This window comes from Somniosus microcephalus, chromosome 18 (assembly GCF_052327205.1).
Source record: "Somniosus microcephalus isolate GS21.2 chromosome 18, FLI_Smic_1.0, whole genome shotgun sequence".
Lineage (NCBI taxonomy): Eukaryota > Metazoa > Chordata > Chondrichthyes > Squaliformes > Somniosidae > Somniosus > Somniosus microcephalus.
The window spans coordinates 27418911-27490999 of record NC_141004.1 but is presented as its reverse complement, the minus strand read 5'-3'; the positions used below and the strand labels follow the sequence as shown (position 1 = coordinate 27490999).

Genomic DNA, 72089 nt, shown 5'->3' with positions numbered 1-72089 from the left:
TTCTCAGAGCGTGATCTGAGTGTGCTGGTTGGTGGTGTGGAGAAGAGGCGCCATATTTTGTACCCGGACAATGGCAGGAAGTTGCCGGTCCACGTCTACCGGAGAGCCTGGAGGCATGTCGCCAGCAAGCTGTCAGCCAACAGCGAGGTCCCCAGGACCGGTGTCCAATGCTGCAAAAAGTTTAATGACCTCACGCGGGTTATCAGGGTGAGTACCCTTTCCAGTGACCTCCTCATCCTTGCATGTGCACCTCACATTATGGGCAAAGGGACCTGAAAGCCCTAATGGCCAGCCCTCATCCAGCAGCTATGGGACAGGCATGAACATCAATTGCACATTCTGCACTTAACACACTGGCCAAGCTATTCCACCATGGGAGGCAGTGCACACAAGATCAGGGCGACACACTGGCCAGGCTATTCCACCATGGGAGGCAGTGCACACAAGATCAGGGCGACACACTGGCCAGGCTATTCCACCATGGGAGGCAGTGCACACAAGATCAGGGCTACACACTGTACTTAGAGGCCGTCCTTTCTCTTGCAGGCCAAGCTGGCCAATAATAGGAAGAGCCGGACTGCGGCCGGGGGAGGCCGACCCCAGATCCAGCCGCTCACCGAGCTGCAACATCGCGTGGAGCGCATCATGGGTGGCCGGGTGATTGGCCCCGTTGCATGTGGAGATGCCGACCCTGTTCTGGGCACCAATGGTAAGGACATCAACGTTTGGACCTCTCTCATCCCACTTGCGCATCAGATCTACATCCTTTGCCACTGTCCGACCAATGCGCTGAATGCCACCACTCATGCATCCCTCGCTGACGCCCTCTCCTCACTCTAAAGCTACTCTTGTGCCTTCCTGCTTTCAGATGGTGAGGAGGAGGTCCCTGAAGTTGTCAGTGACAGCCCCTCAGAAGAGGAGGAGGAGGAGGAGCAAGAGGAAGGCGGCCCATCAGGGGAACCCTCAGCCGTGGCAACCCATGCGAATGTAGGGGACACGTCTTCCCTGGAGGGGAGCGTGGCGGAAGTGTCGGAGGGGAGGGGAGCTCATGGGACCTGCGGCCTGCAGAAACGCGGGAGGGGGGTGCCAGCTCGGCGGCCTTCTCCCCAGAGGGGGGGAAGGGTCGGAGGGGAGTCCAATTGCTGGGCCCAGCGGTGTCCAGCAACGCAGGAAGGGTCGGCCAGCTCGGCGGCCTTCTCCCCAGAGGGAGAGTCCGGCCTCCAGTCCGGAGATGGTCTTCGCCGAGGAGATGGAACGCCTCGAGGACTTGTCCGCGGACTCGGAGCGCCGGCACACGGAGCTCATGGGGGTAGTGGCACGGTTGCCTGAGGCCATCGAGTCCCTCTCTCGGAGTGTCACCTACGTCGGGGCCTCACAGGCCATCAGTTTGGCGGAATTCGGGGCAGAGCAGGCAGCGAGTCGGGCGGCATTCGGGGCAGCTCAGGCAGCGAGTGGGCAGCTGATCAGTGGTGCCGTGCAGTCACTGGGTGCTCTGATGAGGTCAGTGAACAGGTCAACACGGGCACTCACTGCTGCCACACTCGCTGTGTTAGCCAGGCATCGCCAGGGCACCCGGCGCGCTGCAGCAGCACAGCGGTCTGTCCCTCGGCAGATTGGTGCGCATGCTGCAGTGCTGGCCCAGGCGAGTGCCAGTGTCTCAGGCGACCAGCGAGCGCCTGCCATCCGCCAGCTTGCCCCCATTCCTCCAGCCGCCACTGCCACTCCCCCAGTGGAGCTGCCAGGAGCTGCTGCAGCGACTGATGCTGGCCAGCCACAGCTGCAGCATTCAACAGCCGCCCGCTCGACGGCCAGACCTCGACTAGGCCGACTCCCAAGGGCATCTGCCGTCACGACATGTGCCCCTCTGGAGCCTGCCCCCAGCCTTGCAGCAGCCAATGGCCTTACTTTGAGGCGGAGCAGCAGGGCGGGCAGGGGCCACACAAAGATGGCCAAGGCATCGCCCTAGCGGGCCAAAAAGTCGAATGTGTGGCCAGTTGTGTTTGTTTTTTGAGGCCGAGAATTGGATGTTTGTTTTTTGAGGCCGAGAATTGGATGTTTGTTTTTTGAGGCCGAGAATTGGATGTTTGTTTTTTGAAGGCCGAGGATGTGATGTTTGTTTTTTACGAAGGCCGAGGATGATGGCCATTTTAGTTGCACTGTTTTGTTAATCCTCTCCAGGTTGTGGGAGCGAGTAATGTGTTTGAGTGTTTTTTGGGGGTTTCGTCTGTTTTTGGTTTTCATGTGGGAAGGGCCCTGAGTTTGTACAATAAAGCATTTTATTTATTACCATTGTCCATGTTTGATCTTTGAAGTGTTTGTTGCCTTAACCGGCTGAGGGCTTGCGGAGCGGCTGCAATCATGTTCTTTCATTGGCACAAGCCATTCCCTGACAGGGGGCCTAGAAGTGACGTTCAATAAGCCACTGACGGGCGGCCCTTGGACCTTCTGCCTCCCTCCTGGGCTGGTACTCCTCGTCCTCCTCCTCCTCATGCTCCTCCTGCTCCTCCTCCTGAGGTGGGGGTCCAACGTGAGGTGGCAGTGCCTGAGTCCTGCGGATAGCCAGGTTGTGCAGCATGCAGCAAACGACGACGAATTGGGAGACTCGCTCCTGCGAATACTGGAGGGCTCCCCCAGAGTGATCGAGACAGCGGAACCGTTGCTTGAGGATGCCGATTGTTTGTTCTATGATGTTCCTAGTCGCTTGATGGCTCTCGTTGTATGCCTCTTCAGCAGGGGTCGTGGGCGCGCGGAGCGGGGTCATGAGCCAGGTACACAAAGGATAGCCTTTGTCTCCGATAAGCCATCCTCTTGGGTGAGGCTGTGCCTGGAACATGTCAGCCACAGTTGTCTGTCGCAGGATAAAGGCATCGTGGCTGCTGCCTGGAAAGCGGGCATTGACAGCTAGGATGCGTTGCCTGTGGTCACACACCAGCTGTACGTTGAGGGAATGGTAGCCCTTCCGGTTGCGGTAATCCTCGGCATGCTCCAGAGGTGCCCGCAAAGCCACATGCGTGCAGTCAATGGCGCCCTGCACCATGGGGAAGCCCGCTATTCTTGCAAATCCCACTGCACGCTGCTGCTGCTTGTCCAGGGTCATGGGGAAGGAGATGAATTGATGTCTCCTTCTGAAAAGGGCTTCGGTCACCTGGCGGATGCAGCAATGCACGGCGAACTGGGAGATGTTAGCGATGTCCCCAGCAGCGGATTGGAAGGAGCCGGTGGCATAGAAGTTGAGAGCCACCGTCACCTTCACTGCCACCGACAGAGACGTCCTGCGCATCAGCTGTGGCTGCAGATCTCTCTGAAGCAGCTGGCAGATGTCTGCAACCACCTCCCTTCTGAATCGCAGCCTCCTTACACACATCGCGGCAGACATGGTCAGATAGGAGGACTGCTGGCGGTATACCCTGGGTGGGTAAGGCCTCAGTTGGCGACGCCTGTTGCCCCCTCTGCGTCTAGCCAGGGCTGCCACTCTCTCAAGGCGTCTGTAAGCCCTTCTGGCATAAGGCTGAAAGTCAGCGTTGGCACCCAATGCAGCCCCCATTTTATGCTGGCAAACACTGAGCTCTCAATGAAGGCAAAGATAATTGCTAAGCTCTGGCCTGAGCCAAAAATACCTGTCCTAGTGTTGGTCCAAAGCAGTAAGCTCTCCTCCTTGGTCTCTCTCCAAAAAACCGTTGCACAAGAGTGAATGCTGCAAAATGGCTGGCCTTTATAGTGCAGGGTAAGTGCCCTTTAATTAGCGCTCCCCGCAGCCCGCCTCGGCTGTGTACCGTTCCACTTCACAGTCGTTAGGGCCGCCCGGCACACAATGGCCCGGCGCGAGTGAAGTTCCGGTTCGGGGCGCACAAAGGGCGTTGCACTAGTAAATGACGTCATGATCTGCGCGCGCAGCAGGGCGCGCGCTAAGACTTTGCGCCGGCGCTAAATGTGTACTGAAGTTGGGGCGACGCGCAGATCATGCTGCGCCCTGGCGCTAAGCGCCTAGCGCTCGAGATCTACTCCTCCTAAGGCGCTAACGGCTGGCGCGCCCAACTGAATTTCTAGGCCAAACAGAGTTAACGTTTCAGGTCGATAATCTTTCGTCAGAACTGGAAAATGTTAGCGATGTTCCCAATTGCTAAGGAGCTGGACAGGTTGATAGATTGGGCTGAAAAGTGGCAGATATTGTTTAATGTGGAGCAATGCAAAGTTGTGGAAGAGAAACAATCAATGGGAATATCAAATAATAGGAGTAAAGCACAGGAAATCAAATACAAGAGGAATCCGTGGGGGTAATTTTACACTTTGTGTGATAGTGTAAAACGGGTGACAGTGAATCGCCAGTCCCTTTTACGTCTCTCCTGATTTTTATTTTCATTGACTGACATCGGGAGAGAGGTAAAACGGGCTGCCGATTCGCTATCACTCGTTTTACACAATCGCACAAAGTCAAAATGACCCTGTGTAGTTTGAATCACTCTTAAACCATCAGCACAGTGTATAGTGATGGTGAGAAAGGTTAAAACAGGATCTTGGGATGTGTTGCTCAATAGATAGAGAGTACAAGTCCCAGGAAATGATAACTAGATGGCAGGAAGCACTGGTCCATCGTCTCCTTGAGTATCGTCGACTGTTCTCTTATCACACTGCACCTGCTCAGTGCCCCAGTAGTGACGGCTCTGCTTTTTTGTCAGAGTTTTTATGGCCTGCACATTGTTACACCTCAAGGAAGCATTGGTATTGAAATTCTATGTTGATAAGTACCCAGCGAATTAAACTGACCAGCGACCATATCTCTGTTTACCTCCAGATAAATTGAATGCTAGGAGACAGGATTGGTTTGTCCTTGGTGATTTTAGATCAGCATTTGAGCGATAGCTTTCTTCCAGAGGTTTTGACTGATCACGGGAGTGGTCATTAATTGACTGTCTGTGATTTGCCAGGCCCAAAACCCATCATGAGGATGTCATTCCACGTGTTCCCTTTATCTCTGCCACCGAGAGGAGGAGAAGGAGGAGGATGACAAGTGGGAAGGCATGCTGGATGCCAGGGAGGTTCAACAACATCAAAGGGAGAAGGGCTTGTGTAGTCCATTACCCACCCGCATGGGTGTACCGGGCACTGTAGACACTTCTGAAAGCTGGAGTAAAGGTGGGTTCCTTCAAAAGGTTCTTTCCACATTCTAGGTTTTTGTGCATTCAGTGCTTCACTTGGCAGAGGAGGATCGGCAAGAGTACGAAAGGGCTGTCCATGATGCCAGGTGGCACACAAGGCTCACCATCAAGTCTTACTGCTCTACTATACATTGGCCCTGAAATTGCGGGTCGGCAGGTAACTAAGAAGTACACCGCTGACTTCCGAAAGAAATCTGCACTTACCTGGTGCGAGGTCCCCTTTGAAAACTTGCGTTGTTTCGCTGCGGAGTTGTGCGCCCACGGATTCTGGGGTGCACCGTCTGCGTAATCGTACCTGGGATCAGGTGGGGCGGTGAGCCAATCAGGAAACAGAAATCGCCAATGCCCGACATCAATCAAATTTTAAATTAAAGGGCGTGAATATTTTTTTTTTGAATTGATGACTATCACTCTCACTGAAAATAATAATGATAATCATTATAACACTCATCTAAACTGGCAAGGAATATTTTTTGTAAAATAAACACGGATCCCTTTTCAAGGATCTGCCCAGCTTTACTTACATAGAGTGAAATGAATAAAAACAACAATTATTCAAAGCGCGGTACAGCAAAGAAATACTGGGCAGCACATCTTGTTTCAACAATATCCAATTACTTTATTATGCAAAAAGTCTGGTGGCTGGGAATAATTTGTAATCAGAGTGATGGATACCAGAGTGAGAACAATACAAAGTAATGGCAGTGTTTGTATGGCAATACAAAGCTATGTTGAATATTACAACAGTATGGACAACTACCCCACCCCCCCTCCCCTTACGCTGTTCAAACAGGCTCCTCTGCCTGTTTGCACCAGCCGTAAAGTTTTCCTGCATAATTGCTGGGCAGTTGGTGGGCAATTAGCCCAACTCTGCGCCAGCAATGAGGATTTGACAGCCGCAGCGGATGATCTGTCAAGCCGGAAGTTGACAGATCGCAAGTTCGGGATTTAGCGCATGCGTTTGGAAATCCCAAACTTGCAGTCAATTTCATAGGCAGTATGACGGCGTATTCGGAGAGTACGCCATCATACCGGTCGCAAATTCTGCCCCAATGTTTTTGCTGTACCAGCCACAGCTACCTGGAAAACAACAATAGCCTGAGGCTGCGGAATAGCAGAAAGATAATTGACAGAGTTGTGCATCTCTTTCAGGTAAACCTTTGTACAATCTGTAAAATCCGTACACCACTGCCAGCAGCTGTCAAAGTTTCTTGTTTCTTTACTTGACTCATTACCACCCCCTTTCACCTTGTACCATCATCCCTTTTGTCATTTAATCTCTCCTGCCTTCCACCCTATCACAGACCTTCCCTTTGTTCTTTCCTCCCCTCCCCCTGCCTCTGTACTTGCTTAAAAACTCTAATTTTTTCCAGTTCTGACAAAAGGTCATCTATAAGATGCACTGCTGCAACTCGCCAAGGCTCCTTCGACAGCACCTCCCAAACCCGCGACCTCTTCCACCTGGAAGGACGAGGGCAGCAGGCACATGGGAACACCATCACCTGCAAGTTCCCCTCCAAGTCACACACCATCCTGACTTGGAAGTATATCATCGTTTCTTCATCGTCGCTGGGTCAAAATCCTGGAACTCCCTCCCTAACAGCACTGTGGGAGTACCTTCACCAGACGGACTGCAGCGGTTCAAGAAGGTGGCTCACCACCAGCTTCTCAAGGGCAACTAGGGATGGGCAATAAATGCTGACCTTGCCAGTGACGCCCACGTCCCAGGAACGAATAAAAAAACCTGAAACGTTGGCCCCGGAAGTAACTTGGAAGCTGGGAGGGAGCAGGGGTGGGGAAGGCGCTGTTTTGTGGTCGGGAAACCTGGAAGAATGGGTTTCACTCAGGCCCTGCTGCATTTAATGGCAGGGGCTGATTAACATTTTTTGTCTCCGTTTCCCGGCCGCAGCCAGACAGATTGAGAGGCTGTCTGACAGACGGGCGGGCAGGCCTGTGGCACCAGGCCACAGCCGGTGAGCGGAGAGGATGGAGGTAGAGATCGTGGGTCGGGGGCCGTGGATTGATCGGAGGGGTGGAGACATCGGGGGGCCGGAGGCACATCGGGTGGGAGGCCGGAGGGAGCGAGTGATTGGAATGTTGGGGGTGGGGGGTATGCGAGATTGGAGGCCGGAGGGGAGATCGGATGCGTCGGGGGTGGGAGATCGGAAGGGGGTGTCAATCAGAAGGGCTGGGGGTGGGGGGTTGGAGATCGTGGCTGGGGCGGGTGTTGGATCGCTGTAGGTGGGGGGAGGGGGTGGTGGAGGAAGCAGTTAAGCTGGATCCAGCAGGTAAGTGGAAAGGCACTTGAAAGGCATTTACCTGCCGGATCCAGCAGTCCTCTCCTCCCTTTAGCTGCCTGGTTTCCTGAGGCCCGGGAAACATGGCTGGCCAGGCTGAAATTTAAAATGGAGATTAAATGTGAGGCTCACTGCCTCATTATTTAAATGACCAACCTGCCTCCTGGGAGTGGATTGGTCACCCACCTCCATTAAAACTGGAAGTGAGCGGGCTGAGGTCGGGTTTGAGATTTTTAACATTTTAAAATCCCAACCGACTCAAACCCACCCGTTTTTGGGGGTTAATATTCTCACCATTAACTCTGTATCTCTCTCCACCGATGCTGCCTGACCTGCTGAGTATTTCCAGCAGTTTCTGTTTTTAACTGCTCCTGTTAACTGATTCTCTTGTGCGTTGGCTGGCTGTAGGATTTCACTGCCAGGCTGCTGGGATTCTGATGGCCCTCGGCCTCCTTGTGCTGTGCTTCACAAGGACCCTGCATGCGACGTTAAACTGCTGCCTCTCATATCTGGTGCACCAGCTGCTTCTTGGGGGGAAGTTCATTAATCCCTCAAATTGTCTGCTTTCTCTTCCTGACTCTTTGCAGAGTGAACGAGCGTGCTTTATTACTCCCTAAAACTCTTGAAATTCCAATCAGCAAAGTTCATGTAGGAGCGTTAATGCATTTGTACAATAAACGGGTAAATGCCTGCTTAAAAATATTGTACAGTGTAATGTAGTACAAGCCCATTAAGAGTTCGTATGTAAACTTTGCCTATTAAATGTTCTATCCTTCAGTAATCCAGTCAGTCACAGAATAACGCACACATAGCAATTAGTAGGCTTAAAGGTTTGTTTATTATTATAGTTATTAGTTCAGTTGAGAAAACATATGGAGGGTACATTTCTGAGTACGAGGCGGTGAAGAGTAAGGTTCCTGTCGCCAGTGTGTACTCAGAAAATCAGCTCCATATCTGCAAATCCTGAGCTCATATGTAGCAATTGTTCTAATTTAATTGTTGTTAGTGGTCGGTCCAACATGTTAAAAACAGTTCAAATCTAAAACTCAAAAGGGGGCAGGAGCAGAGAAACCAAATAATTTCCTGTGATACAACATAGAATTGTGTCCTGTCCAGTTTTTCTTTCTCCTTATATCCAAATTTAGATTTACTTTTACATGTGTTCTCTCTCATTGCATAGACCATTTCCTGTCCAAGAGGATAAGCGGGCGACTTACTTTCAGTCTCTGCCAACTCTGCTGTGTAACCAGCTGCTAGGAAGCACACAGGGGCGCCCAAGGGTTACTTGCCCTTCCATTTTCTTTCCCCTTTTCACCGCCACCCTGTCGGACAAGCTGTGATCGAGAACTCAGCAATTCAGGAGCCGTGGACGGAAATCCACCTCCTCACACTCTGGGTGTTGATACACCAAGCATTGCACCACTTTGCTGATGTGCTGAACGATTTACTATAAGCACCCAGCACCATGCTGACCAGTGAATGTGACCCTGGTGTCCCACTACTCGAAAAGAATTGAAACTTGCTTTCTGCGTTCTTCAAACTCCCTGAAGATTAGAAGCGGAAATTCCAAAATGCATGTCGCTGGTTGAACCCAAAGTAGATATTTTAAAAGTAGTTGTCAGCTGCCCAAAGACATCACCTGCTGCTGAACTGGCATTTCAGATTTCCAGCATCCGCAGTATTTTGCTATCCTATTAACCTCTGTCTGTGTAGGTGTTTGCTGCCCCCTCTTGGTGGAAGACAGCCATACACGAAAATGTCCAAACTTTCACCTTCATCGAAAAGTTTACACAGACTGCTCTGTTGTACCTCAGTTCAACCTCTCATGCGGCAAAACATCACTACACATTAAATAAAGCCCATTCCTCTTTATGCATCACAATGAAGATATAGAACACCTGACATTGGAAGGTGATGCTCTCAAATATTCTAAACAATTAATTGCCAGGAATTTCCTCAAAGCTCTTCCCGCTCCGCCATCGTAAATTTGGCAGAAACACCATGTACACGCTTCCACCGAAATTAAGGTGGCTGGGCAGGAAATTCATGGCAACAAGGTATTCTGTATCCAGAAAGGTTAGGAATGTATTTTCATGTAGAGTTCAAGTTAGAAAACCCTATGTTCAGAACACTTCAAGGCCAACTCTATGAATGCACTCCTCCAAAGCGCAAAGCAGGCATTGTGGGCACACTCCCCATGATGTCCACATGTAAAGTATCTGATACGCTTATCAATTACTTCATAAAAGGTGATGAGTCGAAGAAGAGATGACGAGTCGAAAGAAGAGATGAATAAGGCTTTTATTAGCTAAGAAGAGACCATGCTTCTTCGTGAGTGACTGAACAAGTCTGAACGAAACCCACACAGTGGTGGGTGGAGTCAGCTGAGGCATGCCTCCATACACAGCGCCACCCAGAGGTGGCAATATACAATACAGTGGTTTACCACATTCACCCCTTGTTTAATGTGAAGTCCGGCGGGGTGAAGGGTACTACAAGTTAAGTCTATCAGGAGGCCTTGTCTGACGTCCTGATCGTCGTGGTGGCGGCGGTGGTGTTGCAGCATCCGACGTCGGGTCTGGTGTCTGGGTGGTTGGCGAAGATTCCTGGGGCTTTGGCATGCCGTCTGCAGGGGTTGGGTTGGGAGGGGTGGTGGGGGATAACAGTGGTAAGGGGGATAACGGTGGTAAGGGGGATAACGGTGGTAATTCAGGGGTACCCGAGGGTGCGAGATCTCGTATGGAGACCGTGTCCTCCCGCCCGTCTGGGTATGTCACCCAGGCATACTGGGGGTTGGCGTGTAGGAGGTGCACCCGCTCGACCAGGGGGTCCGTTTTATGCGTCCTCACGTGCCTCCGCAGTAGGACGGGCCCAGGAGAAGTCAACCATGCCGGTAGCGAGGTTCCCGATGTAGACTTCCGGGGGAAAACGAACATTTTCTCATGAGGGGTCGCATTAGTGGCAGTACAAAGCAGTGACCGAATGGAGTGGAGCGCTGCAGGGAGGACCTCCTGCCAGCGGGAGGTCGGAAGGCCCTTAGATTTTAGTGCTAAGAGGACTGCCTTCCAAACCGTCGCGTTCTCCCTTTCCACCTGGCCGTTCCCCCGGGGGTTGTAACTGGTGGTCCTGCTCGTGGCGATACCTCTTGTTAGCAGGTACTGCCGAAGTTCGTCGCTCATGAACGATGAGCCCCTGTCGCTATGTATATAGCTGGGGAACCCGAACAGAGCGAAGATGTCATTCAGACACTTGATGACCGTGGTACTGGTCATGTCTGGGCAAGGGATGGCAAAGGGGAAACGGGAGTACTCATCAACTATGTTGAGGAAGTACACATTGCGGTCAGCGGAGGGGAGGGGCCCTTTAAAATCGACGCTCAGGCGTTCGAAGGGGCGGGTGGCCTTGATCAGGCTTGCTCTGTCCGGCCTATAGAAGTGCGGTTTGCACTCGGCGCAGATTTGGCAGCTCTTGGTCATGGTCCTGACCTCCTCGATGGAGTAGGGCAGGTTACGGGATTTGATAAAATGGAAAAACCTGGTGACCCCCGGGTGGCAGAGGTCATTGTGGAGGGACTGCAGCCTATCACTCTGCGCGTTGGCGCATGTACCACGTGATAGGGCATCTGGGGGCTCATTGAGTTTCCCTGGCCGATACAAGATATCATAATTGTAGGTGGAGAGTTCGATTCTCCACCTCAAGATCTTGTCATTCTTGATTTTACCCCTCTGCTTATTATTAAACATAAAAGCTACTGAACGCTGGTCAGTGAGCAGGGTAAATCGTTTCCCGGCCAGGTAATGCCTCCAGTGACGCACCGCTTCTACAATAGCCTGGGCCTCCTTTTCGACGGAGGAGTGTCTCGTCTCGGGGCCCTGGAGGGTCCTTGAGAAAAAGGCCACGGGTCTGCCCGCCTGGTTAAGGGTCGCGGCTAGGGCGAAGTCGGAGGCATCGCTCTCCACTTGGAAGGGGATGGACTCATCCACCGCGTGCATTGCGGCCTTCGCGATATCGTTCTTGATAAGAGTGAAGGCTGCACACGCCTCTGGTGTCAGGGGGAAGGAGGTGGCTTTGATGAGGGGCCTGGCTTTGTCTGCATAGAGGGGCACCCACTGGGCGTAGTAGGAGAAAAACCCCAGGCATCTCTTCAGTGCTTTTTGGCAGTGGGGAAGGGGTAGCTCCATTAGGGGGCGCATTCTGTCGGGGTCGGGCCCGATGACTCCGTTCTCCACCACGCAGCCGAGGATGGCCAGGCGCTTGGTGTGAAACATACATTTTTCCTTATTGTACGTTAGGTTCAGCCGTTGGGCCGTACGGAGGAAATTTGCTAGATTAACGTCGTGGTCCTGCTGGTCGTGGCCGCAGATGGTGACGTTATCCAAATAGGGGAAGGTTGCCCGCAGCGCGTTCTGGTCAACCATTCGGTCCATCTCCCTTTGGAAGACCGAAACCCCGTTGGTGACGCCGAAGGGGACCCTAAGGAAGTGGTAGAGGCGGCCGTTTGCCTCGAAGGCAGTATACTGGCGGTCCTCATGGCGGATGGGCAGCTGGTGGTACGCTGACTTAAGGTCGATGGTGGAGAATACTTTGTATTGCGCAATCTGATTGACCATATCAGATATGCGAGGGAGGGGGTACGCGTCCAGCTGGGTGTACCGGTTTATGGTTTGGCTGTAGTCGATTACCATGCGGCGTTTTGCAGTGGTTTTAACGACTACAACCTGGGCTCGCCAGGGGCTAGTGCTACCTTCGATAATGCCCTCCTTCAATAGCCGCTCCACCTCAGAGCTGATAAAAGCTCTGTCCCCGGCACTGTACCGCCTGCTTTTGGTAGCGATGGGTTTACAGTCGCGGGTGAGGTTAGCGAACAGGGGAGGGGGGGGGACTTTTAATGTGGAAAGGCTGCAGGTGGTTTGCAGCGGGCGATTTAAAAGTTGTTGGTTGCAGACTGTGAGTGGGGGGAGGGGTCCACCGTATGCTAGTGTGACACTCTTAAGGTGGCACTGAAAATCCAACCCTAGCAGGACGGCAGCGCAAAGACGGGGCAGGACTAGCAGTTTAAATTTTTTATATTCAGTGCCCCCTACTGACAGGGTCACCACACAGTAGCCGCTGATGTCCATTGACTGGGACTTGGACGCCATAGAAATGCGATGGTGCGTTGGCAGAATCGTGAGGGAGTGGCTACGTACCGTGTCGGGGTGGACGAAACTCTCTGTGCTCCCGCTGTCGATCAGGCAACTGGTGGCGCGGCCGTTTACCGCGATATCCATCATGGAGCTGGATAGATGGTGAGGGAGGGCTTGATCCAGCGTCACGGAGGCCAGTATGTGGCTTAGTGAGTCACTATAGTCATCCGCCGAGACGGTGGTCGGTTCCGGTGACGAAATGGCGGTTGAGTGCGTTGGATACGATGGCGGCGGATGCCATGCGGCCGGGGGTACACAAAATGGCGGATAAGATGGCTGCTCCCACGGCCCGCACGCTGCGCTGCTGGCTGGCTTCCCCTTGCAGGCGTTAGCGTAATGGCCTTTCTTCCCGCAGCCCGAGCAGGTAGCTGTCTTAGCTGGGCAGTGCGCTCTGGGATGTTTTAACTGGCCACAGAAATAGCATTTTTGGGCCTGGTTACTGGGCATCGAAGCAGTTCTTACCGGAGGCTGCTGTCTCGGTTGGGTCGCTGCAGCGGTTGGTGCCGGGGGCGGCGGTCCCGTGTCCCACGGTTTCGATTGCCATGTCTCGGCGCCGTTACGGGGGTATGCCTCGAGGTTTCGGTGGGCCTCCTCTAACGAGAGCGCAAGGGCAATGGCCGTCTTCAGGTCGGGTTCCTTGCTTTCTAGCAGTCTCTGCCGGGTGTGGTCTGACTGGAGGCCCCTGACGAAGGCATCACAGGCGAGTCCCTGCGCGTGCTCCACAGCCGTTACCGCTTTACAATCGCAGTCTCTGCAGAGTGCCAGTAGCGCCCGTGCAAATGCCCCTACCGATTCTCCCGGTTGCTGCCTGCGGGATCCCAAGAGGTGTCGGGCGTAAATTGTGTTCACTGGGCGCGTATATTGCCCTTTTAGTAGCTCGAGGGCCGCCACGTACGTATTAGAGTCCCGGATTAGCATATATACTTGATGGCTCACCTGGGCGGTCAAAATTTTCAGTGTTCAAACTTGTTCAAACTTGGCTGATGCACCCACCTCTTGAGGGTCGAGGTCCAGGCGTGGTGGTCTGAGGGCTCTCAGCAATGTCTGCTGTATCCGTTGCTGTTGTTGCTCCTCAGGTGTCGCCATTTAACTTTTAGCTAATAAAATTGATACGCTTATCAATTACTTCATAAAAGGTGATGAGTCGAAGAAGAGATGACGAGTCGAAAGAAGAGATGAATAAGGCTTTTATTAGCTAAGAAGAGACCATGCTTCTTCGTGAGTGACTGAACAAGTCTGAACGAAACCCACACAGTGGTGGGTGGAGTCAGCTGAGGCATGCCTCCATACACAGCGCCACCCAGAGGTGGCAATATACAATACAGTGGTTTACCACAGTATCTAAGTCTCAATTCCTGTTTTAACCACAATAATCAGCTAATTTTAGGCACGAGCTGTGCAGGATGTCTGTGTCGTATACAACGATTGCTGGTTCACAACGTATTTTCCGATCTCATAGTATTACAAAAATCCACTTGTGTAATAACAACAGAAAATGCTGGAAATACTCAGCAGGCCAGGCAGCGTCCATGGAGAGAGAAACAGAGTTAACGTTTCAGGTCTGGGACCCTTCATTAGAACTGGAAAAGTCTAGAGATGTAACAGATATTAAACAGGTGCAGAGACAGGGAAAGGAGGGGTGGGGAGGGGAGGAAGGGACATTCTGTGCTAGTGTAGGAGGTAGGAGAGATCAAATGTTGTAAATGGGGATGGCAGAATCCTAAACAGCCTGAAAACTGTTAGGGGGAGAAATTCGGTTGTTAGTGCCACCGATTAACGCCTAAAAAGGCCGAGAAGTGGGGCGCTAGCCAATTTCCGGGCGGGCGCAAGGCGCCTAGCGCCTCGCCCCATATTGAGCATGCATTTAGCACTGGCGCTAAATCTTAGCGCCTGCTCATGGGCGCAGGCTGATTATGATGTCATTTGAGTGTGCAACGCCTTTTAGGCGCCCCGGACCGGAAATTCAGTGGCGCCCCCCTCCGTAGCGCCTGGCGCTAATAGTGACAGCTTACCTGGACCTTACCAAGTCGCTCTCGGGCTGGAGGAGCGTTATTTAAAGGGACTGGTGTGGTTTAAAAGCGGCAGACATTTTTGGAGCACAACTTCCTCGAGAGCTACAAAGAGTTGCTGAGCTGCACACTGAGAGCCATTTGACCACTGAGCCAGTGCAGACAGACGATCTTCAGCCTTCTGACCATCACCTTGCTGTTGGTGAGCCTTGACAACGGGGAACCTTCCTGTGGGCACTTATTATGGGGGCTGCATTGGAGGGGAACGTCCTGCTGCTGAATCATCTGGAAAGGGCACTGAGACGCTGGGAGAGGGGGGCGGGCATGGCCAGATGGAGGAGGGCCAACAGACGTCGCCACAGCAGACCTTACGCTGGCAGGGTTTTCCGACAGCAGTTTTCCTACATGAACATGCTGGACGAGCAGTGTGTCAGAAGGCTGCGATTTAGAAAGGAGGTGGTGACTGAGCTGTGCCAGCTGCTTCAGCCAGATCTGCAGCCTCAGATAAGTTGCAGGACATCTCTGTCGGTGGCTGAGAAGATGCCTGCTGGCCTGAACTTCTACGCGAGTGGCTCTTCTCAGGCTGCGCGTCAGAGGCTGATCAGAAGTAGCTTCTAGGCCCCTCTCACGGAATGCTTGCTGCCATTCCAAGAACAGGAATGGAACCGGTCTGATACCCCCAAGCCTGTGAAGGGCAAGATGCATGTAAATAGCAGGCATGGCCATTGTAAATGAAGAAAGTGTTTCATTACACAAAATGTGGTTCCTTCAAACATGAGAAAGCTATGGCAACGGAAAGCAAAACTAATACACTGACACATAACTGCTTCTCACACCCGGGAGACTGTCCAAAACATAAATCACATTCCGACCATCTTCCTTGGCCTTGATTCCACTGCGCCAACCAAAGCATCCAATGCCCCATCAGTGAGGCGTTCCGCCCTCTGCCTCACCCTTTCCATGTCTTGTTAGGCTGGTGAGCCACAGGTAGGCTCCCACTGCTTTGAAGGCCTACAAGGCAGTGAGTGTGTCTGGTGATGCCAATTGACCTGCCCCTTTAAGAGCTGGCCAGCGACAGTGTGTCTCAGGGAAAGTGATTATTGACCGCACCCTCGCTGCGCCCCACCGCCGCGAAATTGGGTTGTGCCGCCGGGTTAGCGCCTTAGGAGTAGCGTGCAGCGCCTGATTTAGCGCCGCAATCACCTTTAGGGGCGCTGCAACCCAATATCGCGCTAGGTGGCGCTAGATTGCGCCTGGCGCTAAACTTTGTGCATCGCCAGGACTAGCGCCCCAAACGCGGCTATACCGAATTTCTAGGCCTTAGTTTTATTCTATCTTACCTCATATGAATATCAATATCGGTCTGATTTTTCAGACATGTGCAGCTCTGTAGTTTTATTTATGGATGGTATTTTTCCAGTGAATGCAGAGTTCCTAAAGTTGCAAAGTATTTCCAGCTCTATTCTGCTTGCTATGATTTTTACAAAGCCAGGGCAAGAGCAGGAAATGGACATTTTGGTTTAAAAGCATTTTTGACTCTGTCTGCCTTGCAGGTTTTTCGTTCTAGCAGCCTCGTGCTCCTCTAACCAACATCACAAGCCCTTTGACCCTTTCCATTTGCCAGGATCAGGAGTCAGGGCCATAAAAGGCCCAGTAAGGTAAGTTTAAAAAAAATACTTTCTTTGTAGGCCAGGAGGAGTCAGAGTGCTCTTCCAGGCACCACAAGGAAACCTTGGGCCTCCCCCTGTCCCGGGCTTCCCCCCTCCTCCCCCGACTGTGATCACCTCCGAATCCCCCTCCGACTACTTACCTTACGCTCCTTCGCCTCCCCTCGGTGGCGGCCCTCTTCCCCCTGACCTCCCGCTCCAACCCACCGCCCTCCTCGTCATTCTCACCGGGTTCGAGCGGAAGTCCATCCTGTATTGCCTTCTGTTGCCTGGGCCCTAAGCTCTGGAATTCCCTGCCTAAACCTCTCTGCCTCGCTACCTCTCTTTCCTCTTTTAAGATGCTCCTTAAAACCTACCTCTTTGACCAAGCTTTTGATCACCTGCCTTAATTTATCCTTATGTGGCTCGGTGTCAATTTTTTTGTCTTATAATACTCCTGTGCAGCGCCTTGGGACGTTTTACTACATTAAAGGCACTATATAAATACAAGTTGTTGTTGTTGTAGAATGTAACTGAGGCTCAAGCGTTAAAATCAGCTGGACCTTCCGGCTGCCGCTTCCGGACAGGCCAGCCGCTCGCTCGGCCGCATTCCTGCCCGGGTAGTTAAAATCAACCCCCCCAAATCGCAGAGCTTTATTTTGAAGTTTACCCCTTAAGGCAGTAATTGGGGAACATTTTAGTCCAAAATCCGGCTTCTTTGTGCAGCCCAGTCCCTGCTGTGCACTTACCTGATTTCATTCTTTAGCTCTGAGCATTGCTGCTGTGTAGAAACAGCAGAACTCAGGCCCGAAGCAGCGTGAAAAGACGTCGTGCCCTGCGGTGTTGAGTGACGTTACTGTCGGGCAGCTCCTATGATTATTGCTGCCCTGCGTAGATAAAGCTCTTTGTAGGTCAATTAAGATTGAATGGGATTTAGTAGCTTATGGTCGGCCAATACACTGCTGAAATCTTGACACGTTAGACTTAATTCTGAATCTGGTTCATACTTTATTTGAACCAAAATATTGCAAATGAACCTGGGGTCTATTTTCTAGTCCATTTCCTTGCTGTTAGCTACAAATATCAACAGAAAATCTTAGTGAGCACTCGTATCTATGTAGTAATTATAAATAGTATGAGCATTATGAGTAACTGTAGAACTATTTCTCTCCTGTTCATCTAATTAACTAGCTGAATATTAAGGGGCGACTCTTTTCACTTTTTTTGGCACATTGGCACCGTGATAATGGTGTAGGAACTTTTTTTTAGTAAGTTTGGGTGCAAGTTGTTTCTACCGCTTGCACGCCCTTAGAGTCACAGGGCTTGATTTTCCCAGCCCCGAGGAGGCGGGTTTGGACGCGTGCGAGTTGTTAAAATCAGCAAAACTGGCGGGCGGGCCCATTCCCGCCTCCATCCCGCCTCCGAGCAATTTTCCCAAGTGCGTGTTTTCTGACCCGCTTTCCATCCCACCTCCAAGAGGCGGGAGAGGCCCTTAAGGCCTTTAACAACCGCTTAATTGCCTCTATAATCCCATTTTGAGAGGCCTTTCCGATTTTAACACATTCCCCCCGTCCTACACGCCTCCTCTGGAATACGCCAGGTAATCCTGGCGGCCTCACTGGTGGATTGCTTACGGACAGCTGCAGCTCCACCATTACAAAGGAGTTTTCACCAATGATCATTTGCAGGTGGCAGAACTTTGTTGTTTCAGGTCTGGGGGAACTTTTAGCAGACATACTCAGTGTTGTGGAAGTTTGGAGCCTGACACCCATCTCCAGTGTGACCTCCTTGGAAACCCCTCTCCCCACCTTGACTAAGCGCTTCCTCAACTGAGGCATATACCAGAAGCACGGCGACCATTTAATTCCTTTCCTCCTGGACATCAGATTCGGATGAAGACCAGCCGCGGCAGCAGCAGAACCATGAGCAACAGCAGCACCAACAGCAGCAACATCAACAGGAGCGCCAAGCTGCTAGTCACCCACCTGAAGATGCACAGGCCAGAAGGAGCCAGAGCGCCACCATATTGCTGCCCGGGATGCAAGTGACGCACTCATGTTGGTCACATTTGCTTAGCCTGCACAATCAAATAGTTTAGCCTCGCACCTTCTTACCAGAGCATCGACAATGGACAAGAACCTGCGGATTCCTCTCACTCTGACCACCATACTAACAATTGCAAGTCGCCCTAAGCCCTCAATGTGGAAGTCCCATTAGCGAAATGACACACGCCACAACTGCAACAGTTTGCCATCAGAATTTTTTATGACAATAAGCAACTGATGGCTTCTCAAAATTAAACACATTACACCCAAATGACTACCCTTGTGACTACTTGTGCATTATCTTCCTCTTACGCGTGCTCCTACATGGTGCTTCCCCTGTGGCTTCAGCAGATGTGGAGGCCCCTTGCTGCTCCTGTCTCGACAACTTTGGCGGGCGTCCTCTGGGGTTGCGAACCTGTGAGGGCTCGGCAACAGTATGCTGCTCCTGCGGCTGTGCAGGGGTTGAGACGCCGATCTCAGTTGGGTGGGGACTCTGGTGGGGCTCTGACCGAGGGCTCTGCAGTGGCATGGTCATGTGAGCGCTTGGAGAGGAGCCCCCACTTCCTTGTTGTATGCCACCAACATCTCTCTCATGGGTCAGCCCCACTTCAGATCTAGCAAGTGGCTGGACAGCACCTTGCTGCACTGCAGGGGGACCATGAGGACCTGTTTCTGCACTGGAAGTACTACTCCAGAGGACTTGCATGAAGGTCTGGTTTGTTTGCTCAATAGCTGACCATCGCTCCTCAAGAGATGTCAGTCTGTTCTGAACAATTACCATGTTTTCCATACCCTGGCGACTAAGCTCCTCCATGGACGTAGCCATCCTCTCCTCTACGGTAGCCAGCCTTACCACGGAGTTAGCTATCCTTTCCACAGAGGTTGCCATCCTTTCCGCGGTGATGCGTTCATGCGCCAATGCCTCCACAAAGGCTCTGCTCATGTTCACGATGGACTCCTCCATTTGCTCCACATTCGCAGCGACCCTGGAGACAAAACCTGCCAGAGACTCCTGCACCTGTTCTTGGAGTTCCAGCACCGCTTTCCTTCTGGATGGACCCAGAGGCACAGGGTCGACATGCAGCTGAGCCGAGCTGGCAGAGTCCTGCGCCCTCCGACGAGGACTCTCCACTGCTGTCCCTGTCTCCGCCATCTGCTGATGCTCACTTGTGAGCTGTGATACACCAGGTGACAATACTGCACTATCTCGCGAAGGTCCCACCAAGGTGTGAGTGTCTGCGCTGGTGCTGGGTGCTCTGAATTCTGCTGACGTTGCGCCCTCAGAGGTTGCAGCTTCCTCTGAGGAGTCTGGAAGCTCAGGCTCTTCCTCCTGGACAGTGGGGAAGGGGGCTCTCAATGGTCCTGTGGGGGAGTAAAGGAAAGAGTTAGAGATGTGAGGTCAAGGTTACATGAACATTGAAAAGTGTAGATGATCATAAGTCAATCTGTTAGAGCATCAGATTCATTATCAGTGACTCATGCAATGTCACTGAGAGAGATGCTAAACTATTCTGTCACCAGCTTGCTGCGATGCGCCCATCTGTCCGTCCCCCACTTGGGAATTCTCCTCAATTCCGGCGATCTCCAGGGCTGCCTCCTCCCAGGGGGTGAGCTGGGCTACTGAGGGTGGCCCTCCTCCGGTCATGACTCTTTCCCTCTTATTGTGGGCTCTCTTTTCCTGCAATGAGGGACACAAGTGGAGTTTGAGTGAGAATGAAGGAGTGAGTGTAGCGAATCCATAGCATAGATGCTTAGAAGGATACAAAGGACCTTCCCTGTGTGCTGAAAGTTGTTGTTGTCATGGCATCACAGTGATAGGGAGTGTGAGGGCTGCATGGTTGAATAGTTAAGTGAATGTGACCTTAGAGAGAGAGGGAATGGGTAAGGGTGCAGGCATATAAGTGTCAAGTGGAATGTGGAGGAAGAGGTTGGCAAAGCGGTGTGCTGGTGAGGAGAGGTGATGGGGATCAGATTGAGGGTGATGGGAAAGTCATACTCACTTTTCCTGTTTGGAGAAGATCATGCAACCTCTTCCTGCATTGCAGCCAGGTTCTGCGGCTCAGCGAGATGGAGTTGACCTCCTGGGCCACTTGCAGCCAAACCGCTTTTGTCCTGCTGGGGTGGCTTTTTTCTCCCTGAGGAAGGGAACAGCACCTCATTCCTGGATCTCGCTCCCTCCACCAGAGCTTGGAGGGAGGGCTCATCGAAGCATGGAGCACACTTTGGCCTACTGCTGGACATAGTTGGTGAAGAAGGCGAAGACAGCAATGGCCATAAAGGTTGCAGTCTCCAGACGAAGCAAGGCTGCTTGCAGGCCTTAAATCCAGCAGCATTGATGACGTCATTAGAGGCAACTTTCTGTCTGAAAAGACTCATTGGGCCAGGGGTTCCCACACGCAGGAAATCAATTGGCCAATTAGGGGAAAATCCCACTTTTTCAACACTTCAATTAGGAGTCGGGGTCCTGGCACGATTTCCACCTGACACGCTCCAGCCCGCCCACACTGACAAAATCCAGCCCGTAGAGTCATCGAGTTATACAGCACAGAAAGAGGCCCTTTGGCCCATCGTGTCCACGCCGGCCATAAAGCCCTGTCTCTTCTGCGTCCCCAGAGTTTCTGCGCGCTTTTTGACCATTCCCATGATCTGCCACCCAATCCCCCAGCCTCATTTGCATATGGCAGAGTGAGAGCCAGTTCGTTGTGGAAGTTGTACTTTAAGAGGATGAAGGCTGTGCTAGTGCCCAGGCTGTGCTAGTGCCCAGGGTGGGCAGGGAAGAACAGGAGAGTGTGCCCAGTGTGTTACCTTGTCAGCCCTGCTGAGGTCGTTGAACTTTTTCCAGCACTGTTCTGCTGTCCGGTGGTCGAGGGAGTTGCCAGTGCCACCTCCCTGCATGTGGTACAAGTGACATTCCTGGGTGGCTTAGTGGCACCCACACCCAGGGATCTGTGCCTCCTGCGTTCATTCTCCTTAAGGAGGGCTTGGAGTTCTGCATCTGTAAAATTTGATGTTCTTCTCTGGGATGGGGCCCTGTCCTGCTGCCCCCTGGGTACAAATGGTGCTTGGCGGTCATAATTCTGTACAAGATTAATAAAAATGGATGGATAATCCAGTGAGGTTATTTGAGAGTGAAAGGGCCAAGCACGATTCCTCTCTTACCCGTTTGTTCCCCAGTCAGCTGCTGAAGAGTGCGGGCTGAACCGTCTTTTTAAAAGCTGCGTTAGAAGCTGCTTACACTCATTTCCCAGCAGTTTTACAACAATGCCCGCACAAATGGGAGTGCAAATGAGCAGAATCACGGAACCATACAGCACAGAAGGAGGCCATTCGGCCCACGATGCCTGAACCGACTCTTTGAAAGAGCGATCCAATTAGTCCCACTCCCCCTGCTCTTACCCCAGCAGACGCAGGAGACTGACGTTTATTTTCTCTGCAGGAAACTGGTGGGCACAAAGTTTGTTTCAACAGAACAGCAGTGGTGTAAATCGCAGTGAGGAAATTCCGGGCCGAAGTGGTGAATTGGTATTCACTCGAGGTTTCTGCCTGCTGCTGGACAATTGTTTGGAAAGTGCCTTCCATCTGTTTAAATACACAATGTAATGATCTCATTTGTGTTGTGAAAACATCAGCACCATCCTGTCACAAGAGATCTATTGACAAAAATGGCATTGAGCACTAGTAGGGTCTTGTCGTCCTCAAGACGGCTACAATTCCCCTCCTAGCAGGTCATACACACAACTATAATATACACACATTTCCTTTCATTGTAGACAGAGAGAAAATTACAAGTTAACACATGGCCACTAATCTGGCAATTTGAACGGGATTTGTTCTTGCGCATGTTGAGAGCCCAATATCATCTTGAATATACAATTGCTGAAATTCTATTTTGCTTCATGTTGGATGATACCTGATCCAAGGATAAATATTTAATCCCACTAGCTTTCATAATATTGAATTCCTGACCCAGATAGACAGGTTTATTCATCTAATTCTAATCCTAAGTATAAGTCTTTCGCAACTTATTTCTGGGCATGCTGATCATAGCACCTTCATGAGTATAAACTATAAACACACCATGCTGTAGGTTTATTTTGAATTATTTCGGATGGGATGTAATGAAGAAGGGCCCATGCCTTTTTAAAAATTCATTCACGAGATGTGGGCGTCGCCGGCAAGGCCAGCATTTATCGCCCATCCCTACTTGCCCTCGAGAAGTTGGTGAGCCGATGGCTTGTATGCCAGTCACCTAACCAACATGTCAGCAATTGACACCAGCAAGGTCCTTGGTTTTTCCACAGGCCCAGAGGCACACTCCTGGTGTAAGTCACCCAGAGCAGTGTAGTCTCAGGGTACTAGACCAGGCTACAAATTTCCAACAGAAACTCCATCCAAAAAAAAAGACTTGCATTTATATCACACCTTTCATGATCGGACATCTCAAAGTGCTTTACAGCCAATGAAGTACTTATTTTATTCAAATGTAGTCACTGTTGTAATGTAGGAAACGCAGCAGCCAATTTGCGCTGTGGGATAATGACCAGATAATCTGTTTTAGTGATGTTGATTTTTTTTTATTCGTTCTTGGTATCTGGGCATTGCTGGCAAGGCCAGCATTTATTGCCCATCCCTAATTGCCCTTAAGAAGGTGATGGTGAGCCGCCTTCTTGAACCGCTGCAGTCCGTGTGGTGAGGGTACTCCCACAGTGCTGTTAGGTAGGGAGTTCCAGGATTTTGACCCAGCGACAATGAAGGATCGGCGATATACTTCTAAGGCAGGTTGGTGTGTGACTTGGAGGGGAACTTGGAGGTGGTGGTGTTCCCATGCGCCTGCTGCCCTTGTCCTTCTAGGTGGAAGAGGTCACTGGTTTGGAAGGTTCTGCCGAAGAAGCCTTGGTGAGTTGCTGCAGTGCATCTTGTAGATGGTACACACTGCAGCCACGGTATGCCAGTGGTAGAGGGAGTGAATATTTAAGGTGGTGGATGGGGTGCCAATCAAGCAGGCTGCTTTGTCCTGGATGGTGTCGAGCTTCTTGAGTGTCGTTGCAGCTGCACTTATCCAGGCAAGTGGATTGAGGGATAGATATTGGCCAGACCAGCAGGAATAACATCTTCGAAATAGTGCCATGGGATTTTTTATGTCTACCTGAGAGAACAGACGGGGCCTCGGTTTAACGTCTCATCCGAAAGACGGCACCTGCGACAGTGCAGCACTCCCTCAGCACTGCACTGGAGTGTCAGCCTAGATTTTTGTGCTCAAGTCCCTGGAGTGGGTCATCCAAAACCTTCTGACTCAGAGGCGAGGGTGCTACCAACTGAGCCACAGCTGACAAGGTCCCTGATTTTCCACCGCAAACGTGGCCCATGACATCAGGAGGGAAGTCATATGCCGGGAGATTTCTGGTTAGAGTCCATGCTTAGACAGAAAGCGAGTGGTGTCTTTAGTGTTTTTATATATCAAGGAGCAGAGAGAAATGTATATTTCACTGTGCCATACTGGTTAGTGTTCTTTCATCTATCTTATATAAATAAAACCACTTATAAGTTCAAAGACTAAGTCCCAACTTGGAAATAGTGTACATCCATTTAAGCTACTAAAGATAGAAGGATTATGTGGCGGCATGTGATGCATCCCAGTCGCAGTTATACACAGCAAGATTTCTCTGTTACAATCCCTGGGCCTTACCTAGATATCGGTCAGAAAAGGAGTTCTCTGGATCATTAGGGGATGTGAGATCCAGGTATGGGAGTTGCCGGTGAAACTATACCTGAGGAAATATCTAGTGCAACCTAAAAGATGACAAATAAGTAAACTGATTCAGCTTACATTATTAATGAACTATATTTGTTATATTTTTAATATATTTTTTCATTTCCGTGTGTATATAGGGGCATTACTTTGTGATTTAATGTTCATAGCACAGATCTTCATGTGAAGGAAACACTAAATAATAAAATTGATCCACATTTTTTACTTATATGTGTTCATATATTTTTTTCCATCAAATTGAGGAAATGACAGTGCCAGGGACTGGTATGTTCTCTGATTTTGTATCCTGTGACAGCATTACACAGGTATTGCATTGGTCAATTGCAACCAAGAGCTTCTTTCCATTTCCTTGAGAATATTCCTAAACCGCAAAGTCAGGAGAAACACCCCGATGGCAACTGTTCTGAGGAGAGGTGTCCAAAAGAAATGAACATATCTCACCTATTTCTAGATACTATGCTGCGTCTTTCCTGATCTTTTTCATACTTCCAGCATTTGCACTTTTCTTGTCTTTGCCTCCGTGGTACCTGTTTGATATTTTCTGTTGAATTTGTGTGAAATCCTAAAAACAGATTTGTTTGGTGGACTTGTGCCTCTTGAACACGGGACTGAGCACATTCCAAATTACTGTGAGTAATAACGCTTAACAATCTTCAGGGAAAATTCTTCCTATGTTTTGGGGGGTGAATTGATATCATTCCTGGATGCTAGCGTCCATAAGAACATAGGAATATTTAGGAACGGTTCATCTGCAAGTTAGAAACTGCGTTATTGCAATGTGCAAACTGTGCCACCACTTGTTTGTTAAAGCAGGTTTTCAGATAAATGATGAATGTGGATGATTGTGTAATCATGCATTATTACGTGTTACACAGACATCTAGTTAGGTGACTTTTTTAAAATTCGTTTATGGACACTGCCCTGAGGAACTCCTGCAGCAATGTCCTAGGGTTGTGATGATTGACCGCCAACCACCACAACCATCTTCCTTTGTGCTAGGTATGACTCCAGCCAGTGGAGAGTTTGCCACCCCCCCCGCCCCCGCCCCCGATTCCCATTGACTTTAGTTTTACTCGAGCTCCTTGATGCCACACTCGGTGAACTAGTATTTGTTTAATGGACATTGCTGGATAGTCTATCAAACATTCAATATTCTGTTTACTTGTGAATTTCAGGCCAGTTAATACATCACACAAACATTTAGCCTTTATTTCACCCAATGCAGGTTTGATCAATGTAGGCAGCACTGAGTATAGGTCCTCATTCGCCCTATAATATGTCTTGCCATATTAAGATGTCAGGATGCGAGCAAAGTAACAAATTACACCCTTTCAGTGTCTCTGTTTCCGGGTAACCACAGCATCAGAATCATAGAAATTTAGGGCACAGAAGGAGGCCATTCGGCCCATCGTGCCTGAGCCAGCCGAAAAACAGCTTTCCAGCCTAATCTCATTTTCCAGCTCTTGGTCCGTAGCCCTGTAGGTTACAGCACTTCACGTGCATATCCAAGTACTTTTCAACTGAGATGAGGGTTTCTGCCTCTACCACCCTTTCAGGCAGAAAGTTCCAGACCCCACCACCCTCTGAGTGAAAAAAGTTCTCCTCAACTGTCCTGTAATCCTTCTACCAATTACTTTAAATCTATGGCCCCTGGTTATTGACTTCGCTGCTAAGGAAAATAGGTCCTTCCTACCCACTCTATCTTGGCCCCTCATAATTTTATACGCCTCAATCAAGTCTCCCTCAGTCTCCTCTGTTCCAAAGAGCAGTTAGTAACAGAGATTGGAGAAGTTTGGGCTTTTTTTTGCATTGAAGCAGCGAAGGATGAGGGCCAGCCTGATGGAAGTCCTCAAGACCATGAGCGTTATTGATCAAAGGCAAATGACAGATTCCTCCCCGGGCACCTCAAAGTCCGCATGCGCCGCTCTTGTTGGGGTTTAGAATAATTTCCATCAGTCATTTACACTGTCCCCAAATCATCACGACAACATGAAATTAATGGTTGAAGATACCTGTTTACATTAGTGGTATTATCCCTTCTGAGTGTATGATTGAGCAGGGTTTACACTTAGTGATGGTTAACTCCCAGTAAAGTGTGTCTGTACTGAAGCATTTAACAGGTTGAAATGGGTATTGCAGAGGACATTACAAAAAAAATGGGGGAATTTTTTTTTATTCGTTCATGGGATGTGGGTGTCGCTGGCAAAGCATTTATTGCCCATCCCTAATTGCCCTTGAGAAGGTGCTGGTGAGCCGCCTTCTTTAACCACAGCGGGGCAGTAAAGCATCAATCACATTGTTGTGGGTCTGGAGTCACATATAGGCCAGACCAGGTAAGGACGGCAGATTTCCTTCCCTAAAGGACATTAGTGAACCTGATGGGTTTTTACAACAATCCAGTAGTTTCATGGTCACCATTACTGATACTAGCTTTTTATTCCAGATTTATTTAATTAACTGAATTGTAAATTCCCCAGCTGCCGTGGTGGGATTTGAACTCATGTCTCTGGATCATTAGTCCAGGCCTCTGGATTACTAGTCCGGTAACATAACCACTATAATACCATACCCCTTTTGCTATTCTACTATATTTCAATTAAACTTGAGAAGAGATATTTAATTTATTTTTGTAAAACCATGATTTTTGTGTTCTACTGTGAAACCTATCTGATACAATATTACAAATAACATGCGGAAAATTGGAAATAAATAAGTTCCAGAAAATTTTTCATGGGTTATAATTTGAGGCAGGTTAAAAGAGAGGAACAAGTACCTTAATTCTAATTTTGTGATTTGTGAGCAGGCTTATTGTCGCTTGACAGCAGTTTTGACCAATTATCGGGTGAAAATGAAAGACTTGCATTTATATAGCACCTTTCACGGCCACCGGACGTCTCAAAGCGCTTTACAGCCAATTAAGTATTTTTTTTGAAGTGGAGTCATTGTTCTAATGTGGGAAACGCGGCAGCCAATTTGCGCACAGCAAGCTCCCACAAACAGCAGTTTAATAATGACCGGATAATCTGTTTTGTTATGTTGATTGAGGGATAAATATTGGCCAGAAGAACAGTGATTGACAATGGAACTGGGGAGTTCAACAGCAAGTTTGATTTATATTGCACACATCATGCAGAGAGATGTCCCACAGTTCTTTTCAGGGCAGTGGACAAAAAGTTGATACCAAGCAGGAGGGAAAAAAGGGGAAAGAAAGGGTGAAAGCACAGTTGAATAGAGAGTCTTCAGCAAGCTATTGAATTCAAAGAGGAAAGTGAAAAGGTGCAAGTGCTCGGAGAGAGAGTTCTGAAGGGTGGAGGCGCAATGACTGAACGAGCCGCGGCATATGGTGGTGATGTCACGAGGAATGCAGGGTGTATGCAGGGAGGTACGGCTGGAGGGAATTATTTGAGGTAAGGTGGGGCAAACCCATGGCAAAATTTGAACTGGTGAATGAGGATTTAAAAAATCAACTAATTGATTCATGAGGTATGGAGAGTGAATGGAGCTTGGCGAGTGAAGGGGTGAAGATGATGACTTTGGTTGAAGCAGCCAGTGAGGAGATGATTAGAGAAATCAAGCCTCGAAGTAATAAGGGCATGGGTAAAGGTTCTGGCAACAAAAGGGAGCAAAATAGAGGCAGAGGCAGCCAGTGTTTCAGCGGTGAAAAAGAGTGGTCTTATCAATGGATTGACTGTAGAGAATTGAAGATAAGCTTGGGCTCCAGCAGTGCACCAACATACTGCATCTTTGGATTTAGCCAGGGAGGTTACAGTAGTGTGTAAGTGTTGGAAGGAGCCAAACAGAATTCAGTTTTGCAGACATTTAGCTGGAAGATGTTTCAGCTGATCCAGATCTTAAAGTCAGATAGGTAATTGGAAAGAATGGTGAGAACCATGGGGTTGATGAGGGAGGGAGAGAGTGGAGCCATCTGCAGACATGTGAAAGCTGGTCCCATGCTTCACACATGTAACTGGCGACGAAGGGGGAGCAAGGGAAGAGAAGACATTGGAGGCAATAAAATGTTTATGATGGAACAAGTAAGAGTAGAACCATGAGAGAGCAATACCATGGAGGCGAACTGTGGGGGAGAACTGCTTGAGGAGGTTGGTGTGAATTGTGTTGAAGGTAATAGAGAGGAAAAGAAGGGACAGTGATCCAGTCTATTGTTTGTGACTTTGACCAGCATAGCCTCAGGGCTGGGTGCCTGATTGGAGGGTCTTGGGCAGAGAACTGTGGAAGAGGAACAAGTGTAATTTCAAGGCAATCATACATGATTGATCCTTGAAAAGGGGTGGGAGATCGGAGATTAGGTGGTAGATAGAATGAATGGAAGGGTTTAAAGTAACTTTATGAGGGGAAGGGTGATGACGATGGCTTTGAATGATGCAGGGTTTATACTGAAGGATCGGGACAGGTTCTTGAAGTTGACAAGCATGAGGCTAAGGAGGGGAAGCTGGGTGGTGGGGGTGGAAGTCAAGCTAACAGGCGATGCATGGCATGAACAAGCTACATTTATGAGGGAGATATTATGGAGTAAAGAGTGGCTGGAGGTTGGTCGGGGGAATAGCAGGGAAAATAGTTGGGAGTAGGGTTGAGGGAGGGGAGGAGTCAAAGGAGACATAGGCAGTAGAGCAGATGATCTTGAATTTGGACGTGGAGAATTGTATTTGGTGTTCAGCGTGAGGATGGATGGTGTAGATGGGAAATGAGAAGAGACAGTTTGTTGCGGAGGAGTCATTTAAAAATGTATGGTTGCAGTAATTTCAACTAACAACTTGAATTATTTTGAGAATAGTTTTTAAAAAATTAATCTGCTTTATATTTCACAGAGCAGTTCTTTCAAAAATTGTGTTTGATGAGTCCTTTTGTGATGCAGGAACCTGTCATGTGAAAATCCTCTTAATTGTGATTGAATAAAGGTTATGTAGAATACACTGGGACACAGCACCAAGTAATCTGGGCAATGAAAATCGGGTGTTAAGGTCGGAATGGCTACAACCAGAAGTGGAGTAAGATCCACCTCCTCCAGGGAATTTCACTGTTGTTGGCTCCAGTGTTAAGTTGGACCCTGACTCCGGATTCGGACAGCATTTACAGACTGCGACCTTGGTGTGACGTCAAACCCATTTTACCTTAAATTGTAATGTAAATGCAAGTAAACGCCAAAGGGCATGGTCACTTCAGACTGGGCTAACCTGAACAGAAGACACACTCCAAGTATTGCTCACCTTTTACCTGAACAATTCCATTAGTTTTGAATTAACACCGAACCTGTAATGTAACCTCAGTCTCTGTTCTCGCTCTCTCAATCTCCCGGAGTTTTCCTTCTCAGAAAGAGCTAAGAGATCTGTAATGTATTATGATGTATTCATACATTATCATAATGTATGCAGTTACTGTGCACATGGATTTGTATGAACATGCGCAGTGCGTACTTTGGTAATAAACGCACACATGAACTGGCAACTCACCGTGTCCTTGTCCCTCATTTCTTCTTCCCAAATATACTACAAGATCTACGTAATATTTATAACTATTCTCACATAGATTTCATGACCAACGGGCAACAAATTCGGTGTTCAGAACTGGGACTTCCCATGCAGAAATAAAAGTGGAACAATAATTGTGCATAGTTTACACTTTATTTTGTAATTTTTAGTGAAACTGGGATTCAGACTGACCTCTCCTGTATGTCCCGTTTGTAAGGGAGCAGAGTGGAGAATATTGGGAATAAACGAACTCGTTGGAATAAAGAGCACTCTATCTGATATTGGCGCCCTAGAAGGATCCTCGTTATAAAGTGACGGGTCTCGATTCATCTCTGGATATTCTTGAACTGTTCCATTCATTGCAGATTCACAGCAAAATGACTGAATCTGTGCTGATTACTTTCATGTGTACATAGTTCAGAATTAAAACAGAGATAGCTATCCCTCAAATCAACATAACCAAAACAGATTGAGTTCTGATGAAGGGTCATCGACCTGAAACGTTAACTGTTTCTCTCTCCACAGATGCTGCCCTGGCCTGCTGAGTATTTCCAGCATTTTCTGTTTTTTATTTCAGATTTCCAGCATCCGCAGTATTTTGCTTTTGTAACCAAAATAGATGATCTGGTCATGAGCACATTGCTGTTTGTGGGAGCTTGCTGTGTGCAAATTCACTGCTGCATTTCCTACATTACAACAGTGACTACACTTCAAAAAGTACTTCATTGGCTGTAAAGGGCTTTGGGACGTCCGGTGGTCGTGAAAGGCGCTATAGAAATGCACATCTTTCTTTATAAAAGATAGGGAATCTCCGACCCAGTGCCTTGGGGATCTAACCCATGTGAGTTGGAGTGAGCATGTGATGTAGATGAATCTGTGGGACTCTCCCCTCTCTCCATTCGAGGTCAAAATTGGTCCTCCCCTCCTCGTGTTGTCTGGTTTCCTTGTCCTTAACCTTCCTCTTTAAGGTGCCCATCTGTGATTTAGTGGCTCGGATTTCTCTGTAATCTGAAGCTAATACGCGGACCGAGCCAGAAGAAGCGGCTTTGGGGAGAGGAATCACACCAGGAAGTTCTCTGTAAGGAGCCTCGCTGTTCTATTCCTCTACAGCTCTGCATGAACTGACACAGTTTAGTTGGTGTAAGTATTTATTTAACCTCACGCCTGATATTCCAGTTCGTTTTATTATGGAGTTTCCTGGAGTTGAGACAGGAGCTAAAACTGAAATCTGCTTTCTCAGGAAGTTGGTATCAATTGTTATTTAGAAATGAGAAAAAACGTTTTTAACATTTGGATTTTTAATATTAAAGCTTTAGAATCAGCTGTCCAACCAGACAAGTGTTTTGTATCATTTTCATGTTTCATATCGTGGAGTTTTGGCCTCTTGGTGATTCGTTAGTTTATTTCTTTCCCATTTTATTTTCCTAGAAGTGTCTGGTTTGAGGATCTTCAGAAACTATGGGCCGGAAGGAGGAGTGTGTTTGCTGGAAGAAACAAACAATGGACATCAGGGACACCTTCCAGTTAATGGAAGTACTGGGGTCGTAAGTAGATTCATTTAAAATTAAAGACGCATCGAAATATGCATTTGATGGATTAAAGGGCGAGAAGAGAGGAGATCGAGTTATAAAGTCAGCAAAAGGCAACTAGCAGATGGGATGGGACAGCAAAAATATGAGAGATGGTCACTCACTTATCATAGAATCAGAGAATGGGTACAGCACAGAAGGAGGCCATTCGGCCTGTCGAGCCCGTGCCGGTTCTCTGCAAGAGCACTTCAGCTAGTCCCACTCCCCCGCCCTTTCCTTCAGGTACTTATCCAATTCCCTTTTGAAAGCCACGATTGAATCTGCCTCCACCACCCTTTCAGGCAGTGCATTCCAGATCCTAACCACTCGCTGCGTAAAAAAATGTTTTTCCTCATGTCGCCTTTGGTTCTTTTGCCAATCACCTTAAATCTCTTAAACTGAAAGGCTAAACCTACTGGTGTGTACTGGTCCTAACTGGGACTCCCAGCACGGTGATTCTACCCGTGGGACTCAGAGCAACGAGGACAATGCAGGATTTGGCTGGAGCAATTTGATGAAGAGGTCCTGCTTTTATGTGGGTTGGAAATTCTTCAGGTGACATGGTATTGGACTACACCATACACACAATGTCTGAACACTGCATCGTTGCTAGGTGTAGGTTCAGCTCTCCAGTTAAAACAGTTCCAAGGACAACAGAGGACCATTCGAAGAAATGCAAAGTCTTACAGACATGCTTTTAATCGCTTGTAATTTTACCATTAGGTTTTGAAAGTTTTCAGATGTATCTTAAAATGTGAAATTTCTTCAAAAATGTTGTTACTTCTCAATGTAATGGTAGGTTCAGTGACTGGAGCCATTTTGACTGCACTCTATTTGGCCCAATAGGAATATCATCTTGCCTTATCAAAACCTATATAGCCCCATTAAATTCAAATATGCTCTCCTTTATTGATTTTTTTCTTTAAAAAGATCAATTCTGATGACAGTAATTCCTGATGTGCTTTAGTTTTAAAAAATATATTAAGAATCACCTTCATTGCTTCGAAGGGTATAAATAAAGTGACTAATTTAAGTATTTTGAAATACACTAAAATAAAAGCAAAATACTGCGGATGCTGGAAATCTGAAACAAAGACGGAAAATGCTGGAAACACTCAGCAGGTCAGGCAGCCTCTGTGGAAAGAGAAACAGGGCTAATGTTTCAGGTCGATGACCTTTCATTAGAACTCTGATGAAAAGTCATCGTTAACTCTGTTTCTCTCTCTGCAGAAGCTGCCTGACCTGCTGAGTGTTTCCAGCATTTTCTGTTTTCATTTAGGATAGCACACCCTCAATCCAGCTGCTCCAGTACTTCCGTGCTGGGTACAGCTCAGGTACAGTGACAGTCACCATGGGCTGCTTCAGCTTATCACCTGTGTCCTTGTATCTGCAAGTGCTTAAAAAAGTGCAGTCAGACCGCAGGAGGCCAGAGTTCTCAACTACAGCTCCCTAATCTTGAAAAATAGATTAGAAGTTGGAGTGCAGGGCTGCTGAGAATGGTATTCTACTCTTAACCCATCCTGTGAAAGATATACTGCTCCTTCAAATAGCAAATTCATTTTTATTGCCTTTAAAGATTTAAATGGCGTTTTTCAACACTTTGCACCTTTAAATGATGGATCAATCAGTTTACAATTATTTAGATTTTGTGGATTTGATTTGTACACAGGCTTGTTCTGTGTATGTGTACTGGTCTCGCTAGATGTACTCCTATCTAGTTATCCAGCCAGCTAAACACTCATTCAAATAATTCCTCGAGAAGCAGGTTGCTGTTTTGAAGCTTTACTTGAATAAATTTGTGAAACTGTAAACAAAGACAAAATATGTTTTTTACATAGAGCTGAGTACTATACATTAGATGTTACATAAGATATAAACATGTTTATGACAACAGAATAGACTAATTGTATAACTAAATAGCACTGAAGCTAAACCTCGGTAGCTAACAGCTAATAACTTCTTATAGACAAAGTATTGTCAAAATACTACACTGACAAGGTTGTTATCATGTTACTAAACAAGGATACTCACAGACATTGCGTCTTGCCTAGCGTATAAGAAGGGATGCAACAGGATTGAGAATCCCTCATGTGGCTTTCTTCATAACTCAGCAGGTTCTTCCTGGAATACTACTTCTGGGTCAAACAGGAAGAAGGTCAAATAACACCCTGCTATACAATAACACTGCTATACACTAACTACCACTAGAGGGTGCTATCTGCATGTAATAAGTCCAGAACAGCATGTTTAACAAGCCCTGTTCACACTACAGTTGCACATTTCTGTTTGTTGCTGTCTGGTGTGAACTGGTCACATGTCAGGCACATGTCTTGCTCTGTGGTCCAGCCCTGCTCACAGCCTTGTCACCTGCTGGCTGTAATCAATCCCCTAGGATCTGGTATATCTGTGTAGCACCACCCCTAGTGTTGTGAAAGTGAGATAAGGTTAATCCAAAATTCCAGCTCCCAGTCTTCTCTTTCTAGTACATCAAATTTAAAGATACAATTGAGTCTTAATCCCATTCTCTGGGTGCTATTACAATAATAGAACTTCTTAAAATGTAACTGTTATCAGTGTAGAGAGAGCAGGGGATTTACGGCAATTGCTTGTAGATTATTTCCTAATAAACCTGTATTAAAGACGTCAGTAGCCATTTATTCTCCTGTGCAAGTGTCACTGTTGATCCAAGAACTGGAATTAACTGGTAGCTGACCTCATCCCTGCCTGTTGCAAAATGACAAAAAGAACTAATCAGAATTTTAAAAGAATTCTGGCATATGTTTTTTTTTAAGTATATCTGTCAGAAGTAATCAGCAGGCTGCAGTCTAATCTCAAACTTCGACTGACTGCTGAAACCTATTCAAGTAATGTTTTGAATTAATCTGAAACTCTTTAATTAGATTGCAGGCTTATGATCGCTCCCATTGTCCTGGAAGCTGCTGTTTATTGGGCTGTCAGATATTTTTATTTAATCCTGTCACAGAAGGACTTTTTCAGTCTTTTGACTTGTTATTTATCTATCTATCTATCAGTTTTGCATACAAACAGTAATTCATAAGCTAAAAATAGAAGTGATCCGCCAAATATTTTACAGCAAACACATTGGCCCAGAAATTCCGTTCGCAGGCCTCCCGCGGGCGGAGGGCTGCGATCTGGAAAAATCTGCTTCTGGACCGGAGTGCTCCCGGGAGGCGCAGAGTTCCGTTGCTGGGCCTCTCCAAACTGCCGGTGCGCAGGGCCCACGTATCCCAGAGGCGCAGGCAGTTTGCAGCGTCCCTGGGATCACATGGGCCATGGGGAGCCAATCAGAGAAGGGATTCTCCCTTCATACATTTGACAGGAAGACCTGTCAAATATATGAATGGGAATCACCCCCAAAACATAGTAAAATTTTAAATAAATTTTTTAAAAATCACATTTTTAAAATGACTTTAAATTACATAAATTAAGTATTTTAAACAAAAATTTTATTTTCTGAAAAAAATAATTAAAGTTTTTAATGGGGCTAAAAATAAACTTACCTTTCTTTAAAGTATTTTTAAATGATAAATCAGTGGAAATTTTTTTTTTTCCTCTTATCCTGGTAAAAGCAGGCCTTATACCTGCTTTTACCAGCGCAAGAATTGGAAGTGTTTTCTGTGGGCGGAGGGTCTCCAAAAAAAGGAACTATCCGCCCGCAGAGACCCTGCTCCCGGGCAGCCGAAGGATCTGTCAAGAGCTTTCTTGACAGATCGGAAATGCCGGCTTCCAGCGCATGTGCAGTGCATGCCTAAAACCGGCATTTCCGTTGGCCCTATGGGTGAGTACACCCCGCGTACACACCCGTAGGGACTGGAATTTCTGCCCCAATATAAAGTAGATGTACAGGTTTGGAGTGGTTCACCGCTGATGGGGGTGGGGGGGGGGGTGGGGCAGAAATAGGCAGTCATTGAATGTGGACTGTGGGATATAGTTATGTATTGCTCGGAGTTGTCAGGTGTGAGGATCCTTATCAGACATGTTACAGCCCTAGGTACACGTTGGCGAGCTGGTGCAGTGACAATGTGTAAAGGGGAACCGTGTCCGCATGAACTTCTGCCTGGGACTTGGCCCACAGCTTGTGTATCCATGTTGACATTGTAGGAAGTTTGGGATGTGGTGAGAATGCACCTGTGTGTGGTGAAAAGCAGATTTATCAATCATGCACTGAGTGGGTTGCGTGGCATCTCAACTGGTGGACCAAGGAGGAATTAGCATGAATGAAGGTCTATTGAGAATTAGATGACAGACACACTGATGCCAATGCATCGTCCCCACCAATCCTAGGGACTTTTGTGAACTTTTTATGTAAAGGTGATCACAAGATAATTATAGATGAGGTAGGTCATTCGGCCCATCTTAATTCATCCAGCCAGAGAGATCCTAATGCCCCACCCACCATTTTAACATCCAATTATTTCTTAAGTGATTCCAGGGTTTCCACCTCCTCAACTCTTTGTGTGAAGAAAAATTTTCTGATATCAGTCCTAAAATTAATTTTACTAATTTAAACCAATGTCCCTTTGTTCTACTCCAATACTTCAATATAAAGCAATATTCCAGGTTAACATTTTCTATACCTTAACAATCTTATATACCTCTTTAAGATCACCTCTCAGATGCCTCCTTTCCTAGCTGAAAAGCCCAAGTCATTCCTCATAACTCAAATCCTGGACACTTGCGGATCTTCTCTTCTCTGCACTGCCTCCAGTGCTTGTTTCTTGGCAACCAGAACTGGATGCAATATTCAAGGTGCAGTCTGACCAGAGCACCAAACCGTTTGATCATTGCCTCCTCTGATGTGCATTCTATCTTTTTGACTATATAGTTAAACATCCTATTAGCTTTGTTGAACACTACTCTGCATTGGTTGGGCATATTTAGCATTGCATTTACCAAGGCTCCTAGGTCTCTTTCAACTTCAAGCATCCTGGCCGGGGAGGGAAATCCCGGTTGGGGCGGTGAGGTAGCATTTGGCCTCACCTCCCGAAATTTCAGACATTCTCTGGTGCGATCCTGTCTGATTTCAGTTAGTATCATAGAGGAGAATTCCCCCATTATGTCCTGCATCTCAGCCTTGAAAATGGTAACAAGATGGTAGCCCTGATTGGGAGGCAGTCATCGTCTGGGTTATCTTAATCAAATGTTGTAACTTCTAGAGGTTATTTTTTTAATTGAATACAGAGCCATATATTCCACAAATACTTGAGGAGATAGTGACATGTACTGACAGAACACTGCAGCAGCTTGCATTTATATATTACCTTTAATGTATTGAAACATCCCAAATTGCTTCACAACAGGAGGTGGGGGTGAGTCAGACACTGAGCAGAAGCATGGGGAAGAGTTACGGAGGTGACTGAAGGCTTAGTCAGAGATAGGTTCTGAGGACACTAAGATGAACAGTAAGTAATCATCTTAGCCTCCGAGATATGAGGGGTGCTGGCTAAGATGAACAGTAAGTAGTCATCTTAGCCTTCGAGATATGAGGGGGGTGCTGTACAATCCTTATGTGAGAGACAGCAAATACCACGTAAACCTAAATATTGAGAATCCCTTATTTCCTATTTGAGATTTTCATCTTCCTTTGTTTCTATTAATAAATTTTCCTTTTAGCCCTCGTTGAGATTCTGAACATAGTAAGTACTCTATATCAAGCTTTCCTTATATACCTATTTTATTTCCCACCACATTAATTATTTTGATTTTCCTGTATATTCCTGAAACACGACAGGAAGAAGTGACGTAACAGCTAAGCTGTTTCTGAGTGATATACTGTGCACAATGGTATGGATGCCACATGCATGTCACATGTTATACAGGAGCTGTACACCATTGCAAGACATGCACTGTACTTTAAAAAAAAATATTTATTCGTTCGTGGGATGTGGGCATTGCTGGCAAGGCCAGCATTTATTGCTCATCCCTAATTGCCCTTGAGAAGGTGGTTGTGAGCCGCCTTCTTGAACCGTTGCAGTCCGTGTGGTGAAGGTACTCCCACGGTGCTGTTAGGGAGGGAGCTCCAGGATTTTGACCCAGCAACGATGAAGGAACGGCGATATACTTCCAAGTCAGGATGGTGGGTGACTTGGAGGGGAATTGGAGGTGGTGGTGTTCCAATGTGCCTGCTGCCCTTGTCCTTCTAGGTGGTAGAAGTCGTGGGTTTGGGAGGTGTTGCCAAAGAAGCTTTGGCGAGTTGCTGCAGTGCATCTTGTAGATGGTACACACTGCAGCCACGGTGCGCCAGTGGTGGAGGGAGTGAATGTTTAAGGTGGTGGATGGGGTGCCAATCAAGCGGGCTGCTTTGTCCTGGATGGTATCGAGCTTCTTGAGTGTTGTTGGAGCGGCACAGATCCAGGCAAGTGGAGAGTATTCCATCACACTCCTTACTTGTGCCTTGTAGATGGTGGAAAGGCTTTGGGGAGTCAGGAGGTGAGACACTCACCGCAGAATACCCAGTCTCTGACCTGCTCTTGTTGCCACAGTATTTATGTGGCTGGTCCAGTTAAGTTCCAGTACTATGAAGTACAGATACTAGAAGAATGAATCCCAGCAGGATCTACAGATAAATACAAATCAAGCAATCCCTAAAATTAGGGACATGATGATATTTACCCTTTAATTAATGATGTAATTTTTTTGGGGCTCTATGAAAAATACTAATTTCTCCGAAAATTAAACAATACAGAAATAACCACATGGAAAACATCAATGGATAAATATTTTACATTTAAAGCAGTTACTTATAATTTTACCTTTTAATATTCCGTGGGGTATATTTTCATCTGCGTGCAACATTAAAAAAAGAGTTCTGATGAAAGGTCATCGACCTGAAACGTTAACTCTGTTTCTCTCTCCACAGCTGCTGCCTGATCTGCTGAACATTTCCAGTATTTTCTGTTTTTATTAAAGAAATATTCTCTTACTGAATTGTCATTATAAACCAATTTTCTTTCATTTAACATGCACTGGAGTACCCACTTGGTAGCAACACTGCAGCTCCAGGATTTTAAGGTAACTTACTGTGAGACTGTATACCAGAATATATACCAGTCATCCTGTAATTTGTTGAAAAATGGATGCCGAGCCAGAGCAGGGATTAGGAAGGGTGACCAAAAGCTCGGTCAGAGGTGGGATTTAACGAGGGACCTAACAAAAAGAGGTAGAAAGGCAAAGGGATTTAGGATGGGAATTCCAGAGAGTGAGACCTAGGCAGCTGAATGCACGGCTGCCAATGGTGGGGCCAAGGGAAGGGGGAATAAATAGGAGCCTAGAGCCAGAAGAATGGAGTTCGGGGTGGCAGGTTGGTTAAGGCTGGAGGGGGTGAGGGAGATAGGGAGGGACAAGGCCCTGGAGGGATTTAAACACAAGAATGATCATTTTAAATTTGAGGTACTGGAGGGCCGAGAGCTAATGTAGGTCAGTGAGGGCAGGCGTAATGGACGAGGGTGACTTGGTGTGTGATAGGATATGGGCAGCAAAGTTTTGGATGAGCTGAAGTTTATGGAGGGTGGAAGAAGGTTATGGTGGCCAGCCAGGAGAGCTTTGGAATAATTGATAAAGGTATGAATGAGGGCTTCAGCAGCAGATGGGCTTAGGTAGTGCAGAGGTGGGCGATGTTACTGAGATGGAAGTAGGAATTCTTTGTAACAGAGAGGATATGGGTTCAGAATAGGATACTGAGAGTGTGATTAGTCTGGTGCAGCTTGAGACGGTGGTGAAGGAGGATGAAGTTGGTAGCAAGGGTTTGGCATTTTCGATGGGTGTCGAAGACAATGGCTTCAGTTCTTCCAATATTTAGCTGGAGGAGTTTAAGACTCATCCAAGACTGGATATCAGTTGGCAAACGGCACCATGTAGATGAGGAAGAGGAGTGGATCAAACATGGATCCTTGGCGACCTGCAGAGATGACTGTATGGGGGTGGGAAGAGAAGCCATTACTACAAATGCTCTGGCTATGACTGGATAGATAAGAGTGGAACCAAATAAAGCAGTCCCATAGAGCTGCACAAGGAAAGAGAGATTTTGAAGCAAAATCATGTGATTGACTGTGTTGAAGGCTGCAGAGAGGTCAAGGAGGACAATATAGAATCTATTTGGAAAATAAGAATCGAAGTGGGGTAGAGGAGCAAAGGGATCTGGGAGTACAAATACACAAATCACTAAAGGCAGCGATGCAGGTTAATAAGGCCACAAAAAAAGCAAACGAAGCATTAGGGTTTATTTCTAAAGGGATAGAATTGAAAAGTAGAGAAGTTATGCTAAACTTGTATCAAACCTTGGTTAGACAAAACTTGGAGTACTGTGAACAGTTCTGGTCGCCATTTTATATAAAGGATATAGAGGCACTGGAGAGGGTGCAAATAAGATTTACAAGGATGATACCAGAAATGCGAGGTTATAGCTATTGGGAAAGGATGAACAGGTTGGGTCTCCGAGAAGGCTGAGAGGTGACCCAACAGAGGTCTTTAAAATCATGAAAGGTTTTGATAGAGTAGACGCAGAGAGAGTATTTCCATTTGTGGGGAAGAGCAAAACTAGAGGCCACCAATATAAGATAGTCATCAAGAAATCCAATAGGGAATTCAGAAGAAATTACTTTACCCAGAGAGTGGTGACAATGTGGAACTCGCTACCACAGGGAGTGGTTGAAGCGAATAGTATAGATGCATTTAAGGGGAGGTGAGATAAGCATATGAGGGAACAGGGAACAGAGGGTTATGCTGATAGGGTTACATAAGGAAGGATGGGATGAGGCTCGAGTGGAGCATAACCGCCACATGGACTGGTTGGGCCTAATGGCTTGTTTCTGTGCTGTATATTCTATGTAATTTTATGTAGTTCCAATTAGTGGTGAATTGCAGGCAGCTTTGTGTTGTGAACTCGCCCCCATTAGGAATTAATTAACTGCATTTTTAAAATGTATTCGCGGGATGTGGGCATCGCTGGCAAGGCCAGCATTTATTGCCCATCCCTAGTTGCCCTTGAGAAGGTGGTGGTGAGCGGCCTTCTTGAACCGCTGCAGTCCGTGTGGTGTAGGTGCTCCCACAGTGCTGTTAGGGAGGGAGTTCCAGGATTTTGACCCAGCGACGATTGAAGGATCGGCCGATATACATCCAAGTCAGGATTGTGTGTGACTTGGAGGGGAACTTGGAGGCGTGGCATTCCCATGCGTCTGCTGCCCTTGTCCTTCCAGGTTACAGGAAACTTTCTGGTATCCGGCACTGACGGGACCGAGCTGGTGCCGTACCATCAAAACTGCCGTAGAAACCAGCGCTAATGTTAAAACATACGGAGCTTTTGAGCTCCGTGTGAATCAACAAACCCTGTTGCTTAGCAACAGCTTCAAAACAGTCCGCCGCAGCTTAAAAGCGTCTCTGTAGCTAAGCAATAGCTTCAGCTAGACCTTGCAGAGCCTGACTGGAAAAAAAAGCAACGAGAAGTAAAAAAACTTATAGGAAACGGCTCCTGAATTTTGCCGGTAGATAGAGCTTTCCGGACATTTAACCTCCGGTTAAACGAAAGTCCGTTAGCGCTTCCTACTTGCATTACCCGACTGTTTAAGCACATCTACCTGTTGATTAAAATGAGAGAATGAAGAAAAATAGAGCTCTAGCAAGTCAACAAATTAATGGCCAAATTGTGCTTATTACTGAGTGAGCTGAGTATAGAAGACAGCCCCAGTCCCCACAGCAGTATAAATTATGCAAACAGCGTTCTACTGAATAATACAAATACTATTAACCACTCTGTTACCCGCACATGTAATATAAATGATTCTTTCATTCTTGCAGAGGAGCCTTTTCTGAAGTGTATTTGGCAAAAGAGAGGGCAACTGATAAAATGGTAGCTTTGAAATGTCTTCAGAAAAAGAATAAGGATGCAAATGACATTGTATTAGAAAATGAAATTGCAGTTCTGAGAAAGTGAGTAAGATTATGTCTATTTTACTTGTGTATAGGTGAGGGTCCATTTATTAACTTTCATCAATTAAATGAATGCACTGGAGCAAATGCAGAATTATTGCAATGTTTTTACTTCTTTCTTTGGACTTCAGGATAAAACATGAAAACATCATAGCCCTGGTGGACATCTATGAGAGTCCAACTCACTTCTACCTAGTCATGCAGCTGTGATTAGGCATTCGAATCCACTTTATATCTGAACTTCTTTCCATGTTTTATGCTTCTCATTATTTCATGAATAATGTTGTGTCAACGATGAATAATACGGATGCAAATGCGAGATCTGTCTTTTGCTGTGGGCATCAACGACAACAACTTGCATTTATATAGCGCCTTTAACGTAGTAAAACGTTCCCAGGCACTCCACAGCTGCGTTATCAGACAAAATTTGACACCGAGCCACATAAGGAGATATTACGACAGCTGAGCAAAATCTTGGTCAAAGAGCTAGGTTTTAAGGAGTGTCTTGAAAGGAGGAGAGCGAGGTAGAGAGCAATGTTCCGTGTGATTTTTTTCGGGCTGCGCGGCCCATTCAAAATATCCCGCATGCGCGGATTTTCTATTGAAAAGCCGGCAAGCCGGCTGTGGAGGACCCCTGGAGCGCTGTATGGCCACGCAACTTACAGCAAACGTTGGTAGAGAGGCGGAGAGGTTTAGGGAGGGAATTCCGGAGCTTAGGGTCTTGGCAGCTGAAGGGACGGCCGCCAATGGTGGAGCGATTAAAATCGGGGATGCGCAAGAGGTCATTGGAGGAACAGGTAGAATCTTTAGAGAACCTTTCCCCAGGTAATTAACTGGGTGGGCTTGTGTTGACAACAGGGATAACATTCAACATTCGGTTTAGGTGTAGATTAGCTATGGAAAAGGACAGGGAGCAGTCTAGAGTAAAAATACTTAATTCGAGGAAAGCAAATTTCAGTGGGTTGAGAATGGATCTGGCCCGGGTAAATTGGAGTCAAAGATTGGCAGGCAAAACTGTAATCAAACAATGGGCTGCCTTTAAAGAGGAGATGGTTCAGGTACAGTCGAGGTACATTCCCACGAGGGGGAAAGGTAGGGCAACTAAAGCCAGAGCTCCCTGGATGATAAAAGAGATAGAGAGTAAGATGAAGCAGAAAAAGAACGCGTATAACAGATGTCAGGTCGAGAATACATCTGAGAATCAGGCTAAATATAGAAAATTCAGAGGGGAATTGAAAAAGAAAATAAGAGGGGCAAAGAGAGGGTACGAGAATAGAATGGCAGCCAACATAAAAGATAATTCAAATGTCTTCTATAGGCAGATAAATAAACGGGTAGTAAGAGGAGGGATGGGGCTGATTAGGGACCAAAAAGGAGACCTACACATGGAGGCAGAGGGCATGGCTGAGGTACTAAATGAGTACTTTACATTTGTCTTCACCAAGGAAGAAGATGCTGCCAAAGTCATAGTGAAAGCAGAGGTAGTGGAGATACTGGATAAGATAAAAATTGATACAGAGGAGGCACTAGAAAGGCTGTCTATACTTAAAGTTGGTAAGTCAGATGGGATGCATCCTAGGATGCTGAGGGAAGTTAAGGAGGAAATTGCAGAGGTATTAGCCATAATCTTCCAATCCTCCATAGATACAGGGTGGTGCCAGAGGACTAGAGAATTGCAAATGTTACACCCTTGTTCAAAGAAGGGTGTAAGGATAAACCCAGCAACTACAGGCTAGTCAGTTTAACCTCGGTAGTGGGGCAGCTTTTAGAACTGATAATCAGGGACAAAGTTAACAGTCACTTGGACAAGTGTGGATTAATTAAGAAAAGCCAGCACGAATTTGTTAAAGGCAAATCGTGTTTAACTAACTTGATCAAGTTTTTTGATGAGGTAACAGAGAGGGTTGATGTGGGCAATTCGGTTGATGTGGTGTAAATGGACTTTCAAAAGGCGTTTGATAAAGTGCCACATAATAGGCTTGCCAGCAAGGTTAAAGCCCATGGAATAAAAGGGACAATGGCAGCATGGATACGAAATTGGCTAAGTGACAGGAAACAGAGAGTAGTGGTGAACGGTTATTTTTCGGTCTGGAGGAAGGTATACAGTGGTGTTCCCCAGGGGTCGGTACTAGGACCACTGCTTTTCTTGATATATATTAATGACTTGGACTTGGGTGTAAAGGGCGCAATTTAAAAAATTTCAGATGTCACAAAACTTGGAAGTTTAGTGAACAATGATAGAGTTCAAGAAGACATAGACAAGCTGGTGAAATGAGCAGAAACGTGGCAGATGAAATTTAACGCAGAGAAGTGCGAAGTGATACATTTTGGTAGGAAGAATGAGGAGAAGCAATATAAACTAAAGGGTACAATCCTAAAGGGGGTGCAGGAACAGAGAGACCTGGGGATATATGTGCACAAATCGTTGAAGGTGGCAGGGCAGGTTGAGAAAACGGTTAAAAAAGCAGACAGGATCCTGGGCTTCATAAATAGAGGCAATAGGCAGGATTTTCATTGGGCCGTGGAGGCGGGATTGGAGGCGTGTGGAGGATTCAAATCCTGAAATCGGGGGGCACGAACCCATCCCGCCCCCAACCCGCCTCCATGCCAGTTTCAAAGGAGGCGGGTACCGGACCCGCGCTGGGACCCACCTCCCCGAGGCAGGAAGGGGATTAGTGCCAATTAACTGCCTGTTAACAGGTAGTTAACAGGCAGTTTTTAGCCTAATCCCTATTTTCATTGTTGAAATGTGGGATTCCCGACGGCTCCAAACCACGCCAAGTTAGCGAGGTGGGCCGTTGGGATGAAGGGCTGGGAGGGGTCGAGATGTCCGGTGTTCAGGTGAGTGATGGGTGCATGAGTGTAGAGGTAAGTATGTTTGGTGTGTTTAAAGAAGTTTTACTTACATTTACTTACCTTTACATCCTTCCTTCCCTCAGGTCTCGGGAGTCCCTCATCTGACCGGCACAGAAAGCAGAATGGCCGCGACCTGTCAAAAGTTCCAGCATTCAGCTTTCTGTTCCGGGGAGATCTCTAAATCATCCTGACAGGAAGGAATTACAGGAAACTCTCGTTTAAACGGCACCTAAATCCAGAATTCTCTATTAACCGGCAAAATTCATACTCTGAAAACACCTCAATAACCGGAAATGTTGCCAAGTCCGAGTCCGAGTCTCCCGCGGTGGCCGAGTTAGTCAGTGGGGGTAGTTCTCCAAACTGCCACTACTTGGCACTGTCAGAAGTCCGAACACCTCAATAACAGGAGTCTGACTCTTTGTTTGTTAAAAATAGCCTCGGTAGATAATCCTCTCCATCATCCGGAATTTTTAATCAACCGGCACCATCCCGGTCCCGTCGGTGCCGGATACCAGAGAGTTTCCTGTAACTTGGAGTACAGATTGTCAGTGTTTGACAGCTTCAAACAGCTGTGAAACGCTGATATTTCATCTGTCAAAAGGTCTTGACAGATGAAATATCAATGTGTGATGTCACCTGTTGCCAGGTGGCCCTTAATTGGCCTGCTGAGCCCGCTGGGCGGGCTCAACAAGGTCAATCAAGTCAAAATCGCATAGGTTGGCTCGAACTCGATGGAGGCGGGACTACAACCCCAAAAGTTGTAGTCCCGCCTCCTATCCGACTCCTCAATGAAAATCCAGCCCATAAAGTACAAAAGCAGGGAAGTTATGATGAACCTGTATAAAACATTGGTTTAACTAGAGTATTGTGTCCAATTCTGGGCACCACACTTTAGGAAGGATGTGAAGGCCTCAGAGAGGGTGCAGAACAGACTTATGGGAATGATTCCAGGGATGAGGGACTTCAGTTACATGGATAGACTAGAGAAGCTGGGGTTGTTCTCCTTAGAGCAGAGAAGGTTGAGAGGAGATTTGATAGAGGTGTTCAAAATCATGAGGGGTCCAGACAGAGTAGATAGAGAGAAACTGTTCCCATTGGCGGAAAGGTCGAGATCCAGAGGACACAGGTTTAAGGTGATTGACAGAAGAACCAAAGGCGACATGAGGAAAAACGAACGGTTAGGATCTGGAATGCACTGCCTGAGAGGGTGGTGGAGGCAGACTCAATCCTATCTTCAAAAGGGAATTGGATAATTACCTGAAGGAAAAAAAACTGAAGGGCTACGGGGAAAGGGCGGGGGAGTGGGACTAGCTGAAGTGCTCTTGCAGCGAGTCGGCATGGGCTCGATGGTCCGATTGGCCTCCTTCTGTGCTGTAACCATTCTATGATTCTATGATGCTTCCAGTGGGGAGCCGGGCATGCTGGAATTGTTTATCAAACATTTTGGCATGCGCAACACATGATTTTCCTAATATTTAAATCATGCGTAGCACGTGCTCAAATACCATTATGCATTCCCGATAGGCAAGGTACCCATCTAGAGCACAATCTCGGAAAATTATCCCTATTGTTTCTGCCTTACCTAATATTTGCCACTCTTTTAGTGCCACTTTGATGTTGCAGCGGACTTTAATGAGGGGATTAGCCTATGAAATTCTTTATGTGGCAGACACAAAGTGGAGCCTAGCAGAACCTGAAACTGATCAGTGCAACAGACTTGTAGTAGCCTTCATCACTTGATGTTTTTGGTGTTTTATTATAATAAACATACATCAGTAACGATTAAGAACAATCAGGAACAACAACAACAACTTAACTCTCAAGTGAATGCTTGATCAGTACAAGCTGTACCAAAAGTAAAGCCTTTAATATATTCGGGCTTTTGGCAATCGCAATTTGAGGACATGTCAGCTGTGGCTCAGTGGGTAGCACTCTCACCTTCTAAGTCATGAAGGTCGTGGGTTCAAGTCCTACTCCAGAGACTGGAACACAAAATCTAGGCAGACCCTCCAATGCAGTGCTGAGGGAGTGCTGCACTGTCGTCTTTCGGATGAGACGTTAAACCGAGGCCCCGTCTGCTCTCTCGGGTGGATGTAACTGATCCCATGGCACTATTGTGAAGAGGAGCAGGGGAGTTCTCCCCGGTGTACTGGCCAATATCTATCGCTTAACCAACATCACAAAAAACAGATTATCTGGTCATTATCACTTGCTGTTTGGGGGAGCTTGCTGTGCTCAAATTGGCTGCCGTGTTTCCTACATTACCACAGTGACCTCAAAAAATACCTCGTTGGCTGTAAAGTGCTTTGGGACATCCTGAAGTCATGAAAGATGCTATATAAATGCAAGTCTTATCTTTTTTTCTTTATATCTGCAAGTTCACTGCGATTGGCGATGACGAAAGTGGATTCTCCAGTACAGGTCTAGATATATTGGCTTCCCGTCATAACTTCGGTGGAAAATTGCATAAACTCTCGAGAAATGGCTTAAGCGTTCATTTACGTCATTTCTCCGGGGTTTCCACTGAAGTTATGGTTGGAAATCTGGAGAATCCCATTTTGGACATGACTGGCAATTGTCTTTGAGGTATTATGAAATTGTCTTAGTATCTTAGTTCTAAGATGGATAGGCTTTCAGAGAACTCATCATTCTATGCCTCATTAGAAAAGCAGCAATCATAATAGAGAGTGGCTGATTGTGATTCACAATTATGGGGAAGGAAGGTCGCAGTTAAGGATGTTTTGCCAACACAGTGTTCTTTATCGTAGGAGAATCATGTGAGTGATGCATATTCTCAGCATTTTCATCAATGAACATTTAATGATTTCTGCAGGAATGCACACACTGCAAATTGAAAACATTAACCAGGTTAGAGGATTCTGTGACACATCCTGCCTCTGTGTAAAACAATGTGTTAAGTACTGTTAAGTGCAAGCACGCTCTTTAGGAGTGTGCATTGCATTCCATTCCATTCCAGATAAAACATGCATGTTCACATTTATTTCCAGTGTGATGGGAGGAGAACTTTTTGACAAGATTCTTGAACGTGGAGTTTACACAGAGAAAGATGCCAGCATTCTGATTCGGCAGATTCTTGATGCTGTGAAATATCTTCATGACAATGGAATTGTACACCAAAGGTATTGATAAGATTTTGCTGGCAAGGATATTTGAAAGAGCAACCATGAATAAATAACGTTCTAAATAATTTTGTTCCCCTACATTATTTCAATATTTATTCATACATGGTCCACACATAAAGGCGAAACATTGGCCCGTAATTTCCGATAGGAGGCTTCCCGGGTGCGGAGGCCGCCTATCGGAAAAAAATCTACGCCCTTACCTGAGGGCTCCCGAGGTCCAAACACTTCCGCTCCTGGGCCTCTCCACAATCAAAATGCGCAGGGGCCAGGTATCCCAGGGGCGCATGCAGTTCACAAACGTCCCTGGGATCACGTGGGCCAGGCGAGCCAATGGGAGAAGGGAATCTCCCTTCATACTTCTGACAGATCGACCTGTCAAATATATGAATGGGGATCACTGAAAAAAGACACTAAAACATTAAATACATTAAAAAAAAAACCATCACATTTTTAAAAATGAGCTAAAATTACATTAAATTAAATATTTTAAACAAAAATGTAATTTTTGAAAAAAATAATTAATGTTTTTTACGGGGCTAAAAATAAACTTACCTTTCTTACAAGTATTTTTAAATTACAAATGAGTTAAAAATATCTTTTTTCTTTTTTAAACTCTTATGCTGGTAAAAGCAGGCCTTATGCCTGTTTTTACCAGGTGTAAGATTTCTAAGGGTTTTCAGCGGGCGGAGGTTCTGCAGAAAGCGGAACTCTCCACCCGCAGAGGCCCTTCTCCAGGGCAGGCGTGCGATCGGTCAAGAGGATCCTTTCCCATGCCTGAAACCGGCATTTCCGATGTCCCTACGGGTGTGTACACAGCTCGTACACACCCGTAGGCATCGGAAAATACAGGCCAATATGTGTAGCTCTACATGGTTAAACTTCAATGCCTTTGCTCCCTATGAACCAAGTGTAGCTTTATGGGCAATGTAATCTGGAATAACATGCCCTTGGTGGACAATTAACCTTTTTACTGCTCCCAGATAGTATGAGAGAGTTTCAGTATATCTGATGTCACTTTAGAAGACAGATAATGTCAACCAGATGAAACAGTTTAGTAACAGACAGGTTTAATAATGGAGAAGCAGAGGCAGCAGTATGAACAAGATAGTGGCCCTAATTTGCAGTCAGCAGCGAAGTAAAGGCATTCGCCGCGGGCCCCGAAGTAAGCTTCACTCAAAGATCTCGCGATCTCTGTGGTGCGAAGTTCGGCTTTTCCGACGCGTAACTGAAATCAACGCAAGTTAACGGGGAGTCCCAGCGAAGAGCTGCTGTGACATCAGCAAGCTGCCTAAGCAGCCGATCAAAAAGCAGAACTTCTCACAGACAGCGAACCAGGAAGTGGGGTAAGCTCCTTTGATTCCAACTTTTTAAAAAACACCCGATGCATGCCTGACCAAGCCAGCTTCATGCGTAAGGATTGTCTTTGGATGAACACACTGCGAAGCAGGAACAGAACCCCAGTCACCCTGAGGAGAAGCTTAAACGGGTAAATAAAATCTGAAAAGATTGCAGTTTTGCGAATAGTCATTTGGTTACAAGTTTTAGTTTTGCTCATGGAGTATTCTCAAACAGAATTTTTTGTTTCGTGTGTGTGCCATTCTGCAGTTATTGCAAGCCTGACAATTGCCTCACCTGATGAGGCGCTGCTGCTTTATTCTCTTCAAATGATTACTTTATACCTTTTGTCTTAAATGAATGCACAACTTACTTTTTGAGTGTGATGTTTTTAAAACTAATTTTAAACTAAAGTTCTGCACAAATACACAAAAAATGGAACAAAAATCCAGAATCTAAATGTACACCTCCACTAAATGTTACCTCCTGAGATGAACCATAAGGGGAGATTCTCCTGGGTCTGTGACCAGGCGCACACTGGGTCTGCTGGATGCAGTGAGTGATCAGAAAATCAGGTGGGGCAAAGGAACCCACCTGATTGTCCTCCATTAATTAAAATAGAGGAGAATTTGGCAGGTTCCTTTAGAGGTGTGTGTTTCAACCTACACAATATTTGATATTCTTTCCACTTGGGCAATCCAGTGCGTCTGGGCATAGATCCAGGTATATCTCCCTTATGCTGCCCTGTAGGTTTATCTGATTATCTAACTCATGTCTGTTCCAAAAATGTTAATCTCATCCTCACCAGATATCTCTCTAGCTCCTTTCTGACATGGCATCAACTGCTTTTGCTGGGAGTTGGTGGGAATAACAAAATTTCTTCTAATCTCTATTCTCATTGCAGGCTTGCTCATTTTGAACCGATGTACTCCAGTGCTGCACTCAAAAATAAGAAACCAAATAACCTGCTTGCATCTACGTAATCATGCTGCTGAGCATTTTAAAGACCTGGATCACGGGGACCAATTGGTCAGATATCAAAGTCCATAACAGTTCTATGTGAAGTAGGTCGGGATATTCTCAACACAAAAGCAAGATGCTGGAAATCTGAAATAAAAACAGAAAATGCTGGAAATGCTCAGCAGGTCAGGCAGCATCTGTGGAGAGAGAAACGGAGTTAACGTTTCAGGTCAGGTCAATGACCTTTCATCAGAACTGAGACCTGAAACATTAACCCTGTTTCTCTCTCTACAGATGCTGCCTGACCTGCTGAGTATTTCCTGGATATTCTCAATCCACGAATCACGGCCCCCTAAATCAGCAATCTCAGCCAGAGATGGCTAGTGTGGGAAATGGGAAAAATGTCACACTAGTAGGAGTTGTTTTTTTCTGAGGTTAGTTGCTGAGGGACATTGGTGGGGCAAAATAAAGGGAACTTTATTGTATATCTAACTCCTCTACACCTGACCAGAGAATGCTTGATACTGATACTGGGTGCCTGAAATGGAAAGTGTTCCATTCTTCAGCAGTTACATCATTTACCTTGCTAAATGTAGAACTCACAAAGAAAACAAATCCATAAAATAATCCGGGTCATGACCCCTTTCAATTCTGTTTTCCTCCAATGGAAACAAGTATAGCTCTATGACTCTGTCCTCATAAAACCTTAAGACATGGAATGTACTTTATTCTTCTTCTTCGAACCTTCTCCAAAGCATCAATTACCTTTTTGAAAGTACCCAATAATGCCTAATAATTATTGCAATATTCCAAATGTGGCCTCGCCAGTGATGTAAAGCAGAGAGGATTGAAGACACTCTCAATGTTTCTAACAGGAATGTTAAATAAATACTAATGTTACAATTTCACTTCTAGCCTGAAAATCTGCTGTACTACAGCTCTGATTGAAAACTCCAAGGTCATGATCAGTGACTTTGGTCTTTCTAAGATGCAGGACTTGGGTGTGATGTCCACAGCATGTGGGACACCTGGCTATGTAGGTAGGTCTGGATGTTTGGGAATTGAATCAGTGTATGAATAGACGGTAAAACACCCCTAGCTGGATATAGGCTGTTGTGATACTTAATAAGGTAAGAATGTTTCATTGCTGACTCTGAGGGATTCGTCACACACCAATCTTTAATAAAGTTTAGAAACTTTAACAGATCTCCTTAGCCTTTTGTTATCAATTTTGTCTCAAGAATTGGGTTCTCTTTCGAAAGAAAGAACTTGCATTTATACAGTGCTTCATCATGTCCTGAAGGTGCTTTACAATCAATTAATTACTGTTGAAGTGTAGTTATTGTTATGTAGGCAATTGTTTACATGACACAAAATGTGCGGCCCAGGCAGTATTTAATTCAGTGGCAGTTGACAGTGGTTTATGAGCCACATGTGGCTCTTCTGTTTCTGAGCTATGGCATTTTCCCACGCATTCAAATTGCCTGTAGTGTGACTGCCGATTCTCTGATTAGCTGAACCAGTGCTGCTGTGACCTGCTGTCAACTGAGGCGATTCGCAGCTGTGGCAATTACGTACGCAACACCTCCGAGTAGTGGTTCAAACAAGCAGCATGGAGAGGAACAGCGGGGAATAGTAAATAGTGATTACAATCCAACAGTGAGCACACTGCTGAGTCAGAGCTGTGCAAAACCTCCTTACCTTCCTGTGTGCACATTGTATATTAAAATAAAACAGACTGTGGAACCTGCCACCTATCTAAAGTTGTGATTCATTTCTTCTGTTATCTGCCAGGCTCCTAGTTGTGGAATTCCACCTATGATAGAGAAAAAACACACCTAATCTAACCTTGGAATGAGTGACACAACACACAAAACAGATTTACTTGTGTAAATGCCAAGTGCTGGCCTCCTGGAATCTAACTTTATCCAATAAAGAAGTGGTTTTAGATCCAAAGCAGATGAGTTTGTTCAGTCTTAACCCGGTTGCTAGTGAGTTGCCACTGTCCATAATTCAGCACAGATTGGGAGTCTGCACTCAGAGATATGTGTGCAAGGGGAGGTGCTCCACAGGTGGGGTTAAATTACATTACTTGAGTAGGGTGGAGGGAGTTTTAATCTGCAACTGACCTGTAGCATACCTAACCATGGAGCACTTGAAGTTAACACTGGTAGAAAAATGTTCCAATCTCCAAATATCCCACATCGTGATATCCAATAAAGATTTACTTTTTACAAAACTATGGTTAATTGAAATATCATTTTGTTTTATTTCTATTTCTATTTTTACTTAAGTAATATTGATAACATGATTAGGGAAAACAGACCTCGAGGAGTCACAGAATTTTATGGCAGGAGTAGGTGAATTAGCACAAGCCTTTTAAATGCTAGCAATGCTTCTGTTAATGGATCCCTCAGACTCAGATTCAGTAAGTATTCCTAGCCATCCCAGTGACATAATCAATATTCACTTCGCACAAAGGCCTATTTATTAATGTATTAAAGTTTTTGCATGTAGAACGCTCTTCCTTTAAGTGTCGCACTTACCTCTTGCAACACTTTCCCCATTATATTTTGTTGCTAACAGCCCCATTGTTATAAAACAGTGTAATCTCAGACTCACCATGAGCAATGATATGGGAGATCTGCACGCTTTCTATATCTGTGTAACTTGTGTCTAGTGCATGTCTGTCACTTTTCAGATGCCACATTCTTAAAGAAATTAGCAGTAAAATGGAAATAAACTAAAATAATGTTAAAGGTAATAAAATACTGCGCAACTGATTTTTAAAATGAGGTACTAATGTCCACACTGATTCTTTAAACTTGTGTATATTGGATATCAGCAAAGTTTGTTATTGATAACCAATGAATTCTGTAGCAACAATTAGTCAAACATACCTATAACAAAGACTGTAATCATTGATAAAAAATATATGAATTCTATTTTACTATCGTCTTCAAAGGAACTAACCCATTTTATCTCTCCCAAGCCCCTGAAGTTCTTCACCAGAAACCATATGACAAAGCAGTTGACTGCTGGTCCATTGGAGTAATTGCATACATTCTGTGAGTATCTGAATATATGTAAAGAACTCTGACCTGATTCACTCAGGAAATAGGACTGTGCACAAAAAAGGAATGATCCATCTTATCAGCTGGCCTTTGAAAATGCTGCATAAACATGCATTGAAAATGTAAGCCTCACATACAACCAGCTTTAAAGCCACTAAGTGTATTAATTGCCAAGTCATTACTTTCTTAATTTTCTTTTCTAACATAATTATACTGGTAACAATCGAGAAACTAAAAATCTTCCAAATCTGACACCTTAAGCTAAACTAAATCTGCTTGATATACAATACAGATGATTGACTTAACAATTGCATGTCAAATATACTTTAAATTCAGACATCTACTGTGAGAGTTCAAAATCCAGCCTCTTATTTATTTATGAGCATATCAGTGAGCTGCCTGAGAATGGTGGTAGTGTCCTACGTCACTACTGGATAACCGGCACTTTTAGTTAAAAGTTGGTCTTAAAATGAAGCACGTAATACGCACTGGATCTACAGTGAGGAGATCACAGTCATTAACCCTTTTTTATGAACATGATCCTGTACTGACATTAAATTAGCCATTGGTATGCATTTAGAATTTTGTCTTAAAACTTTTGAAAGAATTTTCCCGTAAAATCCACTTTAAAAAAAGCAGTATTGTTTCCAAAAGATATAACTCAAATGATAATGGAAAGAAGCCAAAATGAACAACGCTAACAGTGAAAACATTCTTTATTTGGATGTCAAAATATTACTGAAGAATAACCAAGAATACAAAATTAGTACAGTGCATATTCACCTAAACCCTCCGCAGCCGGAAATACTGCCTCAAATACCTCAGTACTTTTGACACTTTCAGTTTTGTGGTCTCTGTATAGCTTACATTTCACCTTTTGGGTAGAATATGTTAGTTTTTCAGATCTTCACTGTTCTTAGTACTTTTCTAACATAGTAAAGATAGTCCAGCAGACTACCCAAGGTTTTTTTTAAGCTCGAAAATAAAGGCCGAGATTTTCTGGGGGTCAGCGGGAGCGATCAGTGGCGGGTCAGGTGGGAAAGTGTTTTTTCCCCCAGCGGACCAGGGCCCCACTGTGAACCCGCTGGCACGTGCCTTTCCCCGATGTTGGGTCTGTCAGCGCTGAGCAGACCCGACACGCTGCGGCGGGGGACCCATTCAGGTAATTATGACCTTGTTTAGAGATGATTAAGAACACATTTCAGCTCACCTTTTGATTTTACATGCTCGCCCATGGGGTCCTCGCTGCTCGGGGATCACGTCTGTTAAGCTGAGGCGGGAGGTCAGTGGCCATTGAATCAGCTGTTGAGTTGACAGCTTCAAATGTAAAGTAAAAGCTCCCACCTTACAGAGATATCTTCCCTCAGTTCACAAGCTCTTCCTCACTGCATTTCCACAACAGATTCACCATGCTGCAAGTCTTTACACAAGTCTCCATCCAGTCTGACCTCATTACCTCTCCCACCATTGACAGATCGCTTCTGTCATCTCTACTTCACCTGCCATCTATTCCATCAGCATGGGTGCCCTTGATACTCTCTCAGCTTGGTCCTCAGAATCCCACCATGATCAGCCCCAACACCAGCAACACCAGGCACGCCAGCAGCACTAACAACACCAACCTTCTCCGCAATCAACTGATGCTGCACAGGACACAGGGCATCAGCACCTGACCGCATTGCTGCCTGGGAGGCCAGGGAGGGCCTCACCATGGCCAGATTTACTTCGCTTGATGCTGTACACCCTGGCTGGCACATGATGTGTCAGGTTGGCCCCACCCCACACCAACACCATAAAGCATCCCTACAATGTCCAAGCCATTCCTTTCACACTCATCAGCATTGTTGGGGGGGGAGGGGTTACCGTACCGTTATGTCTCACTATTCACTGCAACTCACTAAGCCACTTCCAAAGGTGCACACAAATCTGTCCAAGAACGTAAAGTGTTGAAAATAAAGATTTCAATGTTTGACACCACATTAACAGAAACTTTACATGAGCATTGCATAAAACACCCAGTTGCCTACCCTTTTGTGTTGTTACTTGGTATGATTGCACTAGGATGAGGGTGAGGGGCGGCTAGTGAGATGGGGATTGATAATATAGATAGAGCGGGGTGGGTGGAGGTGCAAGGTAAGTTGGTGTGAGTAAGGATGTGCAGGAGTAGGGTAGGGAAGGCAGATTGATGGGGATGTGATGAGTGGCACAGCAGGATGAGGTTGAGTGTGGCTTTGTACTAATGTTTTGTAATCTACTGAGATCATTGAAAGGTTTGTGGCACTGCACCCAGGTCCTCCTGACCACATCCCTGCTTGTGCCCTCCTGTGCAATCTGCAACCAGGCTGCGTTGATCTCCTGGGGAGGTCTCTTCTGCCCATTGGAAGGGAAGAGGACCTCCCTGTGTGCTGTGACTCCCTCCAGGGAGTCATGGGAGAGCCTGGGTGCAGCTCTGTGCCTTTGTGCAGTCATTGTCAGTGTTTGCAGCACCTCAATGCTGTAGAACACTGACAGCACAAATGTCAAAATAAATTTGACCATGGTCCCTTTAAGGAAACCGGCTGATGACGGGTCATGAAATGACGTCACCAGACCCGCATCCTCTAATTGGCTGGGAAATGCGCTGGGCGGGCTTAACAAGCCCCATCAAGGGAAATGAATTTCAGACAGCGGGCTGGAGACAGCAGCGGGGTCGGGACCCGCCACCGACGTCGCCAGCCACGGACTCGCTATAGTCAGCAAAATCGTGGCCAAAGTTTAAAAAAAATTAAATTATAAAACGTTGTCTCAGTTCCAGCCAAGGTGAAACGAGCCTCTGCATCCTGCAATCACTGCCTTCAGACAGAGCCACACACTGTTGCAAAATTTGAATTGCACTCAAATCAGAGATTTCAAAGTGGAGTTATACTGAACCTCATGGTGTGAAAACTAGAAATTCCAGTATACCAGCCCTAAAGCATTTCATTTACCGAGCTCTGCTTAGGTGCGGCATTTTCCTAATTGTACGAAACTAACATGATGGTCACAAAGCAAATATGCAACTTGCGCAAGTTTACTGCAGCCTACACCCATCACTGACCTTTCCTGACGTAGATATAGATTGAGTTGTAAGTTGGGTGCAATGTAGCATTGAGATGTCAATTTAGAAAATCAGACTATAAGGCTGATATTTAAAATTGTGGGGTTGGGAGTTGGGGGTAATTTTAACCTAACTTGTCCGGCAGGAAGCTGACGGGATTGGATCAGGATTGAAGTCAATGGAAAGTAAAATTGAGTGGAGTGCAAAACAGGCACCCGATCCAGTCCTGTCAGTGGCGGGTGGTCAGGTTATAATTACTCCCCTAGATTTTGAAACATTAAGCAGTTCCAATATTTTTTATTCATTCATGGGATGTGGGCATCACTGGCAAGGCCAGCATTTATTGCCCATCCCTAATTGCCCTTGAGGTGGTGGTGAACTGCCTTCTACAGAGGGCAGTTAAGAGTCAACCACATTGCTGTGTGTCTGGAGTCACATATAGGCCAGCCCAGGTAAGGACAGCAGTGAACCAGATGGGTTTTTACAACAATCTGATAGCTTCATAGTTACCATTACTACCTTTTTATTCCAGATTTATTTAATTAACTGAATTTAAATTCCAGCTGTCATGGTGGGATTTAAACTCACATCTGCTGAATCATTAGTCCAGGCTCTCACTGAGATTACTAGCCCAGTGACATTACCACTATGCTACCGTTGAGAATACAAGTGAGAATCAGGCTGAATATAGAAAGTTCAGAGGGGACGTGAAAAACAAAATAGGAAGGCAAAGAGAGCCCGGCACTAGTCCAGTAACATAGAAGATAGGAGCAGGAGTAGGCCATTCGGCCCCTCGAGCCTGCTCCGCCATTCAATGTGATCATGACTGATCATCCAAATTCAGTACCCCGTCCCTGCTTTCTCCCCATATCCCTTGATCCCTTTAGCCTTAAGAAATATATCCAACTCCTTCTTGAATATATTTAATGAATTGGCCTCTACTGCCTTCTGTGGTAGAGAATTCCACAGGTTCACTACTCTCTGGGTGAAGAAATTCCTCCTCATTTCTGTCCTAAATGGCATACCCTTTATCCTTAGACTGTGACCCCTGGTTCTGGACTCCCCGACCATCGGGAACACCCTTACTGCATCTAGTCTGTCCAGCCCTGTCAGAATTTTATAAGTTTCAATGAGATCCCCTCTCATTCTTCTAAACTCCAGCGAGTACAAGCCCAATCGACCCAATCTCTCCTCATATGTCATTCCTGCCATCCCAGGTATCAGCTTGGTGAATCTTCGCTGAACTCCTTCCATGGCAAGAACATCCTTCCTCAGATAAGGCGACCAAAACTGCACACAATACTCAAGATGTGGTCTCACCAAGGCCCTGTACAACTGCAGCAAGACATCCTTGTTCCTGTACTCAAACCCTCTTGCTACGAAGGCCAACATACCATTTGCCTTCTTAACCGTCTGCTGCACCTGCGTGCTTACCTTCAGCGACTGGTGCACAAGGACACCCAGGTCTCGTTGCACTTCCCCTTCGCCCAATCTATTGCCATTCAGATAATAATCTGCCTTCCTGTTTTTGCCACCAAAGTGGATAACCTCACATTTATCCACGTTATTTTGCATCTGCCATGCTTCTGCCCAATCACCCAACCTGTCCAAATCATCCTGGAGTTTCTCGGCATCCTCCTCACAGCACACACGCCCACCCAGCTTTGTGTCGTCTGCAAATTTGGAGACAGAACCACTAAGCTACCGTACACCACAATATGTCACATCATGTGACTACCATGGTCATGATTCTGGCACAGGCAACCATCCAGAGGATTCAGACTAACAATTCTGTTTTATTTTCATAGGTTGTGTGGTTACCCTCCTTTCTATGAAGATACTGACACTAGGTTGTTTACATGAATTTCAAAGGCTGACTATGAGTTTGACTCCCCATTCTGGGATGATATATCTGAGCAAGGTGTGTGAGCAACAGAAGTAAAGGGTGTATATAGCTTAATACATTAAGTGACTCTCATCTACTAGCCCAACGCTGAAGGATATTTTGAATGGGCTGTAAAGATCAGGTTTGCAAATTATCCACCGTGCCTGAAGGTATATTCTGTCAGTGCCATAGTTTAAGGATTTAAACCTTTATTTAAATAATTTCATGAGGACTTACATTTTGTACATAGTGAAACTTTACAGTACATGACACCTTGCATTGAATATCCTCTGCTGTACCCATGAGAGTTTTACCCTGGTATTACCAAGCTGCTTTGATACTGCCTCCTGGGGCTTGGGAGAGTGATTGGACTGTGCTGCTCTCCCGCATTTCCCAGTCGATACCCCAGAGGGCTGTGGATGCTCAGTCGCTGCTTGTACTCAAGACTGAGATCGCTAGATTTTTAGACACTAAGGGAACCGAGGGATATGGGGATAGGGCGGGAAAGTGGAGCTGAGGTAGAAGATCAGCCAGGATCTTATTGAATGGTGGAGCAGGCTCGAGCGGCCGTATGGCCCAGTCCTGCTCCTATTTCTCAGGTTCTTATGATAGCCAGCTGGTCTTCCTGTTAACCAGCTGCCCTGTGGGGCCTGTTATTTAGAGTATGTGCATGACAGATTGGCTAGTTGCCATGTGCAAAGTCCAGACATCATGACGTGGCATCTCGACACCGCTAACAATGGGGCATCCCTGCCTCCGAAGCAGCGTGTTTACTGGGCCATAGAAACATAGAAGATAGGAGCAGGAGTAGGCCATTCGGCCCCTCGAGCCTGCTCCACCATTCAATGAGATCATGGCTGATCATCCAAATTCAGTACCCTGTTCCTGCCTTCTCTCCATATCCCTTGATCCCTTTAGCCTTAAGAAATATATCCAACTCCTTCTTGAATATATTTAATGAATTGGCCTCCACTGCCGCCTTTGGCAGAGAATTCCACAGGTTCACCACTCTCTGGGTGAAGAAATTCCTCCTCATCTCTGTCCTAAATGGCTTACCCCTTATCCTTAGACTGTGACCCCTGGTCCTGGACTCCCTGACCATCGGGAACATCCTTCCAGCATCTAGTTTGTCTAGTCCTGTTAGAATTTTATAAGTTTCGATGAGATCCCCTCTCATTCTTCTAAACTCCAGCGAGTACAAGCCCAATCGACCCAATCTCTCCTCATATGTCATTCCTGCCATCCCAGGTATCAGCTTGGTGAATCTTCGTTGCATTCCTTCCATGGCAAGAACATCCTTCCTCAGATAAGGCGACCAAAACTGCACACACTACTCAAGATGGGCCATGGGAGACCGGCTGACAGCAGTCGGGAAGATGCTGCTGAAAAGGGGCCTCCTGGCCGCCAGCCTTAAAATAACCAGTAAATTTATCTTAATGCTGCCACCGGAAGCACGAGACTTTCACTCTGAAAGCTGCTGCCATAAAACAATATAAAAACGGCTATAAACAGTCTGTGGATCCTGTGTGTGCTGTTCAAAGTTCTTCAGATTACGCACATGCTATAGGGTCAAAGCACCTGAAGGGCACAACAACCCACCAAAAGTATTTCTGATTTCAAAATAATCTGTGAATGTAACCACCTCACGCTTGAGAAGGCATTTGAGTGTAAAAGCAATGTATCCTTTATGTTTGATATCATCAATTCAGGGCAGGGCAAACACTCTGAGAGCAGAATGGACAGATCCAGGCGAATCGACATTTTATTATTTTAATTATACTTGCACAGTGTAAGTAAGATTAATGCAGCACTCTCCTCCAGTGGTGTGTCCGGCACACTTACCAGGTCACTGCGCTGGATTGCCCAGTAATAGTGCTATTCGCTGATAGAAAAATGAAATGAAATGCACTGAAAAAATATCCAAACAAATTAAAAGGGGTTAAAACCTCACGAAAGGAAGTGAAAATTTGGAAAAAATTTTTTTGCATGAAGTATGGAATTCCTGTTCATTCAGAGGAATAGAAGTAAATACAATGTCAACTGCTGGAAAATAAATTTATATTTGAATTAGGACACGTATTTACCCATTTTGGCCTGCAATGACCTCAATGTGATTTACATTGCTGTTGCATCTTCCTTTTTTAAAAAGTGCTGCATCTGTTGGTGGCCTCTGTCTAGCGGAAGATACACAGGAATTTCCTGGGTCTACTCATTTCCATATCCATTGGTGTAGGCACTTCCGTAGTAATATAGGTCAAACAGGCAAAAATTCAGTTGTGCCCCCTTTGGGGTGCTAGTGCCCCATAAAAGTTAGCGCCCCACGCCCAAAATTCAATGGTAGCACCCCCCAAGAGGAAAGCGGGCCACTACTGGAAGGGCCCCCCTCCCTCTTGGGGTGCTACCAGGGAATATCGTGGCACTACGTGCCACTGCGCCACGTCGCGCCACAGTACGGCAGGCCTTCCTCCCCTTATTAAAGGGGAGAGGCCTTGCGCAGCGTGACCTGGGGCCCAGCTGGGCCACCAGGGAGCGGGATGCCGGCAAAAGAGCCCAGCAGTCAAGAGGAGTGCCGGGCTGACGGATCACGGCCGGCACCCCGTGGGGGGATGGCAGAGGGGGCAGCTGCTGGCAGGTGGCCAGCAAAAAAAATGGCCGGCAGGCACCTCCCCTTTAATTATCGCCACCCCGGCCGCACGTACGCCCCCCTCACCCTGTTGGACACAGCGTCCGGTGGTAAGTCAGGGGGTGCGACCGAAGTTTGCGGCATGGGCGCGAGCGCGGCACTACGCACAGCGATGATGTCATCGCCGGAGGTGCCGCGCCACGGGGTGCTACCAGCTACCACCACCGCTAACCTCCTGCTGAATTTCATGGGAGGAGTTAGCGGTGCCACACCCAGGCGCTAGTTGCTTTGCGCCCCGTTGGCGCCCTCAACGGGAGCCACAAAGCAACCGAACTTTGCCCCCAGAGTATATATGTCAAGGTTTGTGGAGTGTGTTAACGTGCTAGAAAATGATCCACCTTTCTTCAAGAATTGAGCTGTTTCTTGGACTGACCTACCCAATACATTGACAGAGTTTCCGGCACAGACACGATGGGTCGAATGGCCTCCTTCTGTGCTGTAAATGTCTATGATTCTATGAATGCAGCGAAATACAAAAAGACACTGTCAGTAACCTTTATTAACACGCTGGAGACATATATAAAATGCTGTTGTCTTATTACAAACTGTGTTGTTTTTTCATTTCTCTTTTCTCATTTCCTAAAACAGCGAAAGCCTTTATCAGGCACTTGCTAGAGAAGGACCCAAAAAAGAGCTTCACATGTGAGCAGGCTCTGCAGCATCCCTGGTAAAGGCAACTATTACATGACGGCTTTGAACCAGTGTGAACTGTTTTAATTTCACTAAAGTACAGTGCGAAAAAGAACTGTGTTGGACAAGAGAAAAAAATAAAATCAATATCACATATTAAAATTGTGGGGCATTAATATAGACTTTCAGTTATTAGAAATTGCTTTGTGAATCTCTGTGAAGCTACATGTGAATTATGGGACTTTCCCAATCATATAAAAATGATAACACAGTATTTATGTAGAATATATTAAGAATTCAATCTCTGATGGGGGTGCAGTGGTTCAGTTGTTGGTCCTAATTAGAACTGTGTGTTTTGCACCAACTGCAATTTGTGTGGAGTTCCTGAAGCTCCACAAAGATTTGTGTTTCATAGAAGTGATCCACCATCTATATAGAACACATCTATGAAATACATTGGCTCCCTCAAACATTGTGACTTTATATGAAGGGTGACATTGAGGGAAGACAGGAGTGTGGTGAAGGCTTTGAGAATTGAGGTGTCGGGTTTTTTTAATACATTTTTGTGATGTGGGCATCGCTGGCAAGGCCCATCCCTAGTTGCCCTTGAGAAGGTGGTGGTGAGCCTTCTTGAGCCGCTGCAGTCCGTGTTGTGAAGGTACTCCCACAGTGCTGTTAGGTTGGGAGTTCCAGGATTTTGACCCAGCGACGATGAAAGATCGGCGATATACTTCCTTGTCCTTCTAGGTGGAAGAGGTCACGGGTTTGGGAGGTGCTGCCGAAGAAGCCTTGGCGAGTTGCTGCAGTGCGTCTTGTAGATGGTACACACTGCAGCCATGGTACGCTGGTGGTGAAGGGAGTGAATGTTTAAGGTGGTGGATGGGGTGCCAATCAAGTGGACTGCTTTGTCCTGTATGGTGTTGAGTTTCTTGAGTGTTGTTGGAGCTGCACTCATCCAGGTAAGTGGAGAGTATTCCATCACACACCTTACTTGTGCCTTGTAGATGGTGGAAAGGCTTTGGGGAGTCAGGAGGTGAGACACTCGCCACAGAATACCTAGCCTCTGACCTGCTCTTGTTGCCGCAGTATTAATGTGGCTGCTCCAGTTAAGTTTCTGGTCAATGGTGACCCCCAGGATGTTGATGGAATCACTGGGATGAGTTGTGCTGTGCAGAAAATGAGGAAGAGAGAAGGGATGCCACCTCATGACCTCCATTTAGTGCCAATACAGTCAGATTGGTTTGTCTTACTTTGTTTTTGACATAACTTGTTGCAGAGGTCCTGAGGTATGGGTGGTAATAACTGCACATGATGAGGTTGTGTGGGGTTTTAGCAATGACCTGGACACTACTGTGTGGCTACACAAAAGAGCAATAAATACAACTGAGAAACTGAAGGAAGGAAGGGTATTTGCAGTGGGCTTGTGAACATCAGTAGTGCGAACCCTGACCCCACACCCTCCCAAAGTAGTAAATATTGCAAAAGCTTACACCAACTTTGCAAAGAGTACAAGCTGAAAAAGAAAACTCTAATAAGCCCGACATGTGGGAGAAATGTTGATTAAGAAGTAGATCAGTTGATTCTTGGTCACAATGGTAATTTGCTGCCCTGTGATCTCACGACTCACCTACGTGCTGAACTTTTCTTCCTCTTTGTCTCTCGACAGGATTGCAGAGAACACCACTCCACATCGTGATATCTATCATTCTATCAGCGTTCAGATTACAAAGAACTTTGCAAAAAGTAATTGGAGGGTGAGTCCGACTGGAATGTGTTTCAAAACTGTCACTGAACTTGCCAGTGCTTTGGGCTTGCTGATGTTTATTACACAAAACTAGTACATGTACTATACTCATTTTATAACTTTTATATCCTTTCAGCCTTTATATGCAATTCAGAAAATATTAGAATCAATATTTTGTTATGCTATTACTTTAATGCGATCTGTGCTAAAATAATAAACAGGCTGTAGTTGGTCTTCCAACTGGATAATGTGATTAAGAGTAGAACGCATCCTAATTTACTATAATTACAGTTTAAACATAGCACATGGAGGTTGTGGAAAGGGCACAGCTTGTGTGTTGAAATCAGAATGAGCCTTATTGGTGAAGAAGCAGTTGGAAATGGAAAAGCTATGTTTTAGGTAATTCAAAAAAGAATTGTAGATTTAAATCAAATCAAATCAAAAAATCAAATCAACTTTTATTGTCATTGTTAGTGCACAAGTGCAGTACAACGAAATGTAGGCTTGCGGCTCCCGAGAGTGTACATTTAGATTAAGACATTTAAACATTCAACATACATTTGGCTTGTAATACATTAACATAAACATAACCATAATAAAGTACATTGGCAGATGTGCAGGCTTTCGAGTTTATTTGTGGAGTTCAGTAGGATGACAGCCCTGGGAAAGAAGCTGTTCCTAAATCTGGTCGTACGGGTACGAATGCATCTGTAGCGTCTCCCAGATGGCAGGAGGGCGAACAGACTGTGGCTGGGGTGGGTAGGGCCTTTGATGATGGACCGTGACCTCCGTAAACAGCGTTTCTGGTATATGTGCTCTATGGTCGGTAGCCGGGTGCCGGTAATGCGTTGGGCAGTTTTGACTACCCGCTGCAGGGCTTTCCGGTCATAGTAGCTACAGCTGCCATACCATACTGTGATACAGTTTGTCAGGATGCTCTCTATTGTGCAGCGGTAAAAGTTAGAGAGGATCAGGGGTGACAGGTTACATCCCTCCAGCCTCCTTAGGAAATATAGGCGCTGCTGGGCCTTCTTCACCAGAGAGGAGGTATTGAGGGACCAGGAGAGGTCTTCCGTGATGTGGACTCCGAGGAACTTAAAGCTGTCCACCCTTTCCACCACAGCCCCATTGATGTGGCTGGGGGTGTGACTTCCGCCTTTAGACTTCCTGAAGTCCACAATGATTTCTTTGGTTTTCTTGATGTTAAGGGCCAGGTTGTTATTGGCGCACCACTTCACGAGATGCTGGACCTCCTCCCTGTAGGCTGACTCATCGTTGTTGGTGATCTGGCCTACTACCGTGGTATCATCTGCAAACTTGATGATGGTGTTGGAGCCATGAACAGCCACACAGTCGTGGGTGAAGAGGGAGTAGAGGAGGGCGCTCAGCACACATCCTTGTGGGGCCCCCGTGTTCAGGGTCGGGGGGGGGGAGGGGTGGTTACCTAATTTGACAGACTGGGGTCTGTTTGTTAGGAAGTCCAGGGTCCAGTTGCAGGCTACGAGGATGAATTTCCCAAGGTTGACACCGTAACTTCAGTGGAAGATCCATTTACGCCTGTAAGTGGGACTTCTGCTGAGGTCACAGCGGCAAAATGGGAGGAGCCCTGAGGAAATTCACTCCCATTATGTTGCATTTAAAGTAAATTGTTTGAAAACAGGCAGCTAGCTTGGAATGCCAGAAGGGCGAATTCACTGTGGTATTTCGAAACATGGAAATTTTAACACAGGTGGAGGTTACTGGGACCTTCTTACCTGCACTGAAATTTTAGGCCACTTTCGGCAGCTGGTTTTACACAGTCCCATTTTCCTGCTTTCTCCCCATACCGTTTTATACTCTCATAACCCGGTATCTTTTTAAATGCTGTGATCAATTTAGCATCAATCTCTGCTGGTGACAAAGCATTTCTCACCCTTGTATGAAAAAGGTTCTTCCAATATCTCTGTAGTATTATATAAGAGCATTTGATTAATGCAGTCTGTATCCGCTGGGTATTTCCTCCGAGCTGCTCCTGCTCCGTCACCATAACTTTGCCAGAAGTGTGGCAAAAACCCCACTTATACGTGTAATTGGGTTTCCACCGGACTTCCGGCGATGCTACGATGAAGGAATGGGAGCAGCTCTGAGGAAATCCCTGGCCATAGATTTCAATGACATTGCAACACAAATGAAAACCATTTGGCCCACTGTGCTGGTGCCATGCTTTAATGACAAGTGCTGATGATGTAATGGGAAGCTTATTTGGAAGAGTTAATAAGCATAACTGTGAGAAAGCACTGAATACGTACACAAGCGCATAGAAACATACACACACACACTGATCCTAACTCGCACCAAGTCCCATTCACCCATCACTCCTGTGCTCGCTGACCTACATTGGCTCCCAGTCCACCAACGCCTCAAATTTAAAATTCTCATCTTTTGTTCAAATCTCTCCCTGGCCTCGCTCCGCCCTATCTCTATAAGTTCCTGCAGCCCTACAACTCTCTGAGAACTCCGCGACTCTCCAATTCTGGCCTCTTCTGCATCCCCCACTCCCTTTGCCCCACCGCTGGCGGCCGGGGCCTTCAGCTGCCGAGGTCCTAAGCTTTGGAGTTCCCTCCCTAAACCTCTCCGCCTCCCTACCTCCATCTCCTCCTTTAAGACACTCCTTAAAATCTACCTCTTTGACCAAGTATTTGCTCACCTGTCCTAATTCTTCCTTGGCAGAAGTACCTCATGCCAGTCTCTATTTCTATACGTTTGTGACTTATCCGATCTCTTTCTTCCCTCAGCGAGTTATCAACGCTGCAGTAATTGTGAACCACATGAAGAAGTTGAAATTAGCTTCAGAACAGAACTCACAGGCGAGCACCTGCGATTGCCACCAGGGTGACTCCCAACGGTCCTGTTTACAGATTTCTAAGAATCTGCTGCAAGAGGGATTCAGGCTGCATTCAGCTCCAAATCTTTCAACAAATGGGCCAGCACCGCTGGTGACAAACAAAGTTGTCAATCAGAGCACTAAAGCAAACCCCATTGCGAAGGAACCTCCCCACCAAAGGACGAATGAGAGCGCATTGGTCTGTGAGGCGTCGGATGTGAAAGAAAGTGATGGACCATCCACACAGGACATGGCCGCTAGCTGTGCAGTAAATAGCAACGCACACATTGGGACTACTGAGAAAAGAAAGCAGGCAGAGGTTTCTAGTGCCACAATCAAAGCTCTTCAACCAAGTGGAGTCAATACTCAAAACCAGTATGTAGTGCAATTTTCAACCTTATCATTCAAAATGTAAAAGGGCTTCTTTTAGGGGCATTGATTTTATTAGAGTACAGGGTGTGTGTGATAATGGGGTACCAGTCTGAGGCACAGGCCCCACCCTCTACTTTGCAGGTTGTAGCTGCCTCTCCAGAGGAGGTTTCTGGGCTCCGCTCAGTGCCCCTCCCCCCAACACTCAACCACTTCTACACTGGGAAAGATAAATGAGAGGGAGATTCCTCCAGGTGTTACCTAACACCTTCTGGTGATTAGCTGATGGTTGCCACTAGCAGAAGCCTGGGATTCGGTCATCCACTTGCTCTCTTGTTTGCAGCAAGTACACGATGATAAAATAAAGGGATTTCACGCCAATACAACAATTATTCATTTGCTCGACACTGTCTCTCTCCAAAAACATGGGCCCAAAACTTGCGATCGGAGGCTTCCTGACCTGTAAAAAAAATCTACGCATTTACCTGGTGGCCCGGGTGATCCTGGGCCTCTCTGGATCCGCGCAGGCAGAAGCCCACGTATCCCAGGGGTGCATGCGGTTCGCAAGCCTCCCTGGGATCACATGGGCTGGCCCAACCAATAAAAGAAGGGAATCCCCATTCATACTTATGGGAGTTGCGTATGTACGGAACTCCTATAAGTATGAACGGGGATCACGTAAAAAATACACGAACACATGAAATATATATATTTTTAAATTACATATTTAAAATTAATTAAAATGACATTTAATTAAATATTTTAAACAAAAATTAAATTTTTGGGAAAAAAAAGTTTATAGGCTAAAAATTGAGTAGCGCCCCAAGGGGCGCTGGAACTTGAGTGGTTGCATCCCAAGGGGGAAGCGGGGCGCTACTGGAAGCGCCCCGCATCCCTCTTGGGGCGCATAGCGTCCGGCGGTAAGTCAGGGGGCGCTCCCGAAGATCGTGGCCGGGGCGTGAGCAGGGCGCTGCACCCGCCAATGACGTCATCGCCAGCGGCGCAGTGCCGCAGGGTGCTACCGGTTAGCGCCACCACTAACCTCCCGCTGAATTTTGCGGGAGGTGTGGGCAGTGCAGCGCCCGGGCGCTAGTTGGTTTGCGTCCCGTTAGCGCCCTCTTAAGGCGCTAACGGGAGGCGCAACCAACTGAATTTTTCCCCCTATATGTTTTAACAGGGCTAAAAATAAACTTACCTTATTGGACAGGGTCTTTAATGTATAAATGAGTGATAAAATTTTATTTTTCTATTTTTTAAAACTCTTATACTGGTAAAAGCTGGCCTTTTACCAGGTGTAAGAATTTCACAGGCATTCAGTGGGCGGAAGTTGGGCAAATAGCGCAACTCTCCACCCGCAGAGGCCCATCTCCTGGGGATGCGGAGGACCCGTCAAGAAGATTCTTGACAGATTGCAAGTTCCGGGTTTTAGTGCTTGCGTTTCGTATGCCTAAACCCGGAACTTGCGCGGCCCCTACGGGCGATTACACACCTCGTACGCACCCGTAGGGGGTCGCAAAATACGGCCCATGGAAAAGTATACTTAAAATGAATCTTTTAACAAATATTTTTGTGTACCGTATATAGAAAAATTACACAAGGAACACAAAAACACTAACGTGCTACAATGGTGCAGTTTAGGAGTGTTCTGTTTTGAGTAGAGGGAACTTTACTGTGCATCTAGCCGTACAATACTTGATCAGGAGTATTTGATGCTGAAACCAAGTGCCAGATGAATTCTTTGCTCTTCACCCTTGCTGAACATGAAAAAAATTACATCCAAAATGTTATAAATGTTACATAGACGTTTAGGAAACACATACACCTACTATCTATATAATATTATAGTCCTGCGTATAGCGTGCACTTCCTAAAAGTGTCACACTTACTCTCCGTAATAATTTCCCATCACACTTTGTTGATAAAACCCTTATTGTTATGAAACAGCAGATGTCCGACTCATCATAGGCACAGGAGAGCTGCTGGTACCTTCAAGTTATAATTCAATAGTTAATCATTTGAAAAGATTTGGAGAATTAAGGTAGAACCCATACATTGTTTCATTTCATCAAATTACTCAAGTACTGCACTGAAAAAGTCCAGATTGTCCTGGAAACATAAAGACCAAAAGCCCAATTAGTCTGTCCACTATCTAAAATAGAACATAATATAAAAACAACAAGTAGGCAAATTGGCTGCTAACTTTCTATGGCCATTTGCCATTTCTTTATGTTATCTAATAGATTTGCATGAACTCACGGATGTCTACAAGGAGCTAATTGCCCAGTTCACTGTTAAATCTAGGCCTCCATTCAGGCTAGCATGACCAAACTTTCAGGATTCGTATTTGGATTGAAGAGGTAAAGTGGAGTAAGTAATGATGCTAAGCCCCTAATATCTTCAGCGTACTTTGTGTCTACTAAATGTGCTAGTGACATTTAGTGGCAGATCATCAATACTGTGCCAACCGTTTCTTTATTATATTGGAAGTTTTCCAGATTGGACCTCTTTAATCAGGTTAGAACGCCAACAATCATTGGGCACATGGGCACGGCTAATACTCAAGATGGCTACCTTCCTGACCGCAGAGATTTTATTTCATAGGTTTGTTGTGTAAGGAAAAGTACATTTGCATCAAAATCAAACAAAAGAAAAGGTGCCTGAAGAGCTCATATCTGCAGTATCATGAATTTTGAAGGAATACTAGGAATCCAGATTGAACCAAGTTTGACATAATACGTGATTTATTATCATAGTTTTAACAATTATCACTTCCCAAAATCCCTGAACTAATTCATTTTGTGTCCATTTGTTTGGATCACATGTTCACTGATTTCACCCGGTCCTCAGGTGTTTTCCTCAGGCAAAAAATAATCATCTCAAAATACTGATACAATTTTCAAAGAACTATTAAAACCATCATAATGCAGTGGTACAGAAATATATTAGCACAGACTAGTTGCGGAAGGACTCAAATTATTTGGGTTGTGCTTCTCCTAGAAGCTGCCCATTGTCTACCAATTCACTGAGTTATCAGTTCAAAGTTAGTGATGGAATGTGAAGTATGTCTGACTAAAATGTTGAATAATAGGTTTAAAAAAAAAAAAAATCATCTACATCTTTCATTTTCTTGACAGAGCAACTTTATGTCAAATTATGATCCCAAAGAAATGGCATAACATTCAGCAGGGCACCATCACACAGACGGGGGGGGGTGCTTGATTATGTAACTCATGCCATTGGAACGCGTTTGGCTATCTTCAGGCATCAGTAAGTAATTAAAGTTGTGATGCGGTACACAAACAAGGGAAATCACAACTGTTTCTATCGTGAAGTCAGGAAAAATAAAAGAAATACATCTTAAATCACAAAATGAAGGGGCAAGGACAGTGCCTACAGTGCTTAGAGCATTTGACTCGAGTTTGAATGTCGATCTTGACTGATATTCTCAGTCACGTTTCCCTCAAGGGGCGGCTTTATCAAACTCATTCATCTTGTCTAGGGGTGTCAGAAAATCTTGCAGAGGGAGGAATAGAATGTGTCTGCACTGTTCAAATGCACTGTGTGACAGGCTAACTATGCAAAGATATTGAAACCAAGTACAGGCATATCTATGGCGGGGGGATGGTGCGGTTGGGGAACCTTTCTTCCTCAGTAAAGAGGGAGAAGGGAGCAAAGAATAAGAGAAAAAAAGTGCCATGATCTGAGGGAGCAATCCAACCTCTTTATGGGGAAGGAGGATGATTTTTATTTTTTCTTACCATCATACTAAAGTCACTTGACAATCTGTCTTATCCCTTTATTCATTCCTGACTCCTGATGACCTAGGAAGTTGAATTTCCATGGGGGTTCACGCTGTTTCTGTGGATCTTCAGCCAGACGATCAAGGGAATCCCCACCGAGATTCAAACCCCTACCACCTTCAGATTAGTGGATGTTTTATGATTGTCACATTTGTTGCAATACTTTACATTCTTAAAATAAAGAAATGTCTTGAATGTAAATAAAATGTTATCTGCTTTAAGTTAACAATATTAATCTTGGTTTATATTTTGTGGATATAAAGATATCCATGATTTATATAATGACAATTGTGCAGTATAACGATTTATTGACCATACCTCTAAGTCAACCACATTTTAAGGTCCTATTAAAATAAAAACCCAATAGCGCCAATGGGATTATATGTTGATAATTCAGCCATTCAATAGTTGACTGCTTTATTTATCTTAACCCCCTTTTGCATCTCTCTAGGAGAGAGTTACATTTAAATATCAGTGTTAAATCTTTCATAATTCTTAGCATAAATAATACAAATACAGACAGGTATAGAGTGATTTACCCTAAGCTAAGAACTAATGCCATTTTACAAAGGCTGTTCTGAAGTTAGAAGAAAATGTTATTTGATCGAGCAGCTCTGTTAATGCAAAAGGGTTAAATTAACATGTTTTGCTATCAGTACATTACATTTTCCTAATAAGTTTTGTATTGCACACAATTGATACTGGCATCATGTATGTATGAGTGTGTGCAAGTAAGGACCTAGCTTCAGAAAATGTAAAAATGTTTGTAACTAATGTCCAATTTTATATGTTGTGCTAACTACTTGGAGTCTTTTTTTAAACAAACATTATTTTTTATACCAGGTGGAACAAGTGGCTGCTCAATAGTATCTGGTTTTCATGGAGAGAAAACAATTGCAAGCACATTACCATAAGAGAAGTTATTTCACAGAAATGGGAAAGGAGATGTTATGGTGGCGCACCTTGTGGCTGTTGCTCCTCATTGAGTTGGAGACCACTGAAGAGTGGGTCCAGATCAAATAGAAGAAAGCTATTGAAATGGGGCATTCCATTAATGGGTGCACAAGATTGCATTGGACTAGACTGAGTATAGCCAAGACGAGATTTAATGTAAAATCTTCTTCTAATTTTTAAGTTCTGCTTAATTTATTGTGAGAAATGTGTTTTATTGATTACTATCAGTACAGTAGCAGTATGGTTTCCTTCATCAACAGCAAAAAGTACATTTATGCTGAAACATGTCTAGCTTTCATTTTTTTTGCTTTTAATTAATAAAATAGTACATTTGTGTGGCATTCTCTATAAATGAATTGCATACACAACGAGATTCAGTGGGAGATTTAGTTCAATCAGTATTCAAAGAGATTGACTCACGGTAGCTTTGATGTCACAACTCATGAGGCAACAGAGAAACTTAGCATTGCTCACCTGGTGCATTGCAAGTATTCACAACTGCGTCGGGTACCATGCTACCTCTACAGAAAGGAGTCAGCCTACCAGCATTGTAATGAATTGAAAATATGGTGAAATGCTGACATTTCTATATACTTTTATTGTACTTATAGGCCTAGAAATTCAGTTGCGTTCGCCAGCCGCTAACGCCATAAGAGGGGTAGATTTGCAGCGCTAGGCACTTAGCGCCCGGGCGCAGAACGATCTGCGCCTACACCCAACTTCAGTTGACATTTAGCGCCGGCGCAAAGTGTTTGCGCCCGCTCAGCTGTGCGCGCAGCTTATGACGTAATTTCGTCGTGCAACGCTGTTTGTGCGCCCCAAACCGGAAATTCAGTGGCGCCTGGCCAATGTGGGCATGGCGCTGTTAAGAACTGTGAAGTGGAACGCAACAGAGGCCCTGTGGGCCTCGGGGAGCGCTAATTAAAGGGCACTTACACTGACCTATAAAGCCCAGCCATTTTGCTGCAATGACTTCAGTGCTTTGGATTTCTGGACAGAGACCAAGGAACAGAGCTTACTGATTTGGGACAACATAGGAGAGGTATTTTTGGCTTCTGGCCAGAGCTTGGAAATTTGAATCATTGTGATTTAGCTGTTTGCAAGTTTATTATGGGGGCTGTATGGGGTTCCAACCCTCAGTTCCAGCATTATGTGCGAAGGGCTCGCAGACGCTGTGTGAGAGGGCCAGCCATGCCTAGACGCAGAGGGGCCATCAGGCGTCGGCAACGTAGGCCTTACCCACTCAGGGAATACTGGCAGCAGGTGTCCTATCTCACCATGACTGCCGCGTATTGTGTTAAGAGGCTGCGCTTCAGAAGGGAGGTGGTTGCAGAGATCTGCCAGCTGCTTCACAGAGATCTGCGTCCACAGCTGATGTGCAGGACGTCTCTGTCGGTGGAAGCGAAGGTCACGGTGGCTCTGAACTTTTATGCAAGCGGCTCCTTCCAAGCCGCTGCTGGGGACATAGCGAACATCTCCCAGTTCGCCGCGCATCACTGCATCCGGCAGGTCACCGATGCCCTTTTCGCGAGGAGACACCAATTCATCTCCTTCCCCATGACCCTAGAGAGGCAGGAGCAGCGTGCAGTCAGATTTGGCAGGATCGCGG

At 46.1% G+C, this 72089-nt stretch overlaps 1 pseudogene across 1 annotated transcript; it reads left to right on the top strand.

Moving 5' to 3' along the window:
* Positions 1-30492: 30492 nt before the first annotated feature.
* Positions 30493-71701, top strand: LOC147105170 (calcium/calmodulin-dependent protein kinase type 1D-like; annotated as a pseudogene). Its single transcript, XR_015081768.1, has 13 exons — positions 30493-30735; positions 31024-31139; positions 40977-41108; positions 41240-41314; positions 46973-47105; positions 50318-50442; positions 52395-52470; positions 57361-57473; positions 60709-60787; positions 62417-62504; positions 65269-65732; positions 68861-68937; positions 70370-71701. The product of XR_015081768.1 is annotated as a calcium/calmodulin-dependent protein kinase type 1D-like (transcript).
* The last annotated feature ends 388 nt before the right edge of the window (positions 71702-72089 follow it).